Source organism: Ylistrum balloti, unplaced genomic scaffold, assembly GCF_031769215.1.
Source record: "Ylistrum balloti isolate Yb309-2 unplaced genomic scaffold, AGI_CSIRO_Ybal_v1 Utg369734, whole genome shotgun sequence".
NCBI classification, from domain to species: Eukaryota; Metazoa; Mollusca; class Bivalvia; order Pectinida; family Pectinidae; genus Ylistrum; species Ylistrum balloti.
In genome coordinates this window covers 210,310-271,257 of record NW_026781947.1, presented here as the reverse complement: position 1 = coordinate 271,257, position 60,948 = coordinate 210,310, and the positions used below count along the sequence as shown (strand labels likewise).

The window sequence follows — 60,948 nt, the reverse complement described above, 5'->3', positions numbered from 1 at the left end:
GAATTTCTCTACACCACAAGAGATAATCTGTTATCATAAGAGGAATTTCTCTACACCACAAGAGATAATCTGTTATCATAAGAGGAATTTCTCTACACCACAAGAGATCTGTTATCATAAGAGGAATTTCTCTACACCACAAGAGATAATCTGTTATCATAAGAGGAATTTCTCTACACCACAAGATCATTTTCTCTACACCACAAGAGATAATCTGTTATCATAAGAGGAATTTCTCTACACCACAAGAGATAATCTGTTATCATAAGAGGAATTTCTCTACACCACAAGAGATAATCTGTTATCATAAGAGGAATTTCTCTACACCACAAGAGATAATCTGTTATCATAAGAGGAATTTCTCTACACCAAAAAAGATAATCTGTTATCATAAGAGGAATTTCTCTACACCACATGAGATAATCTGTTATCATAAGAGGAATTTCTCTACACCACAAGAGATAATCTGTTATCATAAGAGGAATTTCTCTACACCACAAGAGATAATCTGTTATCATAAGAGGAATTTCTCTACACCACATGAGATAATAATTTCCATACAAGCTTATTTGATCAATAGCAATAAGAAGCTATCTATACATCAGATGTGATAAAAGAATATACTTACATCAGGGCAAGAATATGAAAATGAGCATACATCCCAATAAACAAGATTTGATTAAACGACCAATCAATCACCTTAAGAGATCATTCAGTCATAAGAAAATGTATAAATACCATAAAATATTATTTGATTAAAAGAGAATTTCCAGAGAAATATTTGATTACGAGAATATCGTATCATCACATGAAATAAGTTGGTCATAAGATAATTTGACCAAATGATATTGTGATTACAACAGAATTTCCAGACATTACACAAGGTTCTCTTAAAAACGAATTCAACATCATGGAAGAATAATCTATCATAAGAGAATGTTTCTATAAAATTATTTGATCATAAGAAAATGTTTCTATAAAATTATTTGATCAGAAGAGAATGTTTTTATAAAATTATTTGATCAGAAGAGAATGTTTTTATAAAATTATTTGATCAGAAGAGAATGTTTTTATAAAATTATTTGATCAGAAGAGAATGTTTTTATAAAATTATTTGATCAGAAGAGAATGTTTTTATAAAATTATTTGATCAGAAGAGAATGTTTTTATAAAATTATTTGATCATAAGAAAATGTTTTTATAAAATTATTTGATCAGAAGAGAATGTTTTTATAAAATTATTTGATCAGAAGAAAATGTTTTTATAAAATTATTTGATCATAAGAGAATGTTTTTATAAAATTATTTGATCAGAAGAGAATGTTTTTATAAAATTATTTGGCGTGTTCCTTATGACAAAATGTTTCTGATGGCACCAAAATATTTGACCATGTGACCTTCACCTTTGACCTTTGAAAAACTTAAAAACTGACCTTAACTATTGCAAAATGAAGACACAAGTCTTTCATAAAGTGTGCATGCTATTAGCACATGCCTTACACAGTACATTTATGTTTTAATGTACAGATTTATTGCAGCTGGGGTCAAAGTGTTTCATAAACACATTTTGGTCATCATCTTATTATTACATCATAAGATAATGTTTTAAAGAGTTTATTTATACCAGATTATTTGATCATAAGAGAATATTTCAGCATCACACATTATTTCAACATGGACAATTCTCCCGTAATAACACAACAACGTTTGATCAAGTATTACAGTTAACAATTTATGTAAACAGGAAAAATCTACCATCAAAATCACCAAACTTTTGTCATGACTTGTTGTAAAAATGTTTTTTTTCATATCTAACAAAGGCTATTAACAAACTGCAATTTTAATCAACTACCACAAATATTTTAATCATGAATATGATATTGTATAGAAAAACTTGTTAAAGAATAAAAAATTTTCACAAAAAGAGTATTAATTATTACAACCTTTATCCAATTCCACCGGCTTTTTTATGGCAATTATATGGGCTTTTCATGGCAATCATAGCGGCAATGTTTGTCTATGACTGCAGTCTATGGCAATATATATCAGATTCATAAGTCCTATATCACCAGCATTATTTGAACATTATGCAGATCGGTCAGTTTAGACCTTAATTATGTTTCACAGTTTACAATTCCTGTTTATAACTAGATTTTTATACATTGCTGTTGAACAGATTTCAGCTGCTCACTGGTTCCAACATTTAGAGACCAGCCCTATCTCAGTCATAACATCCAGGTTCCTGTCCATACTCCAGGGTGATGTCACAACAACCTGTTAACACCAGATAAAATATTTCATATCCAAATAGAAAACAATCAGATAATCAAAACAATGAAGAATTTTAAAATAAATCCAATCAAACTATTTTTTTTCAAATTCTGGGCTTCACAGCATACTGTAGATCACTTTGTGAATACTTTATTTCACGAACTTACCTCTAAAAGACATGTTCGTAAATACATGATTTCGTAAAGGATGGTCTAAAATTGACTTTTAAATTTGTGAATAATGGGTTATTAGATATATGGACTCTGATATCAGTAACTGCATCAGGATGGACATCATCAAGAAATATTTCAGTACAAATAACCGCCAGGGATTTTAATTCGTGGACGACTCTCAATGCATATTAATGTGAAAATAAATCCCCTGGGAAATGTTAAGTGATTTAGAGTAACCAGAGAATACACACTCATAACAGACTGACAGACCAACTGTCTTAAAGTTAAAAGTTTAAGAACAACAGATTCATTAAGCTGCAAGCCCAGAACTTAGGCTGAAGACCATGAACAATTTCTGAATTCTTTCTGAATCATTACCACAAAATTTTCTGTCAACTGACAAAAATTCTCATAATGTAGATAATATCTTTTATGAAACACTTTCTCACTGTGTGGATGAGGTCATTTCATGAAACTAACAAGACAAACAGTTACCTTAAGAAGCTACTGTTACAGAGCCTGACTCACCATTAATGAAACAAATTAGAGAGGCAATGACTTAGAGACTAGTAATTATTGAACTGTACCTGTATAACCACAATACCTGGTCCTTCACTAATGTCCAGTTTCTGTGTCCATTTTGACATCTTCCTGTGAGACCAAAGCTCCTTCTTGAATCATTTTCTCCACGATTTCCCAGAGACAGGAGTCTTTAGGGAACTCATTATCCACTAAATTCACCAGATAGTAATTGTCATGGATGTGATTAAGTAAATTGTGCGAGTTCGTTCCAGGTTCATACAGGTTTGCCCATGTCTCTGTCCACAGTGCGAATGCCTCATCCTAATTACAATAGAAGTACAGTACAATATTCCTGGTGTAAAATCACAGGCCTTATTTTATATATCTCCAACCCAAATATCTTTGAGGCGATATTAACACAAGACATCAGTACAATATTCCTGGTGTAAAATCACAGACTTTATTTTATATATCTCCAACCCAAATATCTTTGAGGCGATATTAACACAAGACATCAGTACAATATTCCTGGTGTAAAATCACAGACTTTATTTTATATATCTCCAACCCAAATATCTTTGAGGCGATATTAACACAAGACATCAGTACAATATTCCTGGTGTAAAATCACAGACTTTATTTTATATATCTCCAACCCAAATATCTTTGAGGCGATATTAACACAAGACATCAGTACAATATTCCTGGTGTAAAATCACAGACTTTATTTTATATATCTCCAACCCAAATATCTTTGAGGCGATATTAACACAAGACATCAGTACAATATTCCTGGTGTAAAATCACAGACTTTATTTTATATATCTCCAACCCAAATATCTTTGAGGCGATATTAACACAAGACATCAGTACAATATTCCTGGTGTAAAATCACAGACTTTATTTTATATATCTCCAACCCAAATATCTTTGAGGCGATATTAACACAAGACATCAGTACAATATTCCTGGTGTAAAATCACAGACTTTATTTTATATATCTCCAACCCAAATATCTTTGAGGCGATATTAACACAAGACATCAGTACAATATTCCTGGTGTAAAATCACAGACTTTATTTTATATATCTCCAACCCAAATATCTTTGAGGCGATATTAACACAAGACATCAGTACAATATTCCTGGTGTAAAATCACAGACTTTATTTTATATATCTCCAACCCAAATATCTTTGAGGCGATATTAACACAAGACATCAGTACAATATTCCTGGTGTAAAATCACAGACTTTATTTTATATATCTCCAACCCAAATATCTTTGAGGCGATATTAACACAAGACATCAGTACAATATTCCTGGTGTAAAATCACAGGCCTTATTTTATATATCTCCAACCCAAATATCTTTGAGGCGATATTAACACAAGACATCAGTACAATATTCCTGGTGTAAAATCACAGACTTTATTTTATATATCTCCAACCCAAATATCTTTGAGGCGATATTAACACAAGACATCAGTACAATATTCCTGGTGTAAAATCACATACCTTATTTTGTTTAATTCTAACCCAAATAAATTCCAACCAAAATACCTTGAAAGCAACATGAACACATGACCTCAATGATTACAATATCCTAATTGTATAGTCTGATAGTATCTTAAACTTCATATGAAACAAATAGACAAAATGATATTTATTCATGTAAGTTTGTTCCAAATCTATACAGTTATGGATACAGATTGTTCAACTGTTATCTAGTTAGTATGAGATAAATAAAAATTCACCTCCCACATCAGCTTTGATACTAAATGCCCATATAGCATGTATGAAACCAAGACACCTATTCCAAGTATCTAAGCTTGTGCAATTTAAATACACACTCACCTTCCATGTCTTGAAAGCTATAGGGTCAACAACTGTAGGCTGTATGATTTCCTTACCAGGAAACACCCCCCACGTTACAGCAATAGGTAGAGTCATATCACAGTTGGTGTAGTCAACGTCTCCCTGCACAGTAAATAATCATTATTGTTTCTATTACAACACAATGTGTTCACCAATCTACAGTATCAATGGTTTTTATAGGTGTCGAAAGTTGAGTAGATCATTTACCTTTGAATTCACGATGTGATAGTTGACAAGGGGATACCTCTCTAGAATATTTTTCAGCACAGTTACATTCTTTTCTGATGTGAAGAATTCCAAGTAGGCCTATAAGACAAAGCATGAAACAACATAACATTACAGTTTACACACTCGTTAAGCCCAATCATAAGTCTAACCTATAATCACGTGTTTTCCCCCCCGAGACCCATTTTCATGGTTTTTCAAAAAATCACTATTTCGTAGAAAATTGATTTTGTGGATAAACACAGCCCTGTAAATGTCCCTATACTTATTATAAGTTTGCGGCCATATCAAATCCGTGGACCGAGAGTACCAGCAAAATCAATTAAAATATGAATATTTCAATAATTAAGGACGCTACTTGGGGTTTAAAGGGAGGGATACAACATGGGGATCATAACAAGGGCCAGTATATGACCCTTACTGCAGACTATTAAAGGGGGTGAAGAGGACCAGACTAAACCCACTGGTCCACAACCAAACATGTATCAATCAATGTTAATCTTCATGGAAAATTTCAAAATTCAAAATTTATTTCTGACTTTTCTGACCAAGAGATGAAATAGATGCTGTACAGACCTTTGTTGTTTCACTGTTTGATAAAAACTGAATCATTCAAGACTCCCTCATACAGTATTAATACTACATGTAAGGAAATTGAGCTCCACTTTTTATTTATTAATACATAAATAGAGTTTATTGGTCAACTCAAATTAACAGCTGATTGTAAATAGAGCCAGTTGTTATCACTCGGGGACCAAGCTGTACCTTTTGGAATATGTATCCATTAGGGTCTCCCCAGCCAACCTTCGGGTCTGTTGACGGTGCAGCGTTGATGTTCGGCTGGGAGTTGATAGTCAACACACCTCGTTTGTTGATGGCTGCCAGTTTTTCCGTGATCAGATTGGTCTCGGCACTCAGCTCATCATCCTGCCACGGCAGACTGGACACCTGTCAAAAAACAGTGAATGACTTATCAAATTAACTCCAAAACCATGACAGACAAAGGCTTTCATTTCAAACATATATTGTGACTATCAAACCTTCCTGTTCTATGTAAATTTCTTGTGAATTGCCTGTCGACTAAGCCCCCTGACAGCTATCTGTGGTGCTGCAGGCCATTAACTGTCTCTGGTAAATAATCAATCCTAGGGCTTTACGTAATGATACTTTAATACACACTGTGATCAACATTTTGAAAAAAGCAGTTGAATATATAACTATCCTAAAGAGTAATATTCAATCGCAACAAGACCAGAGTACCAGAAGAGTATTTTTATTACAATATGTCTACCGGTTTCGCCCCAAACATGTGGGCTTCTTCAGGGTCTGGTACCCTGGACTTGTTGCGATTGAATATTACCCTTTAGATACCACTAATTCTCAATCGCCCTGCGTACCTGGAGGTATCCAAGCTAGGGACCATGGAACCTACCAACACTACGAAAAGAACGGCGTTGGCTCTATATTCCTACAGATATAACTATCCTAAATTTCAAATGACAAGTCTTCAAACTGAAGACAATCTACATGAAATTATGGTCTGTCCAGTACTTATTTCATAACATCAACTGCTGCAGTTTTCCTATAGATTCTAAAATTAAAGATACACAACTGAGGATCAAAATCAACTGCTGTATAATGAATATATACAAGAAAAAGAGACTAGTAATAAAATGAATTGGTTAAGGACGATTAAACGATTAACTAATTTGAACAGCCTGACTTTTGGTAACAGTGGGCTACCAACTACTTAAGGAAATAATAGTAGACTAAACAGTACTGAAGCTTCAAGTAAACATGTTTATCAAGTGAAACCAGCAATACACAACGATGGCAGTAATTTTCACCCAAATACTAAGACTGTTTGTCTTGCCTGTGATACAGTAAAAGAAACTAGAATAAGGATAGGTCAGCAAGGGCTATATATTTACTAGTATAAAGAAAAGTGAGAGTGTGGGATTGAAGTTTACCTTGACGCCAAGACCGTTTGGCTTGCCAGTGATGTAGTGGTAGAAGACGTCCCAAACGTCCTGTTCACTGGACAAATCCTCCCCCCACATCTTCAGCAGCGATTCTTTTGGTGACCGATTCTTTAAATAAAATAGGTAATAGTCAGTCAGATCACCGAAGGACGCTGCAGACGAATTTCCCCAACGACCGTTTGGGAATTCATCCCAATTTGATGTCCGGTGAACATAGCTGTTGGGTCGGCTCCTCCAGAATATTGGTCGAACGTCTTCTTTACATCGCATGTGATTGGCTGTCACTTTGAAAGGCAGAGTACGCTGTGGGTCCTCTTTCCACATTCCAAGTCTTTTCAGAATCTCTATCGTGGCAACTTCTCTGTTGAGAGTGTATATATGGAGTCCGTACACATCTCCGCTGTTCAGCAGGTCACGGCACATCTGTACAGCCTGCTCCACACCATAATTACGAATAGCTTCGTCATTGTCTTTCATTGGTTCAATGGTGTCGATAATCTCCTGGGGAACTTCTAACCTAGATAATTTCACAATGTGACGTAAAGACTGGTAAGCCTGAAAAATACAATACCTGATTACAATTGTATAAACAATTTAACAAAAGTGAACTGTAAAGTGTTTTAAGTATGTGATACTAATTCATTAATTCGAGTATGAAATAAACTATTAACTAACAGATCAATAGGTCTGTAGTTCTCACCTGGAATTCAATGTTCTTCACAAATACACCTCATATCACTACTCTTGACATTCAAAGTCTGGCTTGCTGAGAAGTTATTTAAATATTTTCACAACTTTGACACTTTGACCCCTGTTACATTGAAAATGGCTCGAAACAATTTCTTTTTACCTTTTATCTAAGGAACCTTTGGACCAACGCATTCTTTTCCTGAATTCCATTGAAAAATGGAACATTTTAACATAAATTTTAAGAATTGTTGAAATGAAAGGTTCAGTATAAATACATATTTCCCTAGTAGATATTTACAAATGGTAACTACAGGTGATAACTGATCCCATATTCTCTCTAAATAAAGCTATGGTATTCTGTTAACCCTGGTGTTAGATGAAAACTTACCTGTATAGGAAGAACACCTGGGATGATGGGGCAGTTGATTCCAATGTTACGACAGTCCTTCACAAACTGTAGAAAGGTAGAAGCTTTGAAGAAAAGCTGTGTTATTATAAAGTCAGCTCCAGCATCCACCTTGGATTTAAGATGACGCAAGTCTTCCTGGTATGACGTACACTCAGGGTGGCCCGTGGGGTAACCTGTTATAGATACAGAAATGTCTGTAGATATGATGGTACTGTGTACAAATTGGGGTAACCTGTTATAGATACAAGGATGCTTCTAATCAACTCTACCATAGGCAAGATTTTTAAGAATTCAATCTATTTCCAGTAGTGGGCCCAACCCCTCCCCCCACCTCTCCCACTCAAGAGGACCAAAACCCACTGTTCATACAAAGTAATCTCAAGCCTGTCTCAGACCAAATTGTGACAGAATCCAAGCATTTTGCATAAGAAGAATGATTTTAAAGGATTTGCCCTATAATCCCTAATGAGCCCCTTCGCTCAGGCCCCTGGGGGCAGAAATGCACTGTTTAAAAAAATGTATTCCCCTTCACCTAAGGATGCTCCAGACAAAATTTGGGCAAAATTCAATCATTCCTACAGAAAGAGTAAGACCTTGAAAAAAAATTTCCTTGTTCGGGCCAGACTCCTCAGGATCTCGAGGGCCAAGACCCTAAGGATGCTTCTGACCAAATTTGGTCAAAATCCTTCTAGTTGGTGGATGGATGACAGTGACCTAAAACTGTTAGTCAATATATTCTGTGTTTGGGTATTGTATCTTTTCACATTATTTTTTGTTGTAACAGTTCACCCCCTCTCATTTTGAAACTGAGGGCACAGTAGATCCCTAACAATGTTTATTTATTACATTGTAATAAAGAAAAGTGCCTGAAAACGAGGGATACAAGATTTGAATTTCACCACTTTGAGGGGTTTCATACCCTCAAACAGGGTAAGAGGGGCACATTGGTATATAACTTCTACATTTGAGCTTAACTTCTAAATTTCCATACCTGCTACACAAATGGAAAAGTCATCACCATGTTCTTGCTTGATCAGCCTCACCAAATCTGTTGCATAATTAAAGCCATTGTCCTGGTGTACCCAAGACTCTCCGCCATCTGGTGGGTCTGTAATGTATTAAAACAGCTCTGACTACATATCAAAGTATAATTTACAAAATCGCAAAAGAGTTACAATTGGTGATTTGTTGCTATACACCCAAAAGTACATGTATCTAATATCTGGAGATAACTTAACTGGTTAAGACCAAGATGTCAATTTGACAAAGACTAGTCCACTCTATATAAATAACAGGGAATTATTACAGGTCTCTTCCCTCAGAACTATCAATTTATATGTTTTCACTGTCATAATCAATCAAACCACTTGACGAAACATAATTACCTCCCCTTAGTGCCAATAGATTCCTGATGCCTAGCTCTTTAGCATTCTTTAGATTGGTCTTGATTTCCTCCTCTGTCTGTCGGCCACATGTGATGTGGAGCATGGTCTCCACACAGCAGTAGTTTACCATGGTAGCTGCCATACAGGTGGAGCTGGTGGACTTTTGGGTATTTCCGGGATCACCTGCTGGATGCCAAGTGATGTCACAGAAAAGGGGCTGTCCTTCATTCATCCGTTCGATCCTAATAAAAAAATATTTCTTTGACCAATCACTTTATCCAAAAAATCTAAAAAAAATACTTGTTATCTTATTACTTTATAAATTCTTTCTACATCTTATAACTTGTTTATTACATGACCAGACAATATGACTGGAAAATTAAAATGGCCTACAATCTTTATAGAATCAATGAATGATCAAACTTAGTCTTTACTTAATAACAGTGAAACCACAAACATGCAACTTTTTTCTCTATCATAATTTATGTTAGTTATCACTGGTACTATAAAACAAAGAAAAAGGGGAATTTCAAGAATATCAATTAGGGGCAAATTCAGTTGACTTCAGTTGAGTTTGTTCTGGTTGGTACAAAATTTAAAGAACATGAACAAATCCCCTCTGAACGACTTCTCACAAAAGAACAGCAAACACTAGTGAACAGGGTGATGTATACACTATCATTAGGGGATCAATCGACCATGTTTGATAAGCAGTTAACAACTAAATTAACTCAAACGTTATATATTTTCACAGTTACAAAAAATTCTAAATAAATTCAAACTTTGCTCTTGAACATAAATACATCAAGTGGTCCTTTAATTTATCAGGAAAATGATTTACATTGAAAGTAATCTGTCCACAAATAGTCAATAGTGCATATACATATGGCTCCAATTTTCAACTCAAAAAAGCTGAACAAAATTTTATCTTTACACAACAATTAATCTCAAACAAATGTTCAAATTCATCTCAACAAATATTTTGTAACGGTATTTCAAAGTAATGCACGAAAAGAAATAAAAGAAATCTTGTCATATAATATGGGAAAACAATTTTTGATCAAGAGTTATAAGCTAACAATGCATGATGTCCGCTGAAGGAGGCTGTGTTTACACTTATAATCTGTCATGTTTACACTGCACTATCTACAGCAAGAGATTATACACCTTTTCTGTCTACATTAGGCTTATCAATCACTTAACAAGTAGAACCGGCACGCGACCTGTCAGCTGCTATAGCCAATCAAGGCATGGTCTGCCAACTACTTTAGCCAATCAGGGCTGCTTCTGGCTACCAAACAGATGGAGGGGTAGGGGAGGGACTAGATTAGAGGTCCAGTGTAGACTATAGAGGGGGAGGGGCTAGATTAGAGGCCCAGTGTAGACTACAGAGGGGGAGGGACTAGATTAGAGGTCCAGTGTAGACTACAGAGGGGGAGGGACTGGATTAGAGGTTCAGTGTAGACTACAGAGGGGGAGGGACTAGATTAGAGGTCCAGTGTAGACTACAGAGGGGGAGGGACTAAATTAGAGGTCAAGTGTAGACTACAGAGGGGGAGGGACTAGATTAGAGGTTCAGTGTAGACTACAGAGGGGGAGGGACTAGATTAGAGGTCCAGTGTAGACTACAGAGGAGGAGGGACTAGATTAGAGGTCCAGTGTAGACTACAGCAGGGAAGGGACTAGATTAGAGGTTCAGTGTAGACTACAGAGGGTAGTTGAGAGAGTGATGGACTAGATTAGAGAACCAGTGTAGACTATAGAGGGTAGAGGGTGAGGGACTAGATTAGAGGTCCAGTGTAGACCATAGAGGGTAGAGGGTGAGGGACTAGATTAGAGGCCCAGTGTAGATTATAGAGGGTAGAGGGTGAGGGACTAGATTAGAGGCCCAGTGTAGACCATAGAGGGTAGTTGAGAGGGTGAGGGACTAGATTAGAAGCCCAGTGTAGACCATAGAGGGTAGTTGAGAGGGTGAGAGACTAAAATAGAGGTTCAGTGAAGACTGTAGTCAGGGGTGGTTGGGAAGGCGAGAGACTCTGTCTGTCCGTCCATCCATCCCTGTGTATTTAAAAGTGCTTTAGCAGTTTCAATCTTTTAGGGAACATCAAAGACATATCAAACATCAGAATACCTTGAACAAGTACGAGTTAAAGGGGTTAATGGGTAAAGGTCAAGGTCACTGTTACTATTCAAAAATAAATCATAGTTGCTGCTATAGCTGCTTCATTTCTCGAAGGATTCTCCTCAAACTTCACACAATAATAAAGACAAGCATCAAATATCTAACAAGTTTGGGTCTCAGGGTTGTCAGGTCAAGGTAATTGTTTTTAGAAAATCATTGTCAGCACTCTTGTAGATTTATTCCTTAAGGGATCCTCATCAATCTTGATACATTTATAAAGCATTGAATTACCACAAACAAGTTTGAGTTGGATCAAGGTCACCATTTCCATGTTAAGAAAATCATTGTCAGCTGTAGCACTCTAACTGCTTCATTCCTGAAGGAATTCTCATCAAACTCCACACTTACTAAGCATCAAATTATATCTAACAAGTTAACGTTTGAAGTACAGGGTTTTCGGGTCAAGGTCAAGGTTTTCATTATTTGAAATTAATTGTCAGCTGTCTTGCTGCTTCATTCCTCGCAGGATTCTTATCACACATCAAGTACTTGTAAAGCATTAGATTTTATTGAATAAAATAGAGTTTCAGGTTTGCTGGGTCAAGGTCATTGTTACTATTTTAAGAAAATCAATGTCAGTACTCTAGCCGCTTCATTCCTCAAGGTATTCTCATCAAACATACCACACTTATAAAAGCATCAAATATCTTGGACAAGTTCAAATTTCAGGGTTGTTGGGTCAAGGTCAGGGTCCCCTTTAGCTTTTTTCCCCAAGAAAATCTTTTCAGAGCTCCTGCGACTTCATTCCTATATTCTTAAAACTAAAATCTTCACACTTCACAGACTCGTACAACAACAAAATATCTTGAACAAGTTGGTGTTGATGGTAGCTTGGTCAAGGTCATCATTACTATTTTTAGAATTTCATTATCAGAGCTCTGACGACTTCATTCCTTGCAGGATTTTGATAAATCTTGAACACTTAAAAATGTCCACAACACATTATTACATACTGGTGATGAAACTGTTTTGTCAGACTGAAATTGATACATTTTATTGCATCAGTTCATTAAAATAAGTCACAAATTGCCTACTTTTCTTTTTTAACACTATTTTATAAAATAATTACAGTGTAATAGCTTGGAGGGGCCAGTAAGGGAAACTATTACTCAGCGTGCTTGGTTTGATGCTGGATTTGGAACGGCTGTAATTACAATGGTTTGGCTAGTACATAACATACCTGCTTATCAAATTAATAGCTCCATTGTTTGTTCTGGGTGGAAAGAATTCGAGAGAGAACCAAGGATCTCTACTAGCGATTCTTCGATTGACCATCTCTGCTAGGGAGTTTCGTTCTGGTAATTCTGGGGGTGAAGGGGGAGATCCCCCAGCCCCATTTGAGGCTTCCTTTTGTGCTACCAACTCTGGCATGATGAGTTGATAACTTTATGTTTCCTGTAAAACATTAAAAGAAAGTGATGACTGAAATTCAGAAAACCGCAAAAAGTGTCAATAAAATTAAAAATCAAGATCAATGAACCAAGGGAAAATATGAAAGGAAAATTTTAATGAAAGATTTCTGAAAAAGAAATTGGAGAATAAAACCAGTTGTTCTGGAAGATTAAGCATCTTCTACTTCATCAATGATACATCCTACATCCATGTAAAGAATTCACAAAAAAAAAAAAAATACGATAAATGAAAAAATGATAAACTTCATATTTCTGTCATGTTTATGATATCATCCATCAACTGTTCATTTAAAGGACACAGGTACCGGATACTCTCGAGAAAAAAAGTCTTGTCATGTCCAGGATATATGACAGAGTTGTTTATCTCAAATGTAAACAATGCATGCACAAAGGTGGTATATGCGTACACCATTTCCTGTTACTAAGCTGCCGAGAAGGATATTGACAAATAAATGAATCACAACATTTATTATCTCAGTACAAATTCTACATAGGCATACTTTATGTTCCCGTCACCACCTTTATAATTGTTAATGTTTTACTTTTCCCCTGGTGAAGAAATTCATGTTTTCAAAATCCTTAAAACGAAAATGAAAGTAGAATCTATGTTTAAAAGTCCATATTTATTCAAGAGCTACAATTACAAATCAAGCAGTGAATAAATAGTAAAGAAAGTAAGTACAGAGGACAGGCGCTGTAGTAGATAAAATCATACGGAAATTTTGAATGTAGAATTTTTTTTTCATAAAGACATCGAGAACATTACAGCGACTGAAGAATAAAAATAGTTTATTGCTGTCCTGTGAATATTTGGTAATTTCTTCGACAGCACAACTTAAAAAAACCTTGGGCAAAAAACACACACAAAAATAACGAAAAAAATAGCAAAAACCGAAGAGCGATATTATCATACACCAGGCCAACATGACGAGAAGTATGTTACATAATAATAAAAAAAATAGATTATTGTCATAATAATTTGTTAAAAAGTAAAAAAAAAAAGGAAATAATAAATAAGAATAAAAAATAATGGAACTGAAAATATTTAAGCATACGGACGCCATCAAAACATAAGCCCCATGACCACCGACCACTACGTGTTTACATCGGGACTTGTGTTTGTTTACGTATTCACGCTTCAATAAATAACGCTAAAAATAATTTCTTCCTTATGCATAGTAAAAAGTTTTTTCATGCAATAATCACGCGCAAAGTCTATCATATTTAATTTGAATTATCTGGAAACCATTTTACTTGTACCTTCAAAATTGAAAGAATCAGCTGTACACAGATCTACGCTCTTTCAGCGTTCCGTTCGTCGCCTCCTCCTCCGATTTTCAAAACGAACTAAGAGACAGAAATTTTGTCCATTCGCATTATATACTCCGCTGTAGCCAATCACAATCGAGTATCTAATCACGCACAACCTTGACCCTGAATGATACAGAGTGATCAGCGTACCGTTAACCATAAAAGACATACTTTGTACGAGGCAGCGTAAATGCTTTTAAGCAAGTGCGTGATCAGTTGAGGCGAGGCAACTCTTACAAACATTTTTTGATCAACAATCGCATTTACCAACCACTCGTCTGTGATCTTACGGATCTAAGTTTTCGAAACCGAGGACAAGGGAATGATTGAGGAAAAGGACTATATGCATGTAGATAACTGAAGATATATATGTAAATGTACGCCATTCTCGCTACAAACATAGACTAACATGAATAACAAAGGTTTTTGTCATTGCTGCTGATATTTTACCTCGATCAAAAATACTAGCACAGCAAATATATCAACATAGTTGACAAACTCTGGAAATACATATTAATTATTTTGAAAATGCTGATTTTAAGTAAACTCTACTATTAGATGGGAAACTCCATTAGAGGAACTTGACTCAAATGGAAGTAACTTTTTATAGACCAAATAGACCAAGGATGCATCCCACCCGAAGAAATTCTCATTATTCGACCGACGATAGACCTTGGATGAGAAATAGTGCATGTACAGTGAAAAACAAAAAACAAAAACAAAACAAAAAATTAAAAAAAAAAAAAAAAAAAGAAAGAAAGGCAGATGGTTTAAAAACAAAAACTCAAGCAAATTTGGGAAAGGGCCTGTTTCCAGTAATGTTAATTCTCCATAGGAGCCTGCCCCCGTATAATTTCTTATCTAGCTCAACTACTGTTTTTTTCTTTTCCGAAAAATAATTTTACACCTTTCCGACACCCAGATTTCATAATTTCAGTGAAAATGTATTTTTATAAAGTTGTCAATTTCAGCATCAAAGACATAAGTTTGTAAATAAAAGAAGGTTATCTCGAAATTGTAATTCGCAACATAGTATAAATTTCTTTTGATAAATATTTCCAAAACATCGTGTTTATTCATAAAACATAAAAAAAAATATTCTCGGATGAAACTGCACTTGCAGAGACACAATTATGAAGAAAAATGCCATAAATTTGCAATTTTCTCCCGTTATATAGTTTTGGATGCAAATTTCCATCAGAAAATCGGATAGAGCTTTACTTGTTTCATATGTGTACCAAAAATCAGCTAATTCCATGTGGTGGAACGTTCTCATATCGCCGCCTGAATGTGGTTGTAAATTGAAAGAAAACGGGAAATTAGTAACAACCTTGTCTGAAACCCTTTTATATAGCTTATTATATACAAACTTTTATATTGAATATCAGAGCGGATATTTTCATGACAGTTTTATGATGTGTAAAAAAAAAAAATAAATAAAGTACTGTTTCCCCGTCTCGATCTTGATTACTTGAGAACCATTACGTGTGGAACGTATCAGATATCTCTGGCTCCTGGTTACATCGCCGGACATTTAAGTGATGACAGAGACTATGAGGTGTGGCTTTACCAGCACTCCCAAGACCTTCTCCGATGTCAAATACATTCTCGACACAAAAGCCAAACGAAATATAACGTTTGGATACGGTTCAACGTTTCACCCGATGTTGAGGCCCCAAAAAAGGACTACTACTGCCAGTGCCCAGTTGGAGAGAGAACGATGGGAATGTGTGCGCACATCTCCAGTATCTTGTACTACCTTGGTTATTACAGGACTCTGGAAAACCCTCGACTATTACAACCACAGGTAAAGAAATTCCGACAAAACTTGAAATAGTTTTCCATGCGGCAACAGAGTGCATATGTCGAAAGTATGTTTGGGGCTCGATATGAAAGATCCCCGTTACCATGTGACTAACCAAACTTATAAATATAGGTATTATACAATCGCCGGTAGCTATGAACAATCCCGTAAATGCGAAAACCAACCAAAATCATAAGGAACACGTTTTGTTTGTTGTTCTGTATATTTGTCAGCCAATGTCTTCAACCACGGGGACTTGCGAAATAGCCATCTTGGATTTTTTTTATGAAAAAGTGTTTCTCTCACTTTTTTTCATATCTGTGTACATATTCTCAACATACCGAGCAAATACTCTCGTTTTTTTGTTAATTATCTAAAGAAAGTCGAAAATCGGCAATTCAACCATAGGCTAATTCAACCCAACATTTGAAAATGTTCCACCACTTACATTTTGATGATTTTCCCTCTCATCAATAGCATATTATAAACGTACTATTTAATAGGATAAAAATTGGTTTGCATCCAACGCCCATAAAAGGGTGTATTCTCTAAAAAACACAGTTTTTGTGTCTAAAATGTTATCATCGAAAATGGCATTTTTGAGATTGTTTCTTCCATAAAACAGCCAAATGGCGCGATGGAAACATGATTTTTTTGTCACAATCATGCCATGAATGTATTCTTTACGGTGACTATCATTTGATTAGATTTTCATTAATATTTTACATAACATGCACATTTTATCAATACTTAGACAGCTTCTGAAAGGTACAACTTTGAGGAGCCATAAAAAACAAACCAAGTGACCTAAATCTTTATACTTTATAGATTTGTGACCACAACGGCATGGGCAATGCACCACCAACAGGAAATTTGAATCAGAGAAGGGGCCATTTTGGAAACCGGCCCTTTAGGAAAGTTTGAAACGAAACAGCAGGCTTATTTTGAGAAATCTTATGACCAATGGCAAATTTCACTCTATGACTCAACCTATTGCTTGAAATTAATCGAGTAGAAAATGATGACTCAATAATGAAAGCAAATAGTGTACCGAGACACATGTCTACGCTCTCTTGTTTAAAATATTGATCTACTGCATCATCTGTCTGAGGACGTTATTACTTTACAGTCCTCAATCAATCAATATTTCTGTAGACCGAGAGAGAAAACTATGACATATTCAAATTATTAAAAATAGATTTATGGATTTCAATATATTACCACTGAATTTCTGATATCCATAAACCATATGTACATCTATATCTATATCATAATTCATCTACAAATATCTATAAAACGGCGTTTTCTGTGTAGTAGTAGTATCAATATATCTGTACTTATCCTCTCATGAGCTAATGGGGGAGGGGGGGGTGTGTTAAAAGGACCAAAATTCCAATTTAACGTGATTTATTACTTTTGATAATTTAACTAATTATTTATATAATTTTCCTTTTATATTTCACTATGCTCCACTAAATATCCGCAACATCTCAGTCATCGCCTTGCTGTTTGTCTTTCCATCCGTCCTTTCGTGTCCGTAGCATAATTTTGCCCACAGTGAAGCAAAGATCATGAAGCTTGGTGTGTTTCCATTGGTCATACTAAGGGGATGTGAAATTTGCCAAATTCAGTGCCCTCAACCCCTCTTCCTCCAAATAACAGAGTTATTGTTTTTTGTTTAAAATATCTCGTCCAGAGCATGATTTTGCTTGCATTTAATCTAGGATATCGAAACTCGGTGTATACATTGATCATACTCAATTACAGAGTTATTGCCATTTGTTAAAAATATACATTGTTAAGAGTACAACTGTGATTGCATTTAAGACAGAATAATGAAACGTGTCGTATACATTGATCATCCAAAGACAATGCGCATAGTACCAATGTTAGTCCGTAATTACAGAGTTATTGCCCTTTGTTAAAAATATACATTGTTCAGAGCACAACAAGTGTATTTAAGACAGAATAATGAAACTTGTCGTATACATTGATCATTTAAAGACAATGTGCATAGTACCAATGTTAGTCCTTAATTACAAAGTTATTGCCCTTTGTTAAAAACCTTTTCATGTCCGGAGTATAACTTTGCCCAAAGTTAAGCAAGAGACATGAAACTTAGTGTATACATTGATCATACTACCACAATGTGGTGTGTACCAAATTCAGTGTTCCCGGGGCTCTCAATTACAGAGTTATTGCCCTTTGTTGAAAATATCTTGTCCAGCGGGAAACTTTGCTTGCATTTAATGTAGAATAACGAAACTTGGTGTACACAATGATCATAAGAAGGCAATATGTAGTGTATCAATGTTAGAACCCACAACCCTTTAATCACAGAGTGATTGCAATTTGTAAAACAATTGCGTCTGGAGCTTTACCTTGCCTATACGTTTACACAGGGACATTGAAACGTGGTGATACATCAGTTACACAAATCAAGGTGCAGCGGAGCAAAGTCTGGGCCCATGATCCCTCAGTACAGAGTTATAGCCCTTTGTTAAATTTTTGTGTCCAATAAAGTCGTTTTTGGGGAAGCATTCATCAGTGTCATTGATACTCTTGTTTCTTTCATTTTCTTATGTTAAGATTGTAATTTGTTTTAACATTTAAATTGTGAGATTTTTTTCACTGTATCATAACATCTTTTTTATTCAAAATTACCAAGTGTGTTTTCAAATTTCAGATTGATGCTGATAGATTTTGTGATGGAATGCATTTTATGAAACTTCACCTTTAGATTTTTTTTATTTCTTTATTTCAAAATTTCAATTAATTAATTTTTTGCTATTTCCGTTGTTTATTGAGTTGTATTTTTACCCGTTTTTCAGTTTCGATATCTCATCAAAAGTATTATATTTTGTATTTATTTTCATAATTTACGCTTATTTTCTAAAGTTAAATAATTAACCTTACAAGTTAAAATCTAATCAAACACATCGTCTCTGAATTCAACACTAGAATCGTGTACCTATTAACCCGTGCTACATAGACTTCGAGATTCTTCCGTCGTTGTCCGCCGTGCGCCGTCCCTCGTGCGTAAACTTTTGACATTTTAAATTTCTTCCCAAGTTCCACCATTGGGACTGAGCTCAAACTTGCATGAAATGATCCCGAGATGATCTTGTTGTTATTTTTCGGGTATGTCTGAAATCCAAGATGCACGCCAAGACCACCATCTTGAAAAACATATTTTATTTTTTTCTCCAGTTCCATTGAATGCATTGAGCTATGAATTCGTTAGCCAATAAAGTGTTGTTATTTTGTGACCTTGTCAAAACTTCGATACTGCAGCCAGGGAGGCCATTTTGTAACATGATAGCGCAATCATGGGTTTCCTGTGCAACGCCGATTTCAAACTTCTTCTCACGTTCCAACAGTGAGATTGAGCTCAAACTTGCATGAAATGATCCTGAGACGGTCTTGACCAAGTGTTGCTATTTTTCAGGTATGTCTGAAATCCAAGATGCCCGCATTGGCCGCCATCTTGAAAAACATCTTTTACACTTCTTCTCCAGTTCCATTGTGGCATTGACCTAAAAATTGGTGGGAATGTTAAGGAAAGGTAGCCAATGGCATCAGTGGAACTGGAGAAATTTGAAATATGTTTTTCAAGATGGCGGTCATCTTTGATTTCAGAACATCATACTAACCAAGATTGAATCTGGAAGTGTTATTTTCCTATATAAATTTAATGAAGTTGACCCCCGTCGCAGAGGACAATGGGGCACGGGTTATGAAATTTACAATTTTGATAAAGCACATTGAGCCCTCTTTATTCATGAAGAGGTTTTGATTCTAAGGTATATAGGTCTGAAAAAAGAATTTTGATGTATAAGCAATTTTTCCCATTTGGCTCTGACCCTCTGGCTCCTGTAGGGTTGAAATCATTACAATTTTACAATTCTAGTTTATCATTGCCCATGGAATCTTCATGCAAAATTTCATACAATTCACATACTTTAAAAAAAATGATGACAGACGAAGATAAAAAACTAAAAAGTTAAAAAGGTTTCTGTCTTTTATTTGTTGGCTTTGTGCACATGAATTATCACCATATACAAAAGTTCTCTGATTTAGATTTTCATAAAAATATTGCCCACTTTTACACATTCATTCATAAATGTTAATCACTTATTCATAAACATTAGAAACATGTATATCACATAGCAAGGTCCCTGGAAAACAGAAACAATGAAAAAATATTAAATTGATTTGCTCATAAATAAGTCATACTTTGATGTCCCGGTATATATGTTGAAGAATTGGTCTTGTGGTGTAATTTGTGGGGCCAATGATTAACAAAGAATTACTTCACAACATCAAAAAATAATGTAACACAACAGCTAAGTACTATAGACAAGCTTTTGTATAATCCGTCACAATGGCTATCAGCAAAAGTGTTTGGTTGGGTGATTCTAATTTTTTCCCAGGTTCACCAAAAGTTTGGAGAATAATACATGAAGTTTTGGCAGATCCTATGAACCAGCCTTGATTTTCTCTGTTAAATTTATTTTTAATATACCGCAAAGCCGACAATTGTCACAGGTCAAATTTTTTTTTACGATTTTAATTAAAACCGAATTAATAACATTTTTAACAAATCAAAATTTGCTGATCTGGATGTAAAAGGACAATTTATGTCTCATTATTTCACAATTAATTTTTGTGATCACTTTCAACTACCACAAAATATCGAAAATATCACACCTATGAAAATAACCGACTACACATTTTCTATATTTTGAGATTTCAATTTCATCCCCAGAATAACAAGGAAACCTTGAAAATAACAGGTTTTAAAGTGCTTCATGAAAATGTGATGTCAAAGTATGGGAAATCTGTATAATGCCTTGTAATGTTAAATATACCACAACAGACACAACACATTGGAAGGAATTATAATAGTGAATAGACTTGTTTTTGATGAAGACTTGAATACATTTGTGGTAATACAATAAACAGGTTTTTTTTTTTTTTTTTTTAAAATTACATATTAATTTGCAGATATTGCCCCATTTTTTTTAGCTGAACAGATCATAGCTAAAAAAAGAACTAGATTTTTTAAACAAATTTTAAACGAAACACATGAAAGGTCATATTCAGATCTTTCATAATAATCAATAAAGGATTGTAATTAAAGGAGAAGTATATAAATTATATATATTGTGGTTTTGTTGTAAACAACCAAGTACTGCGCACAACCATTCTGTAAACATTTATACCTTGTAACATTCTGTATCTTAACAAAAACACTCCATACATAAATTGTATGTGTTTAAAACAGAGTGACAAGCATACCCAACAATACTCAGGTACAAACAAATGACTCATCTTTACAACCTTCAAATCAATTCTAAATCCTTCAAAATAATCCTTGGGTGGCAAACATATACATTCAAACTTAAAGTCTGGGGTGGGCTTATTGCAGGACAACCTAAGGAACGGCAATTTATATATGGGTGGGATTATTACAATGATTATAGTCAGATAAATTCTACAGAAATTCACTCTAAATTGTCATTTTATAAAATTTCGTAAATGTATCTTATCACACAACCTTTCGTATATACAGTACGGGACTAATCTATCTTCGTAAATTGTGAACGACAGAATTTTTGCTATGGTGGGATGACATTACCAGGTATATTTGGAACCAAGTGTTGTCCATCATGTATCATTACCGAATGAGATGAGTCAGTCATCTTTCTCATGTCTCTAATATTTGACATTTCTATTAAAGAAAAACTCAGTTTCTATCAATTTGAATATTAGCTAAATGCTCTTTGTAAAAAGAATGTAATGACATCATATCTGAATAACTTCTGTTATTGCAAATTTTTAAAGAAACATTGCTGAGTGAAAATTGCACATCAGAAAAAGTCCTCACTTGAGCTCAGTACTACAAACACAAGCTCAAAATTAACAGAATCCAATACTTTTATCAGTGTGATAAACCAATATAAAAAAAGATGTTTCCTGAATGTTTTCTGTATTGGGATATTGCTCTCTGTTACTGACAAGGAGACACTGGCAGTAAGTTCTTTATCCAGTGGAATAGTAGCAGACACACCATACGAAATTCACACAACAAAGAGATTATGATCACAGAAACACGTGATGTGTTGATAAAACAAGTGAGAACATGGTCTTAGATTTACAACGATTCCATCAACCTAATATGTCGTTTTGATGCTACCAACAAATCTTTAATATGTCAGTTAACCTTTCATTCATTGATAAAAATAATAAAAAATCAATCAAATTTATAAGGCTGGCCCCAATTTTTTTTTTTATTTCAAATTTGGTCCCAAATTATACTTGTTCCTGATACTTGATGTATATAATTTTCACTTTTATGGATTCTCAAAAATTTTCATAAAACGTCTTCTTGCAATTTTGCGTGATTTGAGTCTCTGATGCAGTAATGATAAATATATGTTATAAACTTCAAACAAATCCAAGCTAATAAAATACCACACGATTATATGATTTATAACTCGTAAACTTGTGTTAAATTAGTTTTATAAATCTCTGTGAAGTCAGTCAAATGTCTGATTGGTTTTCATTCTATAAAACTACATTAATGTGATGTTACAGTATAACAGCCAGCACAAGCGCCATGTTTAATGACAACGGCCAGCACGAGAGCCATGTTTAATGACAATGGCCAGCACGAGAGCCACGTTTAATGACAACGGCCAGCACGAGAGCCATGTTTAATGACAACGGCCAGCACAAGAGCCATGTTTAATGACAACGGCCAGCACGAGAGCCACGTTTAATGACAACGGCCAGCACGAGAGCCACGTTTAATGACAACGGCCAGCACGACAGCCATGTTTAATGACAACGGCCAGCACGAGAGCCACGTTTAATGACAACAGCCAGCATGAGAGCCACGTTTAATGACAACGGCCAGCACGAGCGCCATGTTTAATGACAACGTCCAGCACGAGAGCCATGTTTAATGACAACGGCCAGCATGAGAGCCACGTTTAATGACAACAGCCAGCACGAGCGCCATGTTTAATGACAACAGCCAGCATGAGAGCCACGTTTAATGACAACAGCCAGCACGAGAGCCTTCCAACATTTCTATCTCACACTAGCACCACTATCACCTAATTGCAAATTCAGACTTACCTCTAATCTTGATATTGAAATTAAACATTGATTAACATCTTAAACAGTAAATCCTATCACCTATTACTGGCAAGAGTTGTTACACTTGCATCTGCTACACAAACCTAAAGGTTAAAGGTCACCAACTAACTAAGGCATTGAGACTTATAAACTACTATTTTCAGAAATTACTCTAAATCATTATACAGTCCTCTGTGTAATCTGATGGTATATTTCACAGAATAACTTTAGTATCAAAATGTCACGAAATTCAACAGCTGTATTGTACAATTACAATAAAATTCATTGTAATGTAGTCAGTCTTAGAACCATGTAACACAATTCAACCATAGCATCGTATATCTACCGTTTGCTATTTAATCAAACCATTTAATGCAAATATTTCTTTGCAAGAATATACAAAATTTCACTAATGAGACTTACATGAGCAGTGTGATTTTTGTTCATAACTCAATCACTTTGACATCAGAATTAAACCATTGCATGACACAGTTCAAGCATTGAATGTAAATTCAATTAATTAAACCACATAATTAAATAAAGTCGCTGAACCATGAAAAATAATTTTGATAACTACGGTATCATATATAGACAACCAATGATTAATTATGTTATCTACAACACCATGTTTTTTAGCCATTGAATCATTAAAACTAAATTTATAACTAATTTTCCATACATATTCAACCAATGAGTTACAATAATACACGAACACATGTACTATCATTATGACAACAGCGAAATCACAAATTTTCATGGTTGATTGATTTTCTTTGATTCATTAATACTCTCAATTCACGAATTAATAAGCCTACAAACTGATGATTTATTAAGCTATATTTGTCAAAAAAAATCTGATGTCCATGAAATAGCGATTTTTTGAAAAAACCACAACAATGTTGAGCCACAAAAATTTTTGATCTTATCATATGATATTCAAGCATTGAATGATAAAACAGAAATTCAACCACAGAATCATACAACGAAACATTCTGTCATTAGATGATAAAAATGGGTTGAAATTAATTAATTCAATAACTAAATATTGGATTTTATAAACCCAATTATATATCAAGACAAAGGAATTACTAAAAAAAATTCTGAATTCACATACCTAAGAGCAAATTAAAACATCAATGCATGATTCAAAGTTGTATAGCTGGAAAAAATATTCGATACACAAACAAAACAAAACAAAATTATATACAATACACACTAAAACTTGTGCGTTATTACTTTCAATTATGAAAAAAGCATGAAACACAATAGCGATTTTCTAATTCAAAAATATTTCTACCAAAACTTACACAGTGATAAGATATTTGTATAATTACACTGATTGTTTGATATATGTGGAAATAAAATGGAGTAGGCGTTAAAACTTAGGCTACACAAGGAAACAGTTTTCATGTAGGTAATGGAAAAAAACTAGACCATATTAATGTTTTGTTTTATCTGGTAATTTTAAGCCTTTCCTATAAATCCAATTATGCTAAATTGTTCAATGCAGAGAGTGCAAAAAATTGTATAGTTAACATAATACCTGGTCACTCTCGAACACATAACATTCGTCACTCTCAGACACATAACACCTGGTCACTGTAAGATGCATAACATCTGGTCACTCTTGGACACATAACACCTGGTCACCCTAGGACGCATAACATTTGGTCACTCTCGAACACATAACATTCGTCACTTTCAGACACATAACACCTGGTCACTGTAGGATGCATAACATCGGGTCACTCTCGAACACAAAACACCTGGTCACCCTAGGACGCATAACATCTGGTCACTCTCGAACACATAACATTCGTCACTTTCAGACACATAACATCTGGTCACTGTAAGATGCATAACATCTGGTCATTCTTGGACACATAACACCTGGTCACCCTAGGACGCATAACACCTGGTCACTCTCAGACACATAACATCTGGTCACTCTCAGACACATACATCTGGTCACTCTCAGACATATAGCATCTGGTCACTTTCAGATACATAGCATCTGGTCACTCTCAGGCACATAGTATCTGGTCACTCTCAGACACATAGTATCTCAGACACATAACATCTGGTCACTCTCAGACACATAACATCTGGTCACTCTCAGACACATATCATCTGATCACTCTCAGACATATAGCATCTGGTCACTTTCAGACACATAACACCTAGTCACTATCAGACACATAACATCTGGTCACTCTCAGACACATAACATCTGGTCATTTTCAGACACATAACACCTTGTCACTCTCAAACACATAGCATCTGGTCACTCTCAGACACATAGCATCTGGTCACTCTCAGACACATAGCATCTGGTCACTCTCAGACACGTAGTATCTGGTCACTCTCAGACACATAACATCTGGTCACTCTCAGACACATAACATCTGGTCACTCTCAGACACATATCATCTGATCACTCTCAGACATATAGCATCTGGTCACTATCAGACACATAACACCTAGTCACTATCAGACACATAACATCTGGTCATTTTCAGACACATAACACCTTGTCACTCTCAAACACATAGCATCTGGTCACTCTCAGACACATAACATCTGGTCACTCTCAGACACATAACATCTGGTCACTCTCAGACACATATCATCTGGTCACTCTCAGACATATAGCATCTGGTCACTTTCAGACACATAACACCTAGTCACTATCAGACACATAACATCTGGTCACTCTCAGACACATAGCATCTGGCCATTCTCAGACGCATTATCCCTGCAGCTCACTCTCTGTTGAACACAGGTGAGCTAACATTCTCATCATATTTAACTGACATTTTAAGCTTAACATGTCATCAGTAGTGCGTTCATGTATGTGATGTTAATTTTAAATCTTGTGTGATAATCTCTTCACGACATGTCTGATATTCTATTTATCAAACCACTGATGTTCTGTTCACCATACTACAGACATTTTGTTCATAGTTTGTCAGACCCTCTGACTAAATACATCATCTTCTAATTCTGAACCTCATCCCTGTTGGACACTCCGTAAATCATGCCTAACTGACGTTCTATTCATCACATATAGACTCAGGTATTTGATATTCTATTGATCACATCCATGTTTTCAGGAATATAATATTCTCATCACATGTTCTTGACATTGTGGAAAAACCAATCCACTTTCTGTTTCCACTGTTCACCAACAGCAATGTTAAATTGTTCTGAGAAATATTCCACTGCGTCTCGTTCAGATTTTTCAACAGCCAGAGTTTTACGGAGGTAGCTGATGTCGTCAAGAGATTGAAGTTCTGGTATACCACAGGAGAGCATCATCGTAAATAGATTGATGAGAAGATGTGCATTCTCCCGTAGCACGAGGTAAGCTTCGACACACATCTGGGCAAACCTGATATAAAAATACAAATTCTTAAACAGTGCCTACAGTATCAACATCAGTGTTGGAATGACAACAGCATATGCTCATTTAAATGTTAAGTCTAAAATAGAGGCCCAATGGGCCTGCAGTGCTCACCTGATATATATATACCATCCAAATATCATGCCTTTAGGCCTATTATTTCATGGGAAAAAGTTGTTTAAAGGTTTCAACAAATTTTACCCCTGTGACCTTGAATATAAGTCAAGGTCAATTTTTTCTCAAACTTTGTCGGGCTTTATCCTTGAAACATACCAGCTAAATATCAAAATATTTGGTCCATTGGTTATTGAGAAGAAACTGTTTAAAGGAAAAAGTTTACACTCAACGGCAAACGCTATGCCACAGCATAAGCTCACTTGGCCATTAAGGTGAGGTGATTTAAAAATCAGCCAAAATTTCATCTTTTTAAAATAAAAACATTGGATCTTTCTCATTGAGTGTGTGTATAATGTAACATTTCATATTATGATCATACGATATACCAAACATTCATATTCCTGTAGTACTTTCAGAGAAATTTAACTAAAGGGAATTTCTTAATGTTGATGAATAAGACAAAATACCAAAAACTGAAATTCTCCTCTCACACTTATTACCTACAAGTTCAGGAATAATCAACAAAAGAACAATTCTATGTATTTAACTACAAATGTACATGTGTTTGTTTACTGATATGTGTTTGTTTACTGATATGTGTTTGTTTACTAACAGTATATATGTGTCAAATTTCAAGTCCATTTGAAAATTATTGCAAATTCTTAAAATGTATCAATTTTTCATGCTTTCATCAAAAATCAGTTTGATTGTTTCTTAATCCATTTTTGTCCTAATTTGTTTTCTATACCCTTAGATCTTGCTGTAAACCTAATTTCACATGCTATAAAACTTTTACTCTCTGGTGAGATGCCCAACACAGACATAGATGTAACACTTCGCGCCTTACTTAAGCTCCTGCGATTCAAAGAAATAAAAAAAAAAAAAAAAATGGAAGGAAAACCCGTACATTTCAACATCAATCTTTTACATCAATTTATTTCTATTATCAAAAGGAATTTAGTTTTAGATAATTTATTTTCACATCAATAAAACATTAAGACATTTTGTCACAGAGATGTGATGTAAAAAGAGACCATGACAGAGATAAAAAAACTTACTTTTTAAAACTTTGCTGTTTCTGGGCTTTGTCAGAATCCCTGGTTATAACACGCATGAAATCTTCTGTCAAAACAAAGGGCACTCTTTCTCTGTTGATTCCAAACTTCTTTTTCTTATGGTTGAGAAAATGTCCAAAGTCAATATGAAATACCTGTAAAAAAGTTACCCAGATTATTACAGAAATTATATAAATTTGACATTATTTACTAAGTGACTATGAATCATGTATTAAATGACCATTAATGTTTAAAACAAGATACATTTCATTTTTTCCTTTCAATATAATGAGCTCAGAAAACTTCTTGAAAAGCAGGCCCCACTTGTATAAAACATCTCAACTTGAGATTCCCTCAAGTCGAGATTTTCCTCACTGATATCTCCTTGAAAATATTTTTTATGAAAATTCCTCAAGGAATTTCAGGACATCCTAGCCGATGCCTTCCTCCTGTTCCTTGAGAAAATTTCATACAAGCCGTTTTTTGAGGAGATATCAGCTGAGAAAAATCTCGACTTGAGGAAATCTCAAGTTGAGATGTTTTATACAAGTGGGGCCAAACATCCTAAAGTCAAGAGAATGTTTGTAGACCATGCATGTGTCCCCACTTCAGATTTGATGGAAATGGAGCTAAATGCATCATCTAATTTCTAGTTGTGAAATTTTTTTTTTAAACTCAAAAGGACTCAGCGAAAACAATTGATTCCTGAACACAATTTAAATACAAAGAGCAATAAAATTGTGACAGATTGAAGGATGGGGTACCTGTGACATACACCGACAGCCATAGAGTAGCAGAATATATAATCTACTCTCAATCCATGAGAGTTATTTCCCTTACCTGTCCTTCTTCTGTAACCATGATATTCTCGGAGTGACGGTCACCGATTCCAAGTATGAAGGTGGCAACACAGTAGCCAGCACAGGATCTGGTAAAGGTGTCTATTGCCTGGTCATATCTATGATAAATGATAAATTCAATATCGCTTTAGTTGCACTGAACTAGATAGAGCACAGGATCTGGTAAAGGTGTCTATTGCCTGGTCATATCTATGATAAATTCAATATCGCTTTAGTTGCACTGAACTAGATGGAGCACAGGATCTGGTAAAGGTGTCTATTGTCTGGTCATACCTACGATAAATTCAATATCGCTTTAGTTGTACTGAACTAGATACAGCACAGGATCTGGTAAAGGTGTCTATTGCCTGTCATACCTATGATAAATTCAATATCACTTTAGAGTTGCACTGAACTAGATACAGGTATACAGAAATAACTCTGAACTGGAGCATAATTTGATTTATTTCCAAGTAAGAACTAAAAGGTTACGTTGAATCAGTACACCAAAGTGACACCTGGCAGAGTAAATTCTTACTTGTCCTTATTTTTCATGCTGATCCACTTGTGAAGTGCACTTGAGTCAATCTGTATAGCTCCTTTCATACCTCCTTTACCCTGGATCTCCATCAGAGTCTCAGCCTGTCTGACAACCTGTATGACACCCACGTCCTTCCCCGTCGATACACAGCCATATGGAATCAACCTGTAGGAGATTCAAAAGAGGTTTTTATGTATCAGAATTTTGGCTCTTATATCTTTTTACCTATTAAATTGAAATACCTTTTGATTTCAAAACTACGTAAGAATTTTGTCTGAGATAAATCTAGCTTTTAGGCAAAAATGAAAAGGTTTGGTCCTGACATGAGAAAGTTTCATTTTACACTATGCTAAAATACTGACAAAAGCTTTAATCATTTGAAAGGTCTAAGCATTTCCATGTCTGTTACACCAGCATCACCGGCCATATAGACCAAGATTTTGTAAAAGTTTAAATAAAACATGTGAAAATATTTGAAAAAAAAGTTTTTTGCTTTAATTTTACAACCATATTACAAACCACAGAAGTCACTACACCTAACATCTCACCTTGTTACACATAATATCTGCCCTACAAAAGTGATTCAAGCCAAACCAGTGGAAATGAAAGAAATCCTCACATCAAAACAGGAATATCCTGAGACATATATGTCCTAGCTTGCTCCATTGAAAATATTTATAAATAATAATGATCTAGATATTCTCATTCGCGATTCACTCAATTTTTCATTAAGTTTTTAAAAATTAAGTTTTTAAAATATAAAAAAATCTGATGCCCTTACCGCAGATCTAAGCCTGCATCTTTCCATAACACATCCATCACACCCAATAACTGTAGAGTCAGCATGTCCTGTCTAAGATCTGAAACATCCAAAACCATAAAAGGCTTTGTCAAGTGTATGAAGAGAACTTTCAACAACTGCTTATCTTAACAAAATAATGTACATATATCCAGTGTTTATGAACAGTAATGAAAATTGACTGTATGATCACATAGATATCAGATCATTTCAGCATATTATACATATAAAATTAGATGCTTAATTCCAGTTAATTAAGGATGAAAAATTGTTATATGTTTCAGTGGGTGAACTTTTTTTTGTTTGTTTGTATTTGTGTTATATTTGAAGAATTTTAAATATAAAAAACATATCATCATCATCATGACAACATCAATATGATATCATTACTGACATCATCACAATATCAACACATCATCATTGCCATCGTCATCACAAGATCAATTAAAATGAAATATCATACCGTCGCCATGCTTAAAGATGATTTTGTAATTAGGGAACCACACATCAGCCAGTGAGTCAGGGTTGGTCCACACAATCCACAGCGGACGTTTTTTAGATTTCATCACGCGACAGTCATCCAGGCTGAAGGAAAGAAAATTTGTAAAGTATACTAACGTCCTTCCATTACTCTTACACCTCCTTGCTTCCAAAGTGGCACATTACTGTAAATTATACAACATGCTAACATGTCTGATCTACCAACTTTTATATTTTCTTCAATTTAATTTATCTTGAATCTTAAATGAGAAATGTGAATTTACACAAAGATACAATTAATTCATGCAAAATCTAAACAAGAATGAAAAGGCAGTTAGGAAATTGTAGCTTTGTTGGGTATTGTTATCTGAACTTTAACCTTGCATTGGGTACAGAAGAACAGTTGTGACAGTTGCTCAAACATGATTCCTGCTGGTAACAAATTAAAACCCATCCTCTTGAACCATAAACATTTTTTTTAGAAAATCTCATCTTCTATGAGAAAGTTTAAAGGTTAAGCCAGGACTTACTTGATGTCGCCCAGCCGATGACTGTTGTTGAGGGGAGACATAAAGTTGGTGAGAGCCTCTTGGTAGTCTGGCTGTCGTAGATGTTCCTGGAGGACACGCAGGTGATCGTCCTGGAGACAAATACAGGTATAAAATAGCTAATGGGAATCATTTAAAGTTTCTTGATCAATTAGCGACTATATCTTTTTAGAAATAACTTGAAATAATAACACATCATTCTATTCTACATTTTTTTTTTAAATGTTGCTTTGCTGTTGTTGTCATTACTGCACATTTTCCCTCAATAGACCTATTTAGCAATATGAATCTGCATTTTGTTATTACTATTAAACTTTTTTTTAATTTACAACAGCAACAAATAATTTCAACTTATGTGAATTACTTATTTTGGGCTGTAAAGAGGCACCAATAGATCTTACTATGGGAGGAAAGAAGAGCACCTGGGTAAAATCCCTGTGGTTGGACAGGTGCCCCATTCCTTTTTATGTCTGATTTCATAATTTACCCAGATGTCTAGGTGAAAGGCGAATTTGTAAAACCACTGCCCCATCTGACCATCTATATTGTTAATAGGTCATTCAAAATATATTATGAGACTATGTAAATTATATCATGTATTTTTCTTACCTCACGCACGTCACTTTTCAACATGTCTGTGAGTTTGGTTAGTTTGTCTAGAGCCTCCACTTGACGTGATAACATGCGCAGGTAAGGGCCGCAACCACGACAAAATGCCTCCAGTATTAATCCGAACCTAAGTCTAATGTTGGTGTGGTGCATTTCTGACCTGTACAAGAATGGTGAGAAAACAGAAATACAAACTGCCCTCAGCAGCGATCATTGAACCACGAACCTTGAATCACTATGGTAACTGACATAATTCAGGCCAGCAGACCATGAAGCAATCTTAGACTAATAAACTCTGTCCTTGAAAATCGTTCTAATATTTGTGACACATCTACACAACAGTACATACAAACACATGTAAAATTGAATCTATATGCCGAAAAAAATCAGACATCGTCAACATTTTGGATTTTATTTCCAATTCTCTCTGCCATAAAAAGACGAAATAAAAATGCTTACTTGAGCAGCCAGAAGAAGTATTGCCCTATACGCTGGTTCAGGAGAGATTTCTTCAATAGGAACCTAGCTATAGGACTGTCTAGGTAGGGTTCAAACTTCAATGCCTGCGGTCAAAGAAAGATGGCATGATTATACATACAAATGTGGCTTGATGTTTCACAATTATCTATCACCCTGAGTATGAAACTACAAGTACTGTCACATAATGTTAAATGAGAGGCACTTTTTAAAACCCACCAATCAAATATTGAAACTGATTCTATATAAGGAATATTTGGCAAGTGTATATTTCAACCAACCACCCATAACATTTTATGCAAATGCCTCCCAAATCCCTTCCATAATGTAACAACCCTACATACAGACTCTTATAAAGTTTTCATTTCATGTGGGAATAGTGAAAAAAAATGTTTATTTTAGACAGCATTCGGCAACCTTCAATGAAAATTCTGAGAAATGTATTCTGAATTTTATCAAAAGGAAACAAATTTATCATCCATTTATTGAATTGATACAATCATTTAGTACATATTGCATTACATGTTTTTACTAGTTATAATTTAAGCTACATTGACTCTAGATCTACTGTTATCATTGTCCAGCTATATCTTGACCTCCATCATTGCCAAGCTATATCTTGACCTCTTCATCATTGTCCAGCTATATCCTGACCTTTCAGAGGATGTTCGGTTGTATGTTTACCTGTACAAGCTGTAAAAGAAATTGTTGTAGTTTGTCATCTGTGAGACCCATTTCAAAACAAGTGACAGCGAATCTTCGCAGTTGTTGGTCGGGGAAAGAACAGTCGAGAAGCTCCAGTGCTACCTCTGGCTTCAGCTGTGGCCATTTCTTCAGAAGCATGTACAGCTGTGAAACAAAACAGTATAATTAACATCACAGACAACTACCAACAGGAGAAAGGTAGAACTCTGTTAGTGCTGTTGATAGTTATAAAAGTGACAGCTCTGAATGTACTCTGCTATAGCAGCACTTTAAATTAAGGGTCTGATAGTTGTGTTATGCTATATGTATCGTACCTGGGCAACCTGTTCTCTGTCATTCCACTTGGTGGCCGACACCAGTTTGGGGAGAGAGTGTGGGTGTTGTAAACAGTACTCTCTACAAGGAAACATAAACAGTTACACATGGGAACAGAGCATATCATATCAAAACAGACTACTGTAAAAAAATGTTGATTGTGTTGCTTCAGATGGAGAAGCAACACTTTGTCTCACTTTGTGGTGATATAGATAAAAGATACAGTACAATATTACCCTGGTATATGTAATACTGACCACGACATGTTTGTGGTAGTGGTGTCTCATCAGTTAACTGAACTAAATTAAAAAACCAAGGAAAAAGAAACAACACTTGATCATTTCATTAAAATCATTATAAAGCACCTTCACTTTATCATATAAACGTCTATTAGCAATATGTATAGTATGACATACTTGTATTTAAAATAATAGCATAATCCCAGATTTTAACAATGTCATTTCTTACCTCCTTTTCCATAAGATTTCTTTCTCTTGGTCGTATATTTCTGAGAGAGGATCACGCTTGATGATGTCATTTACCAGTTCCTCTTCCTTTTTTCTGCTCTGTGTGGTTTCCTACATTATAATAGTTATTGAGATTTGTAAGTACAAATATTCATGTATAAAAGAATCTATAAATCCAGGCCATGATTAATTCCTTAAATTAATATTTCAAAATTCTACCATGTATGTTTGTTGAGTTATTATTGATGAAATTACAGAATACACATAGGTAGGATCTTACATTGGTTTTCATTTGATATTTAATTTATAAAAATAAATCAATTTTTAGATTTTATTTTTATGTCAGTTTATCAATCTTACATCAGTTTATCAATCTTACTTCAGTTTATCAATCTTACACCAGTTTATCAATCTTATGTCAGTTAATCAATCTTACGCCAGTTTATCAATCTTACGCCAGTTTATCAATCTTATGTCAGTTTATCAATCTTACGCCAGTTTATCAATCTTATGTCAGTTTATCAATCTTATGTCAGTTTATCAATCTTATAACAGTTTATCAATCTTACATCAGTTTATCAATCTTACGTCAGTTTATCAATCTTACTTCAGTTTATCAATCTTACTTCAGTTTATCAATCTTACGTCAGTTTATCAATCTTACGTCAGTTTATCAATCTTACACCAGTTTATCAATCTTACGTCAGTTTATCAATCTTACTTCAGTTTATCAATCTTACGTCAGTTTATCAATCTTATGTCAGTTTATCAATCTTACTTCAGTTATCAATCTTATGTCAGTTTATCAATATTACGTCAGTTTATCAATCTTACGTCAGTTTATCAATCTTATGTCAGTTTATCAATCTTAAGTCAATTTATCAATCTTATGTCAGTTTATCAATCTTATGTCAGTTTATCAATCTTAAGTCAGTTTATCAATCTTATGTCAGTTTATCAATCTTACGTCAGTTTATCAATCTTACGTCAGTTTATCAATCTTATGTCAGTTTATCAATCTTACATCAGTTTATCAATCTTATGTCAGTTTATCAATCTTAAGTCAGTTTATCAATCTTATGTCAGTTTATCAATCTTAAGTCAGTTTATCAATCTTATGTCAGTTTATCAATCTTAAGTCAGTTTATCAATCTTAGTCAGTTTATCAATCTTATGTCAGTTTATCAATCTTACATCAGTTTATCAATCTTAAGTCAGTTTATCAATCTTATGTCAGTTTATCAATCTTATGTCAGTTTATCAATCTTAAGTCAGTTTATCAATCTTAAGTCAGTTTATCAATCTTAGTCAGTTTATCAATCTTATGTCAGTTTATCAATCTTATGTCAGTTTATCAATCTTATGTCAGTTTATCAATCTACTGATTTCATGACTGCTGGAAAAGCATCAAAATTAAGTGATAAATAGAATCTTACACTTGTGTGGATTATTATGAGACATCTATGGGTAAGGATATGAGATATCTATAGGAAAGGGCTGACATAGTTCAAAATCTGGTTATATAAAGCTTAGTGCTCTAACATGAAAGACATAGGAAATTGTCATGTTATATTGTGTATTGACTCATCAGTAATAGTAACATCAGAAAGGATGTCACATGAAATATCAAAAAGGTGTTGATTTCAAGTATTCAGAAGTATTATTTATCCTTGGATTGGCTGTGAGATTGACAGAAGAACCTATATCAGTTATCTAAGAAGATTTGAAACACAATGTGATATCATAGTAAAAACATGTTGTAAAGTGTTCAAATAGGATTTCTCAACCTTTGGCAAAACTTTGTACGAGATTGGAAAACTAATTCTGCAGCAAGCTTGTCACATGATTATGTAATAAAAAAGACACTTCATGCCTTCCCATGCTCTAATAGTCAAAATATAACTATCAGCACCTCTGGTCAATCGTGTCTAAGTACAGCACTGGAAGACATGAAATATCTGTTTAATAAAACTGACCTTATTTTCCTTTGTTTTTTTTCAGGACCAGAACGATGCTACAGATAATCACATGTATTGATATAATAGAATTTCAAAATTTCTAAGATTATTACCAGGTAATTTGGTTTAATTAATGCCTATTTAACTAATCTAATACACAATAACATTAATAATTTAGCAGAATTCTACTAAATACAGAGTGGTCTGTGTGCGATCTTACCAGATATTGTGACCTTCTCTCTCGTGATAAAGCCATGTGTGCAAGCTCCTCAAAGTGAGACTCAGGTGGGTAGGACACTGGGTAGCTGAACTTGTCAAACTCTATCTCTATACAGGGCGTCTCCTTGTCAGGGTTGGAGCCTGAAACATCACCAGTTGGTACTGTTAGGGACTTTAATAGAACAACATCAGGTTTATATGTCTGACTATACTTAATGTTTTAACTGTAGACCAATCAAACAAGAGTATCAGTGAAACTGATGAATGCTTCCCGATAACAACTTTATTGGACACAAAATTTTAACAAAGGGCAATAATCATGAAATTAAGGGTTTGCAGGCCCTGAATTTAGTATACTGCACATTCTCTTAGTGTAACCAGTATATACACCAAGATTCATGCTTCTGGTTTTAATGCAAACAAAGCTTTGCCCCAGACACAAAAATATTAACTAAGGGCTATAACTCTTTTACTGAGGGGTCATGACCCTGACTTTGCAAATATGTACCTTGCTTTTATCTGACTGGTGTATACATCACTTTCCAATATCCTTGTTTAAATAAAGGCAAAGTATTGCTCCAGACACAAAATTTTAACAAAGGGCAATAACTCTATTTAAATGGTCTTTTATGTCATGTGACTAAAACTGTTTACAATCATTTGATTGAGACACTAAAGACCTAACTAGAATGCTAAATCATGTGATGTGATCAGTATAATCATATGACAATGAGCATGTAGTCACATGGGCAATAGACAAAAGGTGAAAGTTCAGCACTTACCGGGAATACCAATGGGGTTAAGTGTATCATCCATCCCCTGTGGCATGGCCCAGAGGTTGAGGCTGACTTTCTCATTCAACAGACGATCATTAAAGTCAAACATCTGTAGGTTACCCCATGCCAATGGATAACTGATCACCTTAAGAAATATTATATGTATACTGTTATTGTTAACATCAATATTTAGTGGCAGAAAGAGAGAAAATAGATTGTTCCACTTAATTAACATATTTAATTTGTTTGAAACAGAATGGTTCAATTCACAGATTGATTGTATTGGTAATATCTCAGACCCCACTTGTATAAAACATCTCAACTTGAGATTTCCTCAAGTCAAGATTTTCCTCAGCTAATATCTCCTTGAAAATATCTTGTATGAAAATTCCTCAAGGAATTTCAGGACATCCTAGCCGATGCCTTCCTCTTGTTCCTTGAGAAAATTTTATACAAGCCATTTTTGAGGAGATATCAACTGAGGAAAATCTCGGCTTGAGGAAATCTCAAGTTGAGATGTTTTATACAAGTGGGGTCTGAGATATTACCAATACAATCAATCTGTGAATTGAACCATTCTGTTTCAAACAAATTAAATATGTTAATTAAGTGGAACAATCTATTTTATATATATTTTAGCAGAATCACTTAATTGAATAACACAAATTACATCAACAGGTAAGCTTAAATTTTCAGATTTCCGGTCTGATTGGTGAACTTATACAATGACTGATCTGTACCTTCCTATTTTTGCGTTTAGAGACACAGCAGATGGAGAGACAGAGTCGAGCTGAGCGAGGAATGTCTGGAATGTACAGAAACTCAAGCCATTCATTCCAGCGAGGGTTATTGGACTCCACAAGCTTTGTGTCCTGAGGTTCACACAATGCTTCTGTACCATGAAACACACCGGCTCGTACAAATATCTGTAACAAACAATAATCATACTCAATAAATCTTCGTTCTATCTTGTAAGGAAAGTAGTATAATTAATCTGTACATCTGTTCTCTGGTACAATGCACAAACAGTTTTAAACTTGCTAATGCCAAAGTGTGCATTTTTACATGTTCTCTTAATTGTTCTACATTAAAATAAAAAAAAATTATCACCCATTTCTACTTTTAATACAATTTTATATATCTAATAGACATGAAGAGTTTTACCTTGCATGACTCCTTAACATTGACGTAAGTGGCACATAAAATCCTGATGCGGAGATTGGCCTGGATCTCCCAAAGACTGATTGTCTGTTTGTTGTTGATGTCCAGCAATGCCTGCAGACCTGTTACAGAAAAAATAGATTATCATCAGCGATGATTTATAGACCATGTCTAAAAATGTCTTCAGTGATAAAAAATATATTTCACAAGTACAGTTAATATATTGGTATCTTTCATGAGTGTGCAACACAAGTAAAGTTATTAAAATATTAGACAAAAAAGTGAAAACACTATCAGATATTCTGTTAATCACATTTCTGTAACTGTGCGTCTGCCTTTTTCACAGGATCATTTTATAAGACGATCTATTTGAATTAATAGTTCCTGTCCTCATATACCTGTGATTTACCTGAGGTTTTTTGTGAAAGTTGTCAAAATGAAGTGATATTAAGCGTTGCCCACATGAAAATAAGTGACATTATCAGATGTTGGATAACATAGAATATAAAGGTGAAAAAATCTGTTTCAAGAAAAATATGATATTAACCAGAAAGTGACATTAACAGACATGACATAAATTGGGTTCCACTGTATTGCCAAATACCAAGGGTCAACTGCACAGAGTACATGAAATAATCTTTCGGTAAAAATGTTGAAAAAAAAAGACAATATAATACACTAATGAATTCAGATCCAATAGAGAATAGGTGTTTGTGCAATAGTCTATACATTGATCTTTTCATGAGACAGGTGTTACATGTTGTCATTAGTGATAATCACTGAAGCATGTACAAATCTGTAGCTTTACAAATCATTTGAAAAATTATTGATATAATTTTGTCTATATAAACACAATTTTTACCACACATAGTTTAATTACATAACATTATCATATAACAAAATTGTATCTTGCTGAAACAAGGAAGAAAATCACCACAAACTCACCCCTCTGAGCATATGATGGCATTGTGAAGTAATTATCTGGAAGAGCTGCATATATTCCTTCCCGCGTCAGCAACATAAACTGTGGTATTTTATCAATTCCAATACACTCTCGAACATACTGTAAACAGAAAGTGGAAAATATGATCTATTTACTTCAAACTATCAAAAGCAAGCATTAACTTCCTGTAACATGACCTGTTGCATATTTCCCCCTCTGTCATGACTAATGCTCATTAAAGTGATTTAACACTGGGGAGGATTTCAGGTCTGAAAAACAGGCTGGCATACCTATAAAGATTTTGAAAAATGAACTTGACACTAGGTGGGAACCATGACATTTATCTATAAAGATGAAACTTTAGACTTAACCCTATACAGATGAAACTAAAGGCTAACCCCCTGGTAAGCTTTATACTAAACCCTATATAGATGAAACTTAAGGCTACATTAGACTAAACCCTATACAGATGAAACTAAAGGCTAACCCCCTGGTAAGCTTTATACTAAACCCTATATAGATGAAACTTAAGGCTAACCCCCTGGTAAGCCCCCTGGTAAACTTTAGACTAAACCCTATATAGATGAAACTTAAGGCTAACCCCCTGGTAAGCCCCCTGGTAAACATTAGACTAAACCCTATACAGATGAAACTAAAGGCTAACCCCCTGGTAAGCTTTATACTAAACCCTATATAGATGAAACTTAAGGCTAACCCCCTGGTAAGCCCCCTGTTAAACTTTAGACTAAACCCTATACAGATGAAACTTAAGGCTAACCCCCTGGTAAACTTTAGACTAAACCCTATATAGATGAAACTTAAGGCTAACCCCCTGGTAAGCCATTTTTTCACATTAAAAACAGATGTCATCAACATGATCCAGATGTTCGACTACCCCAAGATATCAAATTTCATTAAAATCAGATAATATTTCAAGTACTTGCACATCTACAGGAGATTGGTTTTATTTATTCAATGTTTGATGAAGATCTAACTTACAGTTTTGATGAAAAGTATAGAAATATTAATGGCAGAGTGGGGAAGAAGAAAGAAATAAAGAACTGGTGAAAAATCAATAACAGCTGAAATATGATTTAGTAAGTTGTAATTCATAGTGTATATATATATATACAATAAACAAAATATCATATTAAAAATCAATATCAGAAACAGATAATGATTGCCTAGCATGCTATCAGTGTGTATCCATCAATAGGGACATCCCCAACTATTTCCATGTTTAACAGCTTGTTCTGGTTTGTAACATAAATAATCTGGTATACAAAATCAAATGTAAGAATCCAAACAAATACATGTAACTTTTTGTTTATTTTACAATAGAAGAAGATATTATATTTATATAAATCACTTGTGTTAGTTAGATGTATGCATACCTTGAGAGCATATGTTGTACTGCTGACATCAATACATGTATCACTGTGTGTATTACCTGTGTGTGTATTACCTGTGTGTGTTACCTGTGTGTGTGTTACCTGTGTGTGTGTAACCTGTGTGTGTGTTATCTCTGTGTGCGAGTTACCTCTGTGTGTGTTACCTGTGTGTTTGTTACCTCTGTGTGTGTTACCTATGTGTTTGTTACCTCTGTGTGTTACCTGTGTGTGTTACCTGTGTGTGTGTTACCTCTGTGTGTGTATTACTTCTATGTGTGTTACCTGTGTGTATGTTACCTCTGTGTGTTACCTGTGTGTGTGTTACCTCTGTGTGTGTGTTACCTCAGTGTGTTACCTCAGTGTGTGTTACCTCTGTGTGTGTTACTTCTGTGTGTGTGTTACCTCTGTATGTGTTACCTCTGTGTGTGTGTTACCTCTGTGTGTGTGTTACCTCAGTGTGTGTTACCTCTATGTGTGTGTTACCTCTGTGTGTGTTACCTGTGTGTGTGTTACCTCTGTGTGTTTACCTCTGTGTGTGTATTACCTCTGTGTGTTTACCTCTGTGTGTGTGTTACCTCTGTGTGTGTTACCTCTGTGTATTACCTCTGTGTGTGTTACCTCTGTGTGTGTGTTACCTCTGTGTGTGTGTTACCTCTGTGTGTGTTACCTCTGTGTGTATTACCTCTCTGTCTGTGTTACCTCTGTGTGTGTTACTTCTGTATGTTACCTGTGTGTTTACCTCTGTGTGTGTTACCTCTCCGTGTGTTACCTCTGTGTGTGTGTTACCTCTGTGTGTGTGTTACCTCTGTGAGTGTGTTACCTCTGTGTGTGTGTTACCTCTGTGTGTGTTACCTCTGTGTGTGTTATCTCTGTGTGTATTACCTCTCTGTCTGTGTTACCTCTGTGTGTGTTACCTCTGTATGTTACCTGTGTGTTTTACCTCTCTGTGTGTAACCCCTCTTCTTACCTTATACTGACTGATTGGGAACTCTTGTAATAAGAACTGGTCAGATCCACACACTTTGAGAGCGTATGCTGTACTGTAGACATCAATACACCTCTCAGCGTGTTCCTTTGTGATTCCCATCATACGACTACGACGTCTTATTGTCTCTGCTATCACTGTTATAGGCGTGGCCTTGTGGGATACTTTCACACTGAACTTTGTCCTGTTCCCATCGTCAGCTACCACCCATATGCACACCACTATGAAATTATCTGTCACAAAAAAATATAGCAACATTTTACACTATACAAAGTGTTACATAGTTTAGAGTTGGGTAACATGATGTTACTTTCTACACAGTAACAACTAGATACTATATACACTGTAATTGTATAAACTTTAGTATCATAAGATGGCATTACATATTCACAAATTAGTAACAAAATATTACACTGTAAAATGTATAGAAACATATAGTGTTACATATAGGTATGATGTTATTGTTTCCTAGAAGCCTCAAACTGGATTAGCAATTTACCTAGGAAAAGTTACATTAAGGAGATCACATATTGTACAGTTAAAATACATGATATAAGATCAGTAAATACCTAAGACATCATAATGAAGTTGAAAAATAATTAATTCATTCATTTTAGGAATTACCTGGATCCTTTACCAAAAGTAGACCAGATTTTCTATAAAACATTTTTATATGTGTTATTATTTTACAATAATTATGTTATAGTTACCGTATGAAGAGAGTTTATCCTGCAGGTGTTTTGGAAGATTGGATGTGGATTCCACATTGGGAGGGTAGGCATACATAGCCAGACTCTCCTTCCCCGCTGACTCTCGAAGGTCCACACTCTCCTTACACACATCCAATATGTTTCTACGAAACGTCACAATTTCTAGATCTTTCATTTCATTAAAGTCATTTGTAGGTATTCCAATCGTCATACCTGTAAATATCAAACACGTCATCTGGTTTCATAAATGTCTTCATGATCATCACTATATTGTACTCAAATATACAAAATATTTTGATATAAGCTCAGGAAGTGCTATGTACATAAATTTGAATAGAGTTAAAGGGAGGTAGGTAAGTGGGACGTTAACTATGAATAGGTGAAAATATGAAAAAACTACACATAACAAAAATAAAGGGACTGAACAAGGAGCTAGATGACTTGTAGTTGATAGATCTGCATAGTCTTCTGTAAGCATTAGTTCTGCATAATGATTATGATATATTTTCAGTCTTAAAGTAATGTTTGTTCAGATCTTGATTTTAAGTAACTTTTCAAGTTTCAGAAATATTTCTTACAAACTTGGAAAAATACTCTAAAACAATCCAAAATAATCTGAATTTAAGGAATTTATTTTTAATCATACTTTTCTTCAGTCCAAAATTTTTTTTTTCAGGAAAAACGGACACTTGTGAGGTACAATTTTCATATTCTTAAGGAAAGACCTAAGTCATGATGATTTTAATATTATTGAATCCAAAAGGTTATTGATCATCTTAATATCCTGTATGGTTGACTATTTTTCGTTGATCTATGAAAATGAAATGTTTACCAATTTCATAATTCAGCATTTTCTCTTCACGGTTTCCTTTTGGTTCAACAACCTTGAGAACAGGTAAAAAAAGTCGTAGGTCACACAAACGACGTGTCTCATCGTAAAACTCCTCCTTCTCTGCATCTTGTGTAATACTGACAAAAATATACGATGCTGAGTCTAACAATAAATGAGAAAGAGGGAATTTCTTTGCCTCAAGCCACACATTTGCCTTGATAGACTCAAGTGTGGCATCACGGTTCACATAAAGCTGAACGAGGATGCCGTTGGGTAGAAGACAATCCACCAGGACTTGCTGGGGCATCAAGTGATGCCCCCACAGCTCACCTGAACTTGGCGGCATGTTTCAGGTCTTCTAGAATACTTCTTTGTATAAATACTTCCTGTAAGAATACAAAAATTAACAGCTAAATTTAAAATATCAAATGTATGATTAAAAAGATCATATTATTGAAAGTAAAATTAACCTTAAGGAAAATGATTTCATTATTTTTTTTCTATATTTTAAAAGGATAACACATTATATTTACCAAAATATAAAACCACTTGAGGTAGGTATAAGACTTCTACCTGATGTCCCTGTTACAAAATACTGCCTCCCTTTTGGCCCTTACTTGAGTATTTTACTTGTGAGTAAGGCTTTAAGTTCTGTCTCCTTGCCAAACATACCAACATATGTAAGTGTATTGAAAAAAAGGAAGTTATTTAATTACAACTCTCTGCTAAACTTTCAGCATTACAATAGTGTGACAACTGGTTTACTCATGTTCAGTATAATGTGTCCGGGTGTTGTGTTTTGCTGGTGACTTTCAATTACACTTCATGTGGTAACACTACCGAGTCAGGTTCTGTTCCCCACTACCATAAGGGTAGTAATATGAACATATGGCAGCCCAGAAACACACACTCAAAATATGCACTCACCTTGCATACACAGAGAGGTCGTCCATAAATGACCCTTGCTATTGATAGGATGTTGAACAATATATGCCAAACCAAACGTATGGATTACTTGCATTAATTAAATCTAGATGGAAATACTATATGAAAGGAGAGTTTAAATTGGACAAGTAAAAGTCAGGCTGCTTCCTGATTTAAATGTATAATTTATCAATGTGAAAATCTGTATCGGAGACAGATACCCATACTATAGTCCTGCTATGCACAACTGCACACCTGCATATCAATCCTCCATATTAGCTAATTTTAGCAATGAATTATAAGGAAAACTTTTTGATAATGTCTGTGATAAAAGATCAGTTCAAAATCAGATTTAAGGCAATGGTGATTTGGTTAAAAATGGAATTTCGTTAAATTGAAAGTATGTTTACATTGTAAGGACAAACTGGTTTTGTTAACTACAATGTCAAAATCTCCCCCATGGAAATAAGCTGGTCTCAAGTTGTCATTCATCACAGTAATTTTTAAAGTAATATTGACTCCACCAATAAACAAGCCAGGTTTTAGTACAGGGCTCTCGATCTTGGCCCCATTCCCAATGCAAAATACCTTCTTTTTTTCCCAATTTAGACCCCAAGTTTTCCCAATTCTAAGGAAAATATCATTATTTTTTCCAATTCTAAGGGCCCTGGGCCCCAGTCGCAAAATGGGGTGTGAGAGCCCTGTAGTATACAACACTGAAGTGTCCTACTATTATTAGTAACAGTATATATGTATGTGTTCCTTCTTCAATTAAAAAAAAAGACAATAGATGAACCTTTATGCTACATTTGTCTCTAACTAAATAAACACATGCAAAAAATATTTACTAAGTAAGACAGGAAAAAAAATAAAAGTATGTTTTATCTATAGATATTTTCTCTTATTTTATGTAAAAAACATAAAATCCTTTTCTTTTGCTGTCCAGTATTTTTGCTCATTTTTTACACAGAAATATCACATTGCTATATGTGAACCAACTCAACACTTAACTTCTAGTATTGAATCTGACAATGCCCAATGTAATTACATTTACATGTAATAAATGTAAACTCTGATAACAGGTACACAACAGGTGACAACATATAATTGATGGTCTGTTTCATATCAATATCATATCAGCTATTATTTGATGAGCTTAAATTGAGATAAAATCATTCTGATTCCAACAACAATTTCAGATAAAATTTCTTTCCTATGTAATAAAAAGATACAGATGGCAACATGATATACTTGTGTGGTCCTCAAACTCTTGCTTTTCTCATTTCTCTTTGTACATAGGCTTTTATATATATCCTGCTACTGGCATTGCATTGTCAGAATACACATATATTGCTGTATTTGGCAGTGACTGAAAACAGATGTATTTCAGCATATGCCATAATTCAACAGAATGACTTTCTGAATTTACTTAAAAATTGTGTTTAACAATATAAAATATGTTGAAATAAATTATGTTATGTGTTGTAACGAAGAAGTTTTTTAATACAAAAATTCATAAAATCTTTGTCATATCTGTTGAAGTTTGAAACTATGTTTCTGTATGAAGCAGTTATTCTGGTGTTCATCATCAGGCAAAATTCAGTGCATAGTGAACGTTAGGAAGACCAAGATTGGATAACAAAATTGGTTGAAGTTTTCATGCACTAATTTTCAGTGTTACAAGATAAATAGAATACACGGTCAGTGTCTTAAAATATAAACTGTGTTTTGGCTTGGAACAGAAAGCTGCTCACTACTGTTGTCTTTCTTCACCCTTGCCAAAATACAGCATATATTTGAAGACATTGACCATGCATTCTCTCTCCCTATCTCTCTCTCTATATATATATATAGCTAGAACATATATTCCTAACAGAGGAAGTTTTAGAGGCTAATACTAAAGTGACAAAAATGGCTTTAATACGACAATAACATAGCATAGTGCTGTATTAATACAATTGTACCTAACCAGCTGTTCTATAAAACTTTTACATAACTGGCCGAAATTTTAACATAACTTAACCAAAATTCCGTGTTCCTGGCATCATTTGTCAACAATATTTTGAATTTCGTTCAAACTGTGTAAACTTACACATTGTAACACGCCATACCTCCGGACACATTCGAAAAGAGTTTGATACACATTCTCAGCAAAGACCACTGCGATGTTTTTGTAGAACACGTCATTTCTACTTAATGCACAAATTCAATAAATTAACAATTTACACGTGCGTTTATTGTAACGCTGAATGGGAATCAGCTGGTCTGCTGATTGAAGAAAAGAATTCGCTCATTTTAGAATTAACTTACCTATCTATATTACCTACATTTCGAGTGAAAACTCCACGCTTTGTTGTCGATTGTACCTGTCTATAGACACGGTACACCTAATATCCTCAAAATGTGACCCATCCTGTTGTTTTTCACACAAAATTTACACAAACAACCACGAAGTTGTTTTGTTCAAAACACGGAAGTGACGAGTTATCGACTCGCATTTGTACGGTGGCCTTCACATGCCAGCGTATAAGACTCATTCCACATAAGAGTTTTCTCCCTCGGTTCTTAACTCGACGTAAAATCCTTCATTACAGTGGTTATACATAGGACCTAGCGATCTCCAAGATTATAATCAATGATTGAAATTGTTATAAGATTGAAGTTCGAAACATTATTTTACGGACGTACATACTAACAGAGACTGAAGCACTTAATCCCGGTAGTGACATCTCCGATGTTTGGCTTGTTGTTTGTAAACTGCACAAGGCATGAAGTCACGGCAATGCTCTCTAGATCTCTAACCAGTGACGAAGACACGTACGTTGCAAGTCGATATAGATAAATCTGTGCAAAGACTCATTAAAGATGGAAATAAAGACAGCATCTTATATCATATCGGGCATTGTTATAAAAATAAATGTTTTTCGTTTGAAGATTATCAAAAGTCCAAAAGCGATTTTTGTTGCTAAAATTCATTCACAAAATCACTATGCTTTTTACCATAATTTATTAAGAAATGTGCTTGAAACAGCAAGACTAGTTAAGCCTAACTCAAATGTATTTGTTGTTGGTTTACAAAAGTCTTCCATTTCTTCAACCACCCACACTCCTTATGATAAACAAGTATGTAATCTCAGCGACTCCGTGCGTCAGGAACGACAACTCGTGTATTGTGACTGCGAGGAACGTTCAAACCTGGTAGAGATTTATGTCTCTAGGCTACCGTAGACAATCGTTACACCTTAATTAAGGAATTAACTATGGTGATATAAAATGCATTTTACACAAGTCTAACACATTTAAGAAAATGCGTTTGGACAAAGAAATCCATTGGAATCTTGAGATCAAAATGCAAATAATTATGTTGCATTGAGTGCATCTGGAAAAATCGTGTGTTCATAGAAATTATACCGTGAATTTACTTGTCCGGATGCCATCCAAAATGTGTGTGTTAAATTTCCTTTTCTGAAACGTAAAATAGAAATCAATGTTTGGAAATAAGTTTTTTTAAATGTTTCTATAATACTTTCTGCAATGTTTTACCGAATTACTTTAAACATGAAAAGAACATGGTTTTTCTCCGTGGAATTAAATAGGTAGGGCTAAATCTTGCTAGTCACCCGGCATTAGCATGGCGAACAGAGAAAGGTGAACTGTCGGCGAAACGTCAAAGAGAAACGGTAGCTTATAACCTGCTACATGAAACATTATTTTTTGCATACTTGAAGAACTCGATGTCGTCGACGTATTCAGGTAAAAATAATAAGGTTGTCACCAATGTAGATGTTTTCCTTAATACAAAATAAATCCCTATTTTTTATGGCTGCAGCGAAGCGGTCGCCAGACAGATCACAGACAGGCTTGTCTGAATCACTCGTCTGTCGGTGTCATGTTGACATTTTAATTGGCACTCTGAACGATGCTCGACGTACTCAACTCTTTCTTGTTAAGTAGCTGCATTCGTTGTATGGACTGATAAATTACAGTGATTGATATTTTGTAATATCTTTCAAATTTCTGACATGACGATAGCATATGTATATATATTTATAGGTACATGTAAGCCAAATGATAGGATGTCAATCGTAACAATATAGAACCAGCCATGTAGTTGGAGAGAAATCCTCTTGAAGCTGGACAAACGTCAAGTGTGGGATAGAAGCATACTAGCATGAAAGTTCTTCTTAATCCACTTCCTAACCCACAGGTGCTCTCCTGTGTTTGCTACCATGAAAGATAAAATCTGTCTTTCACTTGGGAAACGATTGCCCTCTCAAAATTTGCAACATTGTGTAGTACAACCACATCACATTTGGATGCCATCATCAATTTTCATAAGTATTTTACATCCCATTTATCATAGCACAATATATGTACAGTTCTTATCAACAGCACTTGTTGTGATTGAAAAGTGTAGGACTAATAGAATCTTTCACCCCTTTTGGGTGAGATAGGTGATCTCAAATGGAGGAGAAAGATTATTAAGTTGTCAAACACAAGATTTCCAAGTGTTTGACAACTTAGAAATTCTCCCCCATGGATTGAGATTGTATGAATGATAATTTTCTCTTATCCTGTTTTCCTGGTCTGAGTGCAAGACGAAGTGTATGGTGTGTAAAAGATATCACATGGATAGCATATAAAAGTGACAATGCCTGTACCTCAGATGCTTCACATTTTTTATTTAATTTTACACGAAATAGAGTTGTAGTGTGTATGCCAATAAAATGTTAAATGAAATAAATTTTTATATATGTTTTAGAATAGATTATAGAATAGTTAACTCCTTGTTACCAAACAGCTATTACAATCTCGTAGAAAAGTTGTAAAAGTTGTCCTGATGACAGCCGCCCAGCTGTGAAGCGTGTCAGTGATACTGTCACTGTAATAAACGTAAAACTTCTCTTTGATCTTGAAATTCTTTTACTATATCTACATATTTTTTTAAATAAAAGTTGTGGATAGATTAAGATAAGTTTTAGGTCTTGATGATAAATGGGATTTTTAGTTTTGAGGATAAAATCATTTCAGTAGCAGACAAGTTAATGAATGTGCATCACCTCATAAAAGTAGTTCCATTTTTGGGTCATGTCAGTGATGTCACTTAAATTGTTTTCAGTATGTGCAAATAGCATGTGTAGCTTGTCTCAACCCTAGGCTGAAACAAGGAAAGCTTTTACTGGTAAAAAGCATGGATCTATATCTGTCCAGGGTAAAAGAAAAAATATCCATTACCAGTGTGTTATGTTGAAAAAGTTATGCTAACCTTAAAACTTAATTAATACACAGATATATTAATTTCCACATTTCAATTAATGAAATTTCCATATATTCATCATAACTACTCATTTCATGTCAAATTTTTATTCATTCCATCTCTGTTGTCCATGACTTTCTAAAATTCAAAATTTCCCACAACCATTTTATAGAGAGGCGTGTAACATTAACATGAAAATTGTGTTACAGCTGAATACCAGCCCTATTTCAATCAGGGCACTGGACAGCGTACGTCCTCCACAGCTGTAACTTCCAGCAACTCGACGACGGGCAGCTATTCAGGTGATGCTAAAGGTAGCTACCAGCACACGGCAACAAGTATTGGTCAAGTGCAGACTCAGGGCAGCTCCAACTACAGCCGACAGTCGACATGTGGTTATCAACAGAACTCTGCACCTGGCACTGGAAATCGTACGCCAACTCAAGGGACAGAACACTATAGTCAACAGACAAATAGCACAGACACATATGATTACAACCATACCGGATACCAACAAACAACTACAGGGTATGACAACAGCTACGCAACTTATACTTCCAACACAGGATATGATTCTTCTGGTACTAACTCTGCTTATGATAATACCTATGACGGTTCTGGGTTTCAAAGCAGTTGTGGTGCTTTGAGTACAGAAAGCACTGTGACAGTCTATGGTACAGGATCGTATGTTGATGGGGAGTCTTCCTGTTGTAACTCTAGCAACTACAATAATGATAGCTCTGGTTATAACAGTTATAGCTCCAGTATGTCTGGCTATAGTAATTCTGCTTATAACAACTTATCCACTGGTGGTTATGAAAAAGGTCCTTCGCATTACACCAACAGCACAGAAAGTGGCAGTAATAACAACTACAGCTCCAATGGTGGATTCGTTAACCATGGAAACAGTAACTATGGTAACAGCCGTGTAAACAATAGCTGCAGCAATAGTTACAATGAATCTGGTTCTTATGACAACCAAGTTGGAGGCTATGATGGCTACAGTTATTATGACAACAGCTCCCAGAACTACGATGTTAGTTCAAGTAATAGTAGCTATGACAACAGCTACAACGGTAGTGGTAATGACTATGGACACTCTAACTATGGCAGAAATGGCTATAGTTTGGAGAAAAGCCACAATCAATCTTACAGTCACCAGTATAATAAAGACCAAGGAGTTCATGCTGAGTACTCATATTCTGGTTATGCAACAGGAGTTAGTAGGGAATATAATAAGTCAGAATACAGTAGCCAAAACAGAGGGGTTATGAGAGGAGCCAGGGGTGGCAGGGGCAATCACAGTTTTCAAAAAGGTGATAAAGGTTTATCATCTGGGGGTAATAGGGGGTACAGAGGCAGAGGGAGCAACAGTTTTAATTCGAGAAGCAGAGGAGGGAACGATAGAGGGGGAAGGGGTGGTTATAGTGATAGAGGTGGTAGAGGAGGTGATAGTGTTGGAATGAATCAAAGAAATAACCACAGGGGGAGAGGTTTTATAGATCAGCGAGGAGGGATGGCTAGGGGAGGGATGGGACGGGGCGGGAATCGTCATAATGCAGGATCACATCGATATAGCCAAAGAGGTGGTGGCAATATGAACAAATTGAACAAATCAGATTGGAGTAGACAAAATCAGGCAGATAATAGCAAAAACAATCGTCCTGTGAAGGTTTCATCACAGTCCGTGACGGGCGATGCTGTGAAGCGTCAGGCTTCAACGGATCTAGAAATGGACACTTCTGGACCCTCATCTATCAAATCACTCAAAACTGAACAAGATACGGAGAATAAACCAGGGTCCAAAACTAATCGTACGGACAGCACTTCATCTGTCATATCAACAGACAGTAAAGAGGAAACATCTCCGAAAAAGAAAGGTACTGGAAAGAAGGACGACATAGAACTTGATCCAGAAGTAGAAGCAAAGCTGGCTCTGTTAATACAGCCCAAGCTTTGTAAACTTTGTAACTTAGCTATGAATAATGGTCTACAAGCAGATCAACATTATGACGGAAAAAATCACGCGAAAAAGGTACGCCTCTTCCGACAGTCAGCTGCTCTGGAAGTGACACTAAAAAAACTGGAAAAGGAAGGGAGTATTGTCACAGGAAAGACAGTAGTTTTAATGGAAGAGGATGTGCCAAATGAAAACGGAAAGAAGAAAGAAGGGCAGGCGGATGACAAGAAGGAAAAGATGGAAAGCAAAAGGTGCAAAGATGATATAGAGGTATGGTGATTACATTGCCAGTTACCAGGGTAACATTGGCACAGACCTAGCTTAGCTTAAAAGTGTATGTGTGTGTCAGGGGGTGGGGGGAAATCTGCAAGTTTTATTCCAAGCTTGAAATTGAAATCATTCATCTGACACCAAATTGACCAACAGATCATGTAGACATCAGAGAGAAATCTAGAGGTCATACATATGAATTTTACTTATCAAACTTTATGCATATATATATATATATATATAAAGGACCCTTTTATTTCCTGTGGATTTTTGTCAGCTGGATATCACAGAACTTTTCTACACATTTCCATGGACTTTCATCTCCCATTTTTTTGAAAAAAATTAATGCATATAATGTAAAAAAAAGTGATTAAAACAGTAGATAAATAGATAATAATGAACTTGATCAAACCATTGTGATACTGGCTGATATCCTAATAGTAGTTTTAGAAGTGTTAACAGGAGACACAGAGTATTTTGTTGTTTACACCTTGTAATTAGACTATGTTGCAATGTTTCAGAGGCTGGCTGGAGCATCGGAGGAAATCTATTGTAAGGTCTGTGATGTTTCCTTCAACTCTCCAAAGCAGGCTATGCAGCACTACGAGGGTAAAAACCATCACAAGAAAGTGCGCATGTCCACGCAGGCACGTGATGTCACAGAATCTCAAAAGGACCATGTCACTGTGTTGGTATTTTCCCTGTGGTTTTAGATGTGTAGTTTACACTAGAAAAAATATTACGGGTTTTGTCTTGTGTCCACTATGTTTCATAGCCCTTAAGGCTTAGCTTTGTTCAGTTTTGAAAATGATTCTTTGGAGTAAAAACCAATTCCAGTAAAATGTGTATTTGGCATTAAGTCTCCAAAATAAATCACTTCTATTAATGGTTCAGTTTAACTACTGGTCTGTAATTCTTAGCAAATTATCAATTAAGTTCTGTTAAATTAAATTTCCCCATTACATCCCATGGCAGAGAAATTATCAGTAATTAGCTAGCTAAAACCATTTAATGTTCCACCAGTCAATTAAAAACATGTTATTGCTTTTTGAGTTCACCTGGTCCGAAGTATAGATGAGCTGATGCCATATTGCAGGTATCCATTGTCCGTCATCGTTTTCTACATATACTATTTGTCATGAAAAACTGAGCTAATTTTGATAAATTTGTCAGAATCATTCTTCAGGCAAGCAGAAATGGGGACAGGAGGGGTGGGGCCAAATGGGGGAATCAGAGCAAATTCTTCATAATTCTACTCCAGTAGGAATGATTGGATTTTGCCCAAATTTGGTCTGAAGCAGTTTTGGGGGAAAGGGAATTAATTTTGTATAAGCAATGGGTCTTGACCTTTGGATGGACATGACCTAAATCCTACTCCTTCAGTAGGAATGATTGAATGTAGCCCAAATTTAGTCTGATGCATCCTTAGTAAGTTGAAATCAGTTTAATATAAACAGTGGGTCTAGGTCCCATGGGATGGGAGGGGCAGGACCCATTTGAGGGGAAATAGAGTAGAGTATTTTTTTTTCAAATTCTTCTTCTTTAAGAATGGCAGAATTCTGTCCCAGTTTGGTATGAAGCATAAATTGTTTTGCTGACCCTCTTCAGACCGAGGGATGGGGCCCAATGGTGAAATAGATAATGTGTTGTGTCCTTGGAATCTTAAAATTCCTTTTACTCTAGTTCGGATGAAGCAATTTCAGCCAAACAAAGCCAGGTGAGTGATACAGGCCCTATGGGCCTTTTCTTTTCCATTATGTACATTAGTTGTGACTAACAATTGTTTTTCTGTTCAATACAGAGACGGCACAGTGTTCGAATGTAAACTCTGTTCAGTCCATGTTACCTGTCAAGAACAACTCAATGCACATCTAGACGGGGCCAAACACAAATCCAAGTTAAAATCTCAGGAGCGTGGTGACTGGGCAAGTGGCCGTGCTGGTTTTGGCCACAGAGGCAGAGGAAGAGGTAAGTAAATACCTCCAATTTACCCCAGACTAGAAGGAGATGTCGAGTTAAGGTTTTCTTTCCTAATTATTTCGGTAGACCAGAAGGCATCTTTCAGGAATGGCGACTCTCTGTCACTCTCTGCACCTGTTACTCATGGCAAAATTGAAGGCTTCATGTGCGATTCTTTTTGGATAAGACGCGGAGACTAATCTGATCCTTAATAGCATTGTTTTGTCTGTGCAGGGTTTCAAATACCTAATCACCCTCTACATCTACACAGTATCTGGTATTTGCTCGGAATTTATATTTTCTGTGAGATATATAAGTATTAAAATCCCTTTAAATCCCCTCCGACTTTCATTTTGATATAGCTTTGTTATCTTTTTAGGTGTAGGATTCAATGGCTGTCCAGGCTTCCAAGATGGTGCTGGTTACAAACGAGGCTATCCATTCCCCGGGGACGATACTGACTCCGGACAACCAAAACGACACCGCGACTTTCAAAATTACCGCACACCAAGTGGTAAATTCTACTGCAAGGTGTGCAATGTCACAATGAGTGGTGACAGACAATTCGCAATGCACATGGACAGCAAAAAACACAAGACAAATAATTCTTCATTTAAACATATACCGGACGGTGAACAGGAGGTTTCATAGTGATGACCTAAGAGAGATTTACAACATCATAATGATTCCACATTCATATGCTAATCAAAATGGACTGTTGGTCTCCTACACTTTTGTATTGTGATTAGATAATCAATTTTTAATCAATGATTTAGTTAAAGATGTTGTGAACTGAAATTGTCTGTAAAAAAAATTAGTTTGGTGAATTTTGAAAGCTTCGAAAGATTTAAGTACAGGTAATGGTATTGAAAAGAAAAGTGGAAGCTGTAGAATGTGGATCATTATCACAAGGAATCGAAGTTAATTTTTGTATTGAGGGATGCCATGGGGCTCAATTTTTGTGGTTTTTCAAATATTTACTATTTAATGGTCAGTTAATTTCCTTAAAATGTAAAAGTCGCATAATATATTTATACTAATTTATCAGTTTGTGGATATTTGAATACATGGATTAAGGGTATTTATGATATCCATGAAAATAAATTCTCACTAAAATCAGTGATTTTGCAGTACAGGACATTTAAGGTAGTATAAGGGTATACAGAGGTTTATAACTCATTATACTGTTTTTGTGAAATGTTTAAAGAAATATGATACAACAGTGAACACATATTCAAGTGATTAAAGCATAAATTATGATGAAAGGTGATAGTCCTTAAGCTTTAGATTTGTTTGTGTCTTTGGGAATTTGGTTGAAGGTCAGTTAATAGTCTAGAGTTTGTATAAGGACATTGGCAAATATTTCGATGCTTGTGTATTGTGGGAAGTTGATAGGAGGAAATTTGCATATGTTTTTTGACACCTGGTCGTAGTCAAGAGACTGTTTCAGGAAATTGGCAAATTTTTTTACACATGGTCATAGTCTGAAGACAGTGTAAAGAAATTTGCAGATATTTTCACACTTGTTTAAAGCTTAGATTCAGAATGAGGAAGAGGGCAAAATGTTTCCTCCTGTGTGCCAAGTCAATCAACAGTTTGAGGAAAATGGAACTTTTAGTTACCTTTTTATAGTCTTAGATAATAGGTGATGATGACCAAATTTTCACAATGTGTTTCAAGGGATGTTTCCACACATATCTTTATCTAGTCACAATGAGGAAACTGAGTGATGTTTTGAAACCTTTGAATATAGCCTATGTGTGGAAAAGTGGAATATTTTTAAAACTACCCAGCTGGGTCATGTTTCCACATCATGTTGTAGTCTAGAGTGAATGTCTCTGTACAAACAGCAATGGGATGTATGAAAATCTGGTCAAAGTTTATACTTCCTAAAATTGGATTAAAATACAGATCATCCTTATACACTACATAATCTGTCTGTTGCCACTGAGGGGTCATATTCAGATGACCTTTCAATAGACCAATAAAATCACAGTAGACAAAATCCTGCCAGAGCCATTCTTTCTTCGGCTTTTATCATGGTTGTCATTAAATAGATAGCAACGGAGTGTCCTAAATTTCAGCCATTGTGAGCCGCCTCTCACCAGAAAGAGTGAATTTATTGGATAATATAAACCTTATCTGTAGATTCTCATTTTAGATTATCATATCTACTTCTGAAGGAAATGAGGTGATTTAACATATTTTCAATACTGCTTCTATGAAATTGCTTGTACAATCACTCTCTTTTTTCTCCAATTTGCATACACTGTTGAACAGGTGTGTAAGAGATGAGCTTTGATTGGCTGAAAAAACCCATTGAGGTCATCTGAAAGTGACCTCTTGACGGCCACCATTAGATCTTCATAGCATAATATATAATGATGATCTGTATTTTAATGAGATTGTAGTTTTAACTTTGTAACTTTATTTATTGGGAGGAAATATTTCAAGTGTCAGAATAGAAAAGAATGAAAATAATATGTCTATCCTGTAACATGAAGATGCAATGCAATTTCAACTTAATCTGGAGTCAAGAAATCCAAAACACTTATAAAGGTCTCTTTTGTTATGGTTCAACTTTTTGCAGTTTTACGAAAAAAATGAAATAAAGAGAAAGTAATTTTAACCAAATTCGGGAAACAGAAGAAAGTTTCTATTTGTAACTTTATATTTTGGAAACATTTTTTTTTACGGTATTAATTTATTCTCAAAAAAATTGCAAAAAGTCGAACCGGTTTAATATAAAACCTGGTATAGTGATAATTTATGATGTTCAGAAAAATAATTATAGAACTGCTTGTGTATTACTTGAGACTTTCCATTTTTGGTCATTGTGATATATAAAGATTTATTTTACTATGTGTCTCACAAAAAGGTGCTTTTCTCTGTATATGTAGATTGATGGTGTTTGTCAAGTGCACTTTATTATCTTATCATAAATTCTTCAGAGATTATTTTTGGGAAATAAGTGGTTTTCAATTAAATATTTTGATTGTTTTAATCTTTGATTTCTAACTGGAATATTTTCAGTTTGTATTTGTGAATGGAGTGTCTGTTTGAAAAAGTACTAAGGGCTATTCCGGTAAAACATCTACTTGGTCACAGGACTGAAATAAAATCAATTTTATCTTTTGTTCAATCTTCTACCTGAGCAGATTTTCAGTTAAATTCTAGGACGTTACCCTGAAACAAAACCTGGAAACCTGTGGTAAAAATGATGTTTTATTAGAATGGCCCCTAGAAAGCCTGGAGCACTGAGGTGGGATGTTTTACTGGAATAGCCCGATATAGATTAAGAAGCATGTACCGGGGAGGAAAATTATTTAAATGTAATATGTAGATGACATGGATGGTTCATACTTTACATGCAGGTTGAGGTTGTGGTATACAGGGGAATGATTCTATGAACACAAACTGATCGTCCATATTTTTACTACCTTAAGAGGTTGTTAGAATTATATTTTTATTTGAAATAATTTTGTAATATGTGTATGTTCAAGTTCACTTCCATCACATGGACCTGTAACAGTGTTTCTCAAGCATGAAGGTTTTATGGTTTACTTTAACTAGTAAAGAGGACCATCAAGATGCCAGAGAGATATTCACCAGCCTCAGAAAAGCTACTGGTAGGTGAAATTCTCTCTGGTGTTTCATTGGCCCCCTTTACTAGTAAAAGTACACCGTGTCCCCGGAAACATTGATACAGGCCCTTGTGACTCCATAGACTGCAACTATCCCCCCATAAAATAAATAAATGGTGGATTTTTATGAAAAGAAGATCGAAATAAAATTGTATGTATAAGGAATGAAAATTATCAGTCAAAAAAAAAAATGACATAGATTAAGACTTTGAAAGAGTTTATTGTAGATTAAGACTTTGAACAAGTTCATTGTAGATTAAGACTTTGAACAAGTTTATTGTAGATTAAGACTTTGAACAAGTTCATTGTAGATTAAGACTTTGAACAAGTTCATTGTAGATTAAGACTTTGAACGAGTTCATTGTAGATTAAGACTTTGAACGAGTTCATTGCAGATTAAGACTTTGAACGAGTTCATTGCAGATTAAGACTTTGAACGAGTTCATTGCAGATTAAGACTTTGAACGAGTTCATTGCAGATTAAGACTTTGAACGAGTTCATTGCAGATATTGCAGATTAAGACTTTGAACGAGTTCATTGCAGATTAAGACTTTGAACGAGTTCATTGCAGATTAAGACTTTGAACGAGTTCATTGCAGATTAAGACTTTGAACGAGTTCATTGCAGATTAAGACTTTGAACGAGTTCATTGCAGATTAAGACTTTGAACGAGTTCATTGCAGATTAAGACTTTGAACAAGTTCATTGCAGATTAAGACTTTGAACGAGTTCATTGCAGATTAAGACTTTGAACGAGTTCATTGCAGATTAAGACTTTGAACGAGTTTATTGTAGATTAAGACTTTGAACAAGTTTATTGTAGATTAAGACTTTGAACGAGTTTATTGTAGATTAAGACTTTGACAAGTTTATCATAGATAAGAATAGTGTTCAAATGACCTATGTTTATTTTGTTATTCTGTGGAAAAACTTAGCAAGTATCTTAGAATTTGCTCGATGTGTAAATGTTTTCAAAGGAGCTTGATACCTTGTAAAACCAAGCAGTCTGTTGATCTGTCTATGTCTTTAAAAGTCAAATTGAGGGCTACTGTTTCAGTGTTCCCCGTTGTATTTTGAAACTGGGGATGTTATGTGCACCTAACAATGCATTTATATAGGAGAGTGGTTGAAAGCCAGTTGGTGCTGTTTGGTATCCTGCTTCAAGGGTTAAGGAGAATACTACTGCTGTAATTGTGTATATTATTATGGAAGTTACTATGATATTATGATAAAATACCATGTAAGTAGAACAAAGATTTTCTTGCCAAAAATTCATAAGCTTTGAAATACCGAAATATCAAAATTCCATTTGTATTCTTTTCACCCCTGGAACTCACCATGATGAAATTGTTATCTCACTGCAAGCGATTTGGCACTGGGTATTTTTTTTTGTATCAATTTATATTGTTACCAGTGATAAAGCCACTTAACAGTATATACCTGCAGTAGTGAACAGTAGTTGTAAACACAAGCATCTATATATTAAACATTTATAAGTGTGTCCAGACAAAGCAGAGACTGCAAACTGCTGTCAGTGCTATGGTCGTGAGTTTTCTTTATGGTAAGAACCGCTGAGGTCATTTGATATGTAGAATGCTCTGTTCAGATTTGTGTAAACTGGAGATTATTTTACAAACTATGTATAGGGTATGCCATTCAATTTTAACTACTAGCTTTTATTTTTATTGATCGTTGTCTAAAACATCTGAAATATATATCTTTTATTTGTACCAGATATGTGTATAAATTATTAACAAAAATTGTATCCATGTAAATTGAAACCCATTTTGGGATTACCACAATTTTGCCATAACTGCAGCGATATTAAAAATGTCAGATGGAAAATTCCCCTTTATAATGACAATTTCTCCATCATTTTAGAGTTTTCTTTAGAAGATAATTATACATATACATCTATGTATCAATATTTAAGTTTTCAAACTTATCTCAAAATATTGATGTTATATCTTCTCCTTCTTCAGTCTGGTATTTTGTCAGGAAGCAGTCCAAACATTATCTATTGGAATGTTTAACATAACATTATATTGAGTAAGTGTAGACAGATGGTGAAGAAACAGTGAATATGATAGGTCACATCAGTAGAGTTGTTTCCCTTGATACATATCCGATGTGCTTTATACTAGGGTTTAGCTTCCCTCAGAAAATTAGTTTTTCATCTGTAAATTCTTGACACAAATCAGTTAATTCAGAGTCAGGGTCATGGTGGAAAAAATATTTCAAATGTTTTGTTTTAATTTGCTTATGTACAACACTAACGTAATATTATTTTCTCTTCAAATCGCAGGTGAGCAATACAGATTTTCCATGTTTTTCCAGGACCTTTTTTATGGTAAACATTCCCCGATATTGTATACAATGTTATCAGATAAAGTCAAAGATGCTTGAGAGGATTTCATACATTTATTATATGAGTCATCGCGATGGAAATGTCTTGCCAATTACAAACTCTCTATTTAGTAGTACTTTAAGTAATTCAACTTCAACATGTCATGGTTTCTTCCAAGATTAAACATATCTTACTGTACAACCCAGTAAACAAAAAATGATTGGTTATTTCTCTTGACCATCCTATCAACAGCTAAGGGTATATAAGGACAGCCTCCCTATCTATGCAAGGTTGAGTACATATGTTGAATGTGTGCATTTTTAGGAGGCTGTGATATAATCCTGTATGCCTCCTTGTGAGTGTGTGAAACTAAATCTGACTTTATAGTGCTGTCACACTGAAGTATACTGCTGAAGGCCTCCAGCATTACACCCCACCCAGTCATATTGTACAATGCTGTAGTATATGTTATATAACCATTTTAAGGTAGGATCATTTTTGAGTGAATACATTTTTTCATACTTTATACCGGGAAATTTTTGTCCCATTTAATGTTTTTGGAGGGGGAATTGAAGATGGGAGCGAAACTTTATTACAGTAATGTAAACTTTTTTTATAATCCTCAGTGGGCAATTTGAACATGAGGTGAATTTGTGTATTATATGGTACAAAAACATGGAGCAAAAATATCCTGATATACAGTTCCTGTACTGGTAGAGTAATTCTTTGACTAAGTTGGTAAACTTAGTCAGTAATAGATATATCTTGCCAAAAATTTGGAAACAAACAAAAGTATGTATGATTGAACAAACAATGAAACTGAAATCAAAGCATAAATATTTAAAACAGTTACCCTCAGCTAAGGTAAACAAAGATATTTCAAAATTTTTCAAAATGATTAAAAAATATATATATATATAACAGAAAATTCAGTTCGTCTTTCAAGATATGTTGTGATAATTTAATTTACTGAATGATAACTGAAATTTAAAAGATGTTTTGAGATTCTATGACACATGTGATCTCTTTTTTTATGTTGTATGTACAGGTCTACTTTAGATCATTATGTCTTAGGAGAAATTACACGTATAACTGGTGATCCTGTTTAATTAACATATCATAAGTACATGGGTTTTTTTATTGAAACTTTCAGATGATAAACTTCCACCTACAATGTCCCGAGAGGGAATGTAAAAGGTTGTTATGAGATTTTATGTTGAAATGAATCTATGCTATTAGTATGATAAGCTAGGAGATATAATTGTATTACACATTCAAACCCTGTTTACTTGAACCCGTTTCCTTCTAATATTTGTCAAACCGGTGGCCTGGACCCGACCGTGTCCACACACATATATATATATGGTCAAAGAATTGTGTATTGAATACATTATACACAGAAACAGATGGTCAGTACTGGACAATCTATGATCAACTTCTGATAACTCAAATACTCTGTTTTTCTCAAACTACATGGTCCCAAGGAGTTTGACCTAGCCATTGTTTTGTATATCTATTGATGCTGAAAATAATTACTCATTCTATTGTTGGTTGAAGGATTGTTTAGAAAAAATGTTGACATGTATCTGAAAAGAAACCAACATTTATGTTTATGATTTTCAGTAAGTATCTAACAGTATTGTCAGTATTTCTTTATAAACTAGTCCAGATAAGTGCTATACACAGTTAGTGTAAATATCATATATTTTGTTTAATTAATATGAAGAGAAGCAGATGCTCTCTCACAAACACAAGGGCAAGTAACAATGTTTCCGAGGGGAGGGATTTTTATTTTTGTCCCAAGGGACAAGTCTCATCCCACAGAAATATCATTTCATGTCAGTTCGCTCTCTAACTCCAGTATTGTAA

The 60,948-nt window shown here is 34.9% G+C and overlaps 3 protein-coding genes across 3 annotated transcripts; 1 reads left to right on the top strand and 2 right to left on the bottom strand.

Moving 5' to 3' along the window:
• Nucleotides 1-1,188: 1,188 nt before the first annotated feature.
• LOC132543017 (methylenetetrahydrofolate reductase (NADPH)-like) lies at nt 1,189-14,464 on the bottom strand. Its single transcript, XM_060206472.1, has 11 exons — nt 14,387-14,464; nt 12,895-13,109; nt 9,533-9,774; nt 9,139-9,255; nt 8,127-8,320; nt 7,037-7,603; nt 5,832-6,014; nt 5,049-5,147; nt 4,821-4,943; nt 3,032-3,287; nt 1,189-2,274 (listed from the first exon to the last, which is right to left on the bottom strand). Exons 2-10 carry the CDS (start codon nt 13,083-13,085, stop codon nt 3,060-3,062), a joined length of 1,944 nt encoding a protein of 647 aa, XP_060062455.1. The 5' UTR covers nt 13,086-13,109; nt 14,387-14,464; the 3' UTR covers nt 1,189-2,274; nt 3,032-3,059.
• Nucleotides 14,465-26,516: 12,052 nt separating this feature from the next.
• Nucleotides 26,517-43,063, bottom strand: LOC132543026 (phosphatidylinositol 4,5-bisphosphate 3-kinase catalytic subunit alpha isoform-like). Its single transcript, XM_060206481.1, has 20 exons — nt 42,718-43,063; nt 41,886-42,098; nt 41,158-41,408; nt 38,802-38,919; nt 37,860-37,978; nt 37,436-37,621; nt 36,702-36,840; nt 35,921-36,060; nt 33,744-33,853; nt 33,275-33,356; nt 32,940-33,104; nt 32,238-32,341; nt 31,779-31,938; nt 31,152-31,261; nt 30,605-30,726; nt 30,124-30,202; nt 29,340-29,507; nt 28,803-28,920; nt 27,966-28,117; nt 26,517-26,778 (listed from the first exon to the last, which is right to left on the bottom strand). Exons 1-20 carry the CDS (start codon nt 43,061-43,063, stop codon nt 26,517-26,519), a joined length of 3,144 nt encoding a protein of 1,047 aa, XP_060062464.1.
• A 7,297-nt stretch (nt 43,064-50,360) lies between these two features.
• LOC132543028 (zinc finger matrin-type protein 3-like) lies at nt 50,361-53,738 on the top strand. The gene is made up of 4 exons (XM_060206485.1): nt 50,361-51,128; nt 51,650-51,816; nt 52,930-53,096; nt 53,467-53,738. Exons 1-4 carry the CDS (start codon nt 50,361-50,363, stop codon nt 53,736-53,738), a joined length of 1,374 nt encoding a protein of 457 aa, XP_060062468.1.
• Nucleotides 53,739-60,948: the final 7,210 nt, after the last annotated feature.

Excerpts from the sequence above, each read along its gene's own strand:
- LOC132543026 (XM_060206481.1), bottom strand. The coding sequence starts at position 43,063 with ATGCCGCCAAGTTCAGGTGAGCTGTGGGGGCATCACTTGATGCCCCAG. Across the intron at positions 36,061-36,701 it reads TAACCCCATTGGTATTCCCG|GCTCCAACCCTGACAAGGAG; the intron begins GTAAGTGCTGAA and ends GTGATGTTTCAG. Across the intron at positions 30,727-31,151 it reads CATCGGCTGGGCGACATCAA|CCTGGATGACTGTCGCGTGA; the intron begins GTAAGTCCTGGC and ends TCTTTCCTTCAG.
- LOC132543017 (XM_060206472.1), bottom strand. The coding sequence starts at position 13,085 with ATGCCAGAGTTGGTAGCACAAAAGGAAGCCTCAAATGGGGCTGGGGGA. Across the intron at positions 5,148-5,831 it reads ATGGATACATATTCCAAAAG|GCCTACTTGGAATTCTTCAC; the intron begins GTACAGCTTGGT and ends TTTGTCTTATAG. Across the intron at positions 4,944-5,048 it reads ATCACATCGTGAATTCAAAG|GGAGACGTTGACTACACCAA; the intron begins GTAAATGATCTA and ends TTTACTGTGCAG.
- LOC132543028 (XM_060206485.1), top strand. The coding sequence starts at position 50,361 with ATGAATCAAAGAAATAACCACAGGGGGAGAGGTTTTATAGATCAGCGA. Across the intron at positions 51,817-52,929 it reads CAAAAGGACCATGTCACTGT|AGACGGCACAGTGTTCGAAT; the intron begins GTTGGTATTTTC and ends TGTTCAATACAG. Across the intron at positions 53,097-53,466 it reads CCACAGAGGCAGAGGAAGAG|GTGTAGGATTCAATGGCTGT; the intron begins GTAAGTAAATAC and ends TTATCTTTTTAG.